Consider the following 72,089-nt stretch of genomic DNA (forward strand, 5'->3'; position numbering starts at 1 on the left):
CCTTTGCCACCTATAGGTAGGTTTACTTACAGACATCTCGTACCTGTAAAGTCATTTCCACACCTAGACATGCCCGTCTTGATGTTGAATCTAACTTACCTACTCAGGGAAGAAAACACAAAGTGGAAAAGGCAACCTTGACATGCAAGCTTGCATGGTGATATTATTCTATACTAGCTGCCATGGGAAAGTGATCACTATGATGTTGGGGTGGAGAAGAACTAGCCCATCCCCCATTCTTTTGAAGTTTTGTGATGGTAGCTGGAAGGCAGTCAGAAACTTTCTCTTCTCTCTCTCTTTCTCTCTCTCTCTCTTCCTCTCTCTCTCTCTCTCTCTCTCTCTCTCTCTCTCTCTCTCTATCTCTCTCTCTCTCTCTCTGTCTGTCTCTTTCTCTCTGTCTTTTAAAGGTCCAATGAGTCATTGGTTTTCCTGGTTCAACAGCCGACAGGGGATTGTTTTATCATTTCAAAGCACCCACACCCTTCACTGCTTAGCCACAACATGGCCAGAAGCCCATCACATGACCAAAAGCAGCCAGGATGTTTATCATCCCCCAAGGACCCAAGTGCTGAGTCATACAGATTGGCTGAAGGTAGCAGGGAATACATCTGCATGTTCTGTACAATCTATGTTTCATTATCTTGTAAATTTGCTGCTAATTAGTATCCATCTGGTGCAAATTTTTTTTTTTAAGGTTGAAAGGTAGAAGAAGAGGTTTGCAGAAAGTGACTAATCTACCATCTTTCCACTCCCATGAGTCAAAACAAAACAAAAATTAATTCCTTTCCTCAAGGAACTTACATCCTACTAGCAAATGTTTTTTTCCTGTCTGGGCAAGAAAGGTATTTTTTTTTTTGTAACCTTAGCTCTACTATATGTATTCTAAGAGAGCACGACATGGAAACCAAAGGGAGGAAAAAAAGTGATAAGCATCTTGAGGCCAGATGACCATAGTAAATACAACTAGAAGGGATTTCATATGATCTAGTCCAACTTTTATTAACACAATGACAATCCAAGACTCCAGAGGACATATGACGAAACTTACTGCCCACCTTCTGACATAGAAGTGAGGGACCCAGGGCACAAAATGAGATAAATATATTTTCAGAGGCAGTCAAGTTTGGAATTTCTATTCCTTGCTGTTGAATATTTATTGTAAATAATATTTACTTTATTTTTCCCCTAATGCTGGAAGGTAGAAAGTGACAAAAATACATTTTGATTTATTGGAAGAAATAGTTTATTCTAAATCCCTGAAGAAATTGAGGCCGAGAATAGTAAAACAATTTGCCAAAATTCATACAGGTAGCAAGGATACGGCAGTCAGGTGGCACAATAAATAGAGTGCCAGGCCTGGAGTCAGACTTCTTTGTCTCAGTTCCAATCTTGTCTCAGATACTTACTAGCTGTGTGACCTTGGGTAAGTCACTTAACCCTATTTGCCTCAGTTTCCTCATTGGTAATAAGAGCTCAAGAAGGAAGTGGCAAAACCATTTCAGTGCCTTTGCCATGAAAACCCCAAATGGGGACATGAAGAGTCAGACACAGATGGCAGAGTAAGCAGCAAGTTGCTCTTGCCCTCCCTTATTGATGTTGACAAATCCAGAGAATAAAGCCCCAGGAAAAATCCTAGAATGGTGGAGCCAGCAGAAATATAAGGTACAACAGTCTTTTAGCTTGGGAGGCTAGGGGGATTAATATGAAAGGTCATTATTACTGTGACTGAAGGGGACCAGTATAGGATGGGAGAAATACCAGTAAGCCAGTGGCAAGCTCCACCTCACCAGACCAGTAAGAGATCGTCAGCCCCAGGGTGGAGAAGCAGGCAAGCAACAGCACCAGGCACACACCAGCTGCCACCACCAGCTCCAACTCAGCACCAGGTAAACTACCAGACCACTATAACCTCCAGCTGCTAGTGCTTGAGATTCCAGCATGCAAAACCAGTAACCAGGCCCTTAGCCCCCAGCACAAGTGTAAACATAAGGAAAGAGGATTTTTTAGTGTTTTTTGGAGTTTGGTTTTCCAGGATCCATGGTCATAACAATCTCTTGTCCCCAGGTGTTGGATATGAGTTTTATGTTTCAAAGCATCTTTATCACAACCTGTGTAGATTGTGAGGGTGAGGTGCCACCTGTTTAGTTTGTAAAGGTCAGGACCCTGGAGGGGTGGAGTGTAAGCACAAAGCAAGTGGGCACCGGTCAAAGAGGAGGGAACCTTTGGGGTTGAAATGCACAAGCTAGGATGTTGTGTGTATACCTTGATTGGTCCCCATCAAGGCTTGGGGGTAATCTGTGTTTGCCCCACCTGTTCCCCATTAAGGCTTGAGGAGATTCAGGGGAGTGAACAAGTTGTACCTGTCTCAATTGACTCCATCTAGACATAGGGGAAGTTGCCCTCTGCTTCTTGCCAGCACTTGAAAGAAGAGTGATTAGGGAATGCTGTAGCTGTATGAGTTGGTGCTCAGCAACCCTTGTGAAAAGGCTAGATATAATAAAGTCTGTATTGTTTAATTCAAGTAGGACTGTTAATTTCTTTGAAGCTGTCTTTCCTTTATAAAAGCAGTTAAAAGAACCTTTGCTAGCAGGCCATCCTGGGTGTGCTAGGGTGCTTGCTAATACAACAAGAAGTCTGAGACAGGACCCCCTGGGCTTCAGAAGCAGAGATCAGCTTTAAAAGCCACCAATAAAGGCAAACAACATGAGGAAAAAGCAACAAAGAAAAATAATGACCATAGAGAAGTACCTTGGTGATAGGGAAGATCAAAACAAAAATTCAGGAGAGGACAACATTGTGAATATACCAACATTTGAAACCTCAAAGGGGAATATTAACTGGCTTGAAGCCCAAAAAGCCTTCTTGGAAGATCTAAAGAAGAATATTAAAAGTCAAATAGGAGAGGTAGGAGAAAAGTTGAACAAAACTGAGGAAAAAAGTACACTGAAGAAAAGAACTCCTTAAAAAGTAGAATTGGCCAAACGGAAAAGGAGATACAAAAGCTAGCTGAAAAAAAAATTTGTTAAAAATTAGAATTGGGCAAGTGGCAGCTAATGACTCTATGAGACACTAAGAATCAGTCAAACAAAATGAAAACAATGAAAAAAAATGGAAGAAAACATAAAATGCCTCAATGGAAAAACAACTGACCTGGAAAAAAGATCCAAGAGAGAAAATTTGAAGAATTATTGGTCTACTTGAAAGCCATGATGAAAAAAGAGCCTGAAAAGCATCTTCCAAGGAATCATCAAGGAAAACTACCAGGTCCTAGAACAAGAGGGTAAAATAGTCATTAAAAGAATCCACTGATCACCTCCTGAAAGAGATCACAAATTGAAAATGCCAAGGAATATTGTAGCCAAATTCCTGAATTATCATACCATGGGGAAAATACTGCAAACAGCCAGGAAAAAAATCAAATGTCTTAGAACCACAGTTGAGATTATGCATGACATTGCAGCTTCTATATTAAAAGATCAGAGGGCTTGTAATATGATATTCCATAAGGCAAAGGAGCTTGGAATGTGACCAAGAATCTACTACCCAGCAAAACTGAGCATAATCTTTCAGGGGAGAAGATGGATATTCAGTGAAATAGGGGGCTTTCAGATTTTTCCTGATGAAAAGATCAAAGCTCATTGGAAAATCTGTTCTTCAAATACAAGATTCAAGAGAGGCAGAAAAAGGTAAACAGGAAAGAAACAGCAACAACAACATGTTATTCAATAAAGACAAACTGTTTACATTTCTATGTGGGAAGATGATTCTTATAACTCTTGAGAACTATATCTTTATTACAACATCAAGAAGGGAAATACATAGACAGAGGGGTGGGTTTAAGTTAATTTTTATGTGAAAAAGGATTGTAGTGGGCGAAGAGGAAAGGAGGAGGCAGAAAGGGGTAAATTATAATGCATCAAGACACACAAAGACATATTACAGTATAGGTAAAGAAGGGAAGGAGTTGAGAATTGTTTGAACTTTACTCTCATTGGATTGGTTCAAGGAGGAAATAACATACTCTGTTAGTTATAGAAATCTAATAAGCCTATAGGCAATTGGAAGAGAAAAGGGAAAGAAAAGGAAAGGAGGGTTAAAAGGGAGGGAAGAAATAGTAAAGGATAAGGGAAAGAAAAGGGAGGGGGGCTGGTGGAAGGGAGAGAAGATGGAGGCAGGAAGTGGTCAAAAGCAAAGCTCCACTGAGGAGGGAAAGGGAGAAGGGAGATAGAAAACCATAAATGGGGAGTGAGGTAGGATTAAGAGGAAGACACAGATCGTAATCATAACTGTGAATGTGAGTGGTATGAACTCTCCCATAAAAAAAGAAGCAGATAGGAGAATGGATTAAAAATCATAACTCTAAAGTATGTTGTTTACAAGAAACACATTTGTAAGAGGGGGATGCACACAGGGTAAAAGTAAAAGGCTGGAGTAGAATATTTCTTGCTTCAGCTGAAGCAAAAAAAAAATGCAGGGGTAGCAATCCTGATATCAGACAAAGCAAAAGCAGGAGTAGATCTAATTAAAAGGAAACTATATTCTGCTAAAAAGCACCATAGACAATGAAGCAATATCATTACAAACATATGTGCATCAAGTGGTATAGCATCCACATTCTTAGAGGAGAAGTTAAGGGAGTTACAGGAAGAAATAGACAGTAAAACAATACTAACGGGGGACCTCAACCTCCCCCCCTCTAAACTTGATAAACCTAACCTCAAAATAAACAAGAAAAGTTAAGGAGGTGGGTGGAATTTTAGAAAAGTTAGATATAGTAGACTTCTGGAAAAATTGAATGGGGATAGAAAGGAATATACTTTTGCTCAGAAGTACATGGCACATACAAAAAAACTGTCCATGTACCAGGGCAAAAAAATCTCACAATCCAATGCAGAAAGACAAAAATAGTAAATGTGTCCTTTTCCGATCATGATGCAATAAAAATTTTATGGAATAAATGGCCATAGAAAGATAGATTAAAAATTAAATGGAAACTAAACAATCCAATCCTAAAGAGTGGGTGGGTCAAACAACAAATCATAGAAATAATCAATAACTTCATCCAAGTGAATGACAATAATGAGAAAACATACCAAAAGTTATGGGATGCAGTGAAAGCAATTATTAGGGAATGTCTTGCATCTCTAAATGCTTACATAAATAAAAACAGAGAAAGTGGAGATCAGTGAATTCAGCATGCAACTAAAAAAGTTCAAAAAAGAACAAATTAAAAATCCCCAACTAAATACCCAATTAGAAATACTGAAAACAAAAGAAGAGATTAATATAATTGAAATTAAGAAAACCACTGAGCTAATAATATAACTAATAAATAAAACTGAGACTTGGTTTTATGAAAAAAAAATAAAATAGATGAACCTTTGGTTAATTTGATTTAAAAAAAGAAAAAGAAAAACAAATTACTATTATCAAAAATTAAGAGGGTAAATTCACCACCAATGAAGAGGAAATTAAAACAATAATTAGGAACTATTTTGCCCAACTGTATGACAATAAATTTGACAAACTTAGTGAAATGGGTGAATATTTACAAAAATATAGATTGCCCAGATTAACAGAAGAAGAAGGAAAATACTTAAAAATACCATTTCAGAAAAAAGAGGAGCCATCAATGAATTCCCTAGGAAAAAAATTCTCCATGGAAAGATGGATTTATAAGCAAATTCTATCAAACGTTTGAAGAACAATTAATTCCAATACTATGTAGAATATTTGGGAAAATAAGTGAAGAAGGAGTCTTACCAAATTCTTTTTATGATACAAATATTGTACTGATACCTAAACTGGGAAGAGTGAAAACAGGGAAAGAAAATTATAGACCAATTTCCCTAAAGAATATTGATGCAAAAATTTTAAGTAAAATTTTAGCAAAAAGATTGCAGCAAATTATCATGAGAATAATACACTATGACCAAGTAGGATTTATACCAGGAATGCAGGGTTGTTTCAATATTAGGAAAACTATCAGCAATAATGGACCAGAAACCATATGATTATCTCAATAGATGCCGATAAGGTTTTTGACAAAATGCAACACCCATGCCTGTTAAAAACACTAGAGAACACAGGAATAAATGGAGTCTTCCTTAAAATGATAAGTAGCATCTACCTAAAACCATCAGCAAGTATTATGTGCAATGCAGATAAGCTAGAAGCATTTACAGTAAGATTGGGAGTGAAACGAAGATGTCCGTTATCACCATTGTTATTCAATATGTTATTAGAAATTTTATCTTTAGCAATAAGAGAAGAAAGAGAAATTGAAGAAATTAGAATAGCCAAAGAAGAAACTAAGCTATCACTCTTTGTAGATGATATACTTAGAGAATCCTATAGAATCAAATAAAAAACTACTTGAAGTAATAAACAAGTTTAGAAAAGTTGCAGGATATAAAATAAACCCACATAAATTCTCAGCATTATGTATATTACTAATAAAGCCCAACAGCAAAAGATAGAGAAATTCCATTTAAAGTTACTGTAGACATTATAAAACATTTGGGAGTCTACCTGCCAAAACAAACCCAGGATCTATATGAACACAATCACAAAACACTTTTCACACAAACAAAGTCAGATTTAAATAATTGGAAAAACATCAATTGCTCATGGGTACGTTGAGCTAATGTAATAAAAATGACAATTCTACCTAAATTAACTTACTTACCCACTGCCATCAAACTACCAAAAAATTATCTTAAAGAGCTAGAAAAAATAATAATGAAATTCATCTGGAAGAACAAAAAGTCCAGAATATCAAGGGAATTAATGAAAAGATATGTTAAGCGGGGTGGCCTAGTCTTACCAGATGTTAAATTGTATTATAACACAGCAATCATCAAAACTACTTGAGACTGGCTAAGAAATAGAGTGGTGGATCAGTGGAATAGGTTAGCTACACAAGACACAGTAGTCAATGGCTATAGTAATCTACTTTTTGATAAACCCAAAGAGTCCAGCTTCTGGGATAAGAAATCACTATTTGACAAAAACTACTGGGAAAACTGGAAAAGAGTACAGCAAAAATTGTACACAGATGAATCTCTTACACCATATATCAAAATAAAGTCAAAATGGGTACATGATTTAGACATAAAGTTTGATACTATAAGCAAACTGGTAGAGCAAGGAATACTTTACCTGCCAGATTTATGGAGAATGAAAGAATTTATGACCAAACAAAATTTAGAGAATATCATGAAATGCAAAGTTGGTAATTTTTATTACATTAAATTGAAAAGGTTTCTTTTGCAGAAACAAAACAAACACAACCAAGATTCAGAGGGAAGCAGAAAACTGGGAAAGAATTTTTATGACCATAGTCTCTAATAAAGGCCTAATTTCTCAAATATATAGAGAACTGAATCAATCATGTAATAATACAAGTCATTTTCCAATTGATAAATGATCAAAGCATAAGAACAGGCAATTTTCAGAAGAAGAAATTACAGCTCTCTATAGCCATATGAAAAAATGCTCTAAATCACTATTGATTAGAGAAATGCAAATTAAAACAATTCTGAGCTACCACATTACATCTATCATTTGACTAATATGAGAAAACAGGAAAATTATAAATGCTGGAAAGATGTGGGAAAATTAGAACACTAATGGTTCAAAATACAAAAATATTTATAGCAACTCTTTTTGTGGTGGCCAAGAATTGGAAATTGAGGGAATATCCATCAATTGGGGAATGGCTGAACAAGCTGTGGTATATGAATGCAATGGAATACTATTGTGCTATAAGAAATGATGAGCAGGAGAACTTTAGAAAAATCTGGAAAGAGTTATATGAACTGATGCTGAGTGAGGTGAGCAGAATGAGGAGAAAATGCTTTCAGTTACAGGCATGTTGTGTGATGAATAACTTTGCTAGACTTAGCTCTCTTCAGTAATGAAAGATTCTAAGATAACTCCAAACAGTTCATGATGGAAAATGATATCCACATCGTGAGAAAGAAGTATGGAATCTGATTGTAGATTGAAGCATACTATTTGTGCTCTCTCTCTCTCTCTCTCTCTCTCTCTCTCTCTCTCTCTCTCTCTCATTTTGTTTCTTCTTTAATGTGGTTCATCCCATTGGTTCTTTACCACATGACTGATGTGAAAATATGTTATATATAAATGTATATGTAGAGCCTATATCAATTTGCATATTGTGTTGGGGAGGGGGAAGGGGAGTGAGTCAGGGAAAATTTTAAAACTCAAAATCTTATGGAACTAAATGTTGAAAACTAAAAATAACTAAATCATTTTGTAAATAAGTCAGACATAACTAAAACATACACAACAACAACAACGGAAATAATAGAGCTAGAACTGAAACCATGTCCTCTAGTTCTAAATCCATCAAGTCCCGAAGTTTTCAGTTCCTCCAGGTGATCAGATTAACACTTGAACATATTCTTTATCTTTTCTTCAGAAGACAACCCCAACTGCAACTGGTTTATAGTAGTCTAGACAGAGCTGTGCTGAAATCAGTTTGTACTGCCTTGTGAGAGCTGATGGTTAAATTTTCAAAAATGGGCAGATGTTGCAAATCAGTGCTTGATTTATTTTTTTTTATTATCTAGACTTAAGACAGTAATGGATCAAATCTGAATAATATAGATGAAACTTAAAAATTTGCCATGCACATACACACACATATATACATGTATATATACATATATGTATATGTGTGTATGTATATGTATGTGTATAAACATATGTATATGTGTTTCTAGTGCAGATGTGTATGTATACATATGTGCATGCATATATACACATATATACATAAATATGTGCATATAGACATACACAATCATATACATATGTGTGTGTATGGCAGATGTGTATATTATATGTCTTTTTCTTCCCCCCTGGAAAGTCAGTAGTAGTTAAACATTTTCCAGCACACTCCTGACTCTGGTCAGTCAGTCAGTCAATGATCATTTATTCATTTGCTGTTAAGTACCAGGCACTGTGCTAAGTACTGGGGATACCTCAAAGAGGCAAATGACAATCTCTGCCCTCAAGGAGTTAGCAATATAATGGGGGAGGCAAAAAGCAAAGTAATATATACAAACAAACTGGATACAGGATAAATTAAAAAGAGAGAAAGTACTAGAATTTAAGAGGCATTGAGAAAGTCTTCTTGTAGATAATTTCCTATCAAGTCTAAGCCATCTGAGCTCCAGATCATCACTCATGCTTAGTCTCCCTAGGAGTTTAGGATTTAAACATCTGCTGTTAGATTGTGTCTATACAATTTCATAACAGCCAGTTGGAAAGGGAATTCAGATGAAGCTGATCCTTTTACTGTATTTTGTCAAACTGGTTTGAGTGCATTGATAGAGCACTTTAATATAAGCATGGCAAATCCCACTGGTAATCTTAGACTTTATCCTATATCTTAGCTGCTTCTGAGGCAGAAACAGAACTGTCAGAAGCAGGGAAATGGTAGATTAAAAGAGACATAGACACATACTCATCCCTTGCCTCCCTTCAAGATTTTGTGAATCTTTGGTAAAAGTCAAAGCCTGTTACATCATTAGAAGGAAAACCATTTGGCTCCCCTCGTCTTTTGCATTCCAATTTATGTCCAATTTGCAGACTCTCAACATAGCAGCCTCACAGTTCATAAAATCAAACTCAGTCCAGGCGAAGTCTCTTGGTAATGGATTTAGGATCACTGGAGGTGTTACCTGCAGTTCATGATGGGTAACTTTCTTGTTAACTAAGGTCCCTTTAGCTAAATGAGTTCCAGGTTTAAAAGTCTCTCCCTTCCCCCCATCCTCGCTCCCTCTTATTTTTGGCAGGGATATTTGGGGTGGGGGAGGCGGGGAGAGAGCAGGCATATGACTTTATTAGGCTTTTCGTGGAGAGCTTTTCATTGCAAAGGCTACAGGAAAAAAAAAAACAACTCAGATAATCCAGTCTTTGTATAAACTGAAGGTGGTGAAAGGAAAGCGGTGTATGGGGGCCAGGGGATCAACCCTCTGGCTCCACTTGGCTATGTAGGGACTTGGGGAGACAGCCTTGTGCTCAGAGTGGTGCCTGGCTGTTTCTGCAGGTAACTGCCACTCTGTGGACACCATCCAATGAGAGAAACCACAGATTGCATATCACGGGAATGCTTAACATCTCCTGTCCACTGCTCCAAGTGTCGCTGGGCACTAGCAACCTTTCAACCACTGGACTCAGGGGAATGTTAGTCATTAGTCAATTGTTGAAAACAGATTAGCTTAATATACTAGGCATATATGTTTGAAAATATGAAGAGAGACACACATAACCCATCCACATGTGTAAAAGTTATATCTAGCCCTACCTTGCCACCCCCAGCTTGTTTAATTATTTTTCAGGCAAAAGGTACTATATTTAGTTAGAATTTGTTGTTACTGAAGGAAAAAAACTCATTAGCAAGGTTAGAAAAACTTCAACTAGCAACTACAACAAGCAGTTAGGCTGTTGGTTTGATTTTTTCCCCCTTAATGTGGCTGATGCTGTAGAAAAATCTATCAATTTTAAAGTCTCAGAAAGGGCCTTTCAAATTTCTGCTCCTCACCCCTACCCACCTAACAAGACACTCTTCATTGTAATTTATTTAGATGTGTCTTAGGGACTTATAAGGATATCTATTTCATCTATAAGGATAGGTACTGAGCCAATGGTTTATTGATAAAATCAACCCCCTCTAACAATGCACATTAATAGCTTCTCTTCCATTAATAGTTTCAAAAAGGTGCCTAGAGCACTGAGAAGTTCATTCACATTCCTGGGGGTTGATAGCAGCAGGTATATATGAGAGTTGGGACATGAATATAGGCTTTCCTGGCATTGAGGCTGATTATTTACTAGGTCCTGCTGTCTCAATTTGATATTAGTTATTTGATATTAGTCATTCAGGGCAGGAAATGTATTTTATTCATCTTCATATCCTCCTTAGCCAAGTACAGTAACACGTCCATTAATACATCAAGTACTTATGATTTCTGAAGTCATGTTTTTCTTTTCATAAGGATCACATATTTAGAATTTAAAAAAGAAAACACAGCAAAACAACCTTTTAGTGGTCCTCTAGTCCAAATCCTTTATTTTATAAATGAGGAAACAGAGCTTCACGAAATGATCTGCCCAAAAGTGACTCAGTATGTAATAAGCACTATTGATGTATAAAATTAGAGAATTACTTGAAATTCTGATTAAATGACTTGCCAATGATTACACAGATATTAAGTGTCATAGGCAGGATATAAAGCTAGTTCTTCCTGACTTCAAGTCTAAGACTAGAGCACTGGGCCTGGAGACAGAAAGATCTGAGTTAAAATCAGTCTTCAGACACTTACTAGCTATGTGACCCTGAACGCGTAACTTAACTTTGTTTGTCCTGGTTTCCTTATCTGTAAAAGGAGGATAATAATAGCACCTCCCTCCCAGGGAGATTGTGAGGATTAAATGAGGTAATCATTGTTCAATGCTTAGTACAGTGCCCAGCATATGGCAAAAGCTTTATAAATATTTGCTATTATTAACTACTTTACGACATGATAAACAGCTGAACGACAATATCAAAATACCATATGGTCCCTCATATAATAGGGAATTAATCAATGCTTATTGGATAGCCGAATAAATAAGTGAAGGCATGAGTTTAGCCTTCCAGGCATTTTTTAAAAACACCAATTTAAAATCTTTCCTGTTGTGTGTTGCGCCCCCCCCCCCACCTCTTAGTGCACACTTCTTAGACTCTTTACATCATCTCAGTATTGTCTTGTAGTCACACTCGACATGCAAAGGACTTTGGTCTTTTTGCTTTCTAAAGCAATTTTTCTCTCAATCTCACAAACTCTCTTCATTTTAAATTCTGAATACATGATGCTGAGTAATCTAGTGAAGAGGCTATAACATCACTGGAAGGTCATCCATTTCTATTTTAAAAATAGAATTAGGCTGGTTTGTTTGTTTGTTTGTTTGTTTGTTTTCCCTGTAGAAGGAAATAGTCATGGGAGAACTCAATGCTTTGTTTTGCTTCCTAATAACTTTCTGTGCTAGGTTCTCTGTTACATGAAAACCTGAGTTTCTCCCATGGATATGTACTCTTATGTTTGTTTATGCGTATGTACACACATCCCTTCCCTACATATCGCTCTTCCTACTCAGTGAACTTTCCTTTTTTACAAAGATGAACACACACACACACACACACACACACACACCAAAAACAAACAAATGTGTTTGAATTTATATGTAATGTTCCAAACCCATAAAAATAAATATTTTTACCTTTGTAGCCAGAAGAGAAATAAATTTTCTTATCTTTTTACACAGCAGTCAGTTTCTCCTTAAGTCAGCAAGTCAAGTCAACAGGCATTTATGAAGTGCCGACTATGTGCCAGGCCCTGTAATGAGTACTGATGATACAAAGACAGGTAAAAGACAAAATAAAACAAAACAAAACAGAAAGGAAAAGTAACATCAACCAAAAAACACCTGATCTGAAGGAATTCATAATCAAATTGGAGAGACAACATAGAAACAATTAGGTATAGATAGCTAAATGGGCTAGATAGCTAGAAATATGCATATTCGTGTATAGGTACTATGTATATACTGGTTAAAGGAGGAGGACTGGGAAAGTCTTCAAGCAGAAGGAGAGACTTTAGCTTAGACTTGAAGGCCAGTATGCCTTGATCTCAGAGTAGATCAACAGAAATAAGGTGTTAGTTTATGTTTCTGTAGTCATTATGTATGTGGCTTTGAAGCTTTGTTTACTTTATTATGTAAAAGTGTGTTTCTCATTCCATGTTTCTCTTAATTCCTCATATTCATTATTTTTTACAGAGCAATATCCCATTGCACTTTCCTAACACAAATTGTTTAGCTATTCCTCCATAGGTGGACATCCACTTTGCTTTTAGTTTGTTATTAACAACAACAACAAAAACCTAGTATGAACATTGTGGTGTATACAGCACTTTTCATTATATCTTTCACTTTTTTGGGGGAAAAATGTTTGGAGGTGGGATTTCTGGGTCACTTGATGCAGATGTTTTCTTAATTCTTTTTACATAATTCCAAAATGTTGTCCAGAATAGTTGGAAGAATTCAGGACTCTACCAAAACTGAATTAGCGTGTCTGTTTATCCATAACCTGTCTGACATAAATTATTTCCATTTTTTTCTGAAGTTTGTCTATTTGTAACCTCTGAGATAATTTTTTACTATTGTTTTGATTTTCATTTCTTTTACTATTTAGTGATTTGTTGCAACCTTTCATATTGTTGTTAATCATTAGTCATTCTTTTGAGTATCCTTTGTTCCTTTTTTGTTTTTTTTTGGTTTTACTATCTATTGGGGAGTGGCCATTGTTCTTTTATTTTTAAATCACTAGATATCTCTATTAGAATTTTATCCGAAATATTTGATTGAAGATTTTCCCTTAAATTGATAGTTTCTCTTCTTAGACTATATTAGTTTTTTTTGTAATAATAAATATATATTAATATATATTTATGTGGAGATATACATAGTTACACACATGCAAATATCTTGAGTTTCTTCTGGTAGATGGGTTTCCAGATTTTTTAAATTTTTGATTATTTTAAAAATTATTTCCTTATTATTTCTCCCCAGTTCTGGTTATTACTTTGTAGCAACATATAGATTTTTGTGTATCTTTCTTTTGTTCTACTAATTCCTGACATTATTAGTGTACTTTAAGAATTTCTTTGGAGATTCTCTCAGATTTCTGAGTAAATCTGTATTTTGTTTGCCAATGAGATATTTTAATGTCTTCCTCATCTTTGTTTATATCTTTCATGTCTTCTTCTTCCCCATCACTACTGTCACTAGAACTTCTGGAATGCTGTCAAATAATGAAGTTAAGAGGTATCATTCTTGCTTTGCCCTCTTATATTTATTGGGAAATCTCTTAGTATTTCTTAATTATTAATAACTATATTTTGGTTTTAGATATATGCTTTGTATCATAAAGAAAAATAGCCCTTCTATATGTATGTTTTATTAGTATACATATATACACACACATGAACACCTATATGTATATACATACATATATGTGTGTATAATGGAAATGAGAGTTGTATTTTGCTAAAGACTTTTAAAGTGTCTATCTAATGTGTTTTTGGTTATTTGGGTTATTTGGGGGTTTTTATATGATTGATAATGTTAATTGTTTTCCCAATGTTGAGCCCTCCTTGAATCCCTGATATAAAACTAAGTTAATGATAATAGACATATTTTTGAAATGTATTACTTAGTTCTTATTTCCCCTATGATTTTGTTTAGTATCTCTGCATCTGTGCTTATTAGTTTTTTTTTTTTCTTTTTTCCAATGCATATTTGGACAGCTAGGCAGTACAACGGATAGAGTAAATCAGGAAGACTAGTTCAAATTCTGCTTCAGATCCTACTATTGGTGTGAATTTGGGCAATTTGCGTAACCTTTTTAAGACTCAGTTTTCATCTGTAAAATTGTGTAATAGTAGCATCAATGTCACAAAGATGTTGTGAGGATCAAGTAAAATAATATATGCTAAAGCACTTTGCAAATCTTAAATATAAATGCCATCTAGTAGAGATGTTGAGTTTTAATTTCTTTATGCTTTAACCATTTCTCTTTATATATTTAAGCCATATGTCCCATAAAGGGAAGTCTGTAGAATAATACTTTCTTTGTCAGTTGCAGAGAATAATTTGTATGCCTTATTAATTTTTTTCTTTTTAATATTTGATAAAACTCAGCTGTAAATTTGTGTCAACTGGGTTTTATTGTTTTGAGAGTTCCTTTACTACTTTTAAATATTATTCTACAAAATCAGGCTGCTTAAGATCCCTGCTTCATGTTATATTGATTTGAAAGTTTAGCATATTTGTAAATGATCATCCATTTCTTTAAACTATAAGATTTTTTAATCAATTAATTCCATTTATTAGGGTCAACTAATTCTTATTTTTCTCTGGTGTTAATTCACATTTATTTTGTTTTGGTAATTTGATATCCCTTTTTCTTTTTTTATTAGATTATTTAAAGGTTTTGTTTTTTCTTAGAACCAGATTCTAGGTTTTTTTTTTCATTTTTATATTTTTTTTAACTCTTTTATTTATTTTCCTCTAATATTAAGGATTTTGTGCTTATTTTGGTTTATTAAGTTTTTGATTCTCTGGTTTCTTAGATTGCTTACTCAGTTCAATAATTCTTTCTTTTTCTTTTGCTAATATATATTTTCAGATATGTAATTCTTTTTCTACGAGGATTGTTTTGGCTACTTCCTAAAAATTGTGGCATATTGCCTCATCATTATATTTCTCTTTCACATAGTTATTAATTTTTTATATAATCATTTTTTTGACCAATTCATTTTTCAAGATGTCACTATTAAGTCTACATTTACTGAAGGTTTGTATATGTCTTCACGGTGTTGATTCTTATTTATATTATATTAGATTCTGTAAAGACTCTGTTTCACATTACTGAACTTTTTCTATGAATTTATATTTTCTCCATATGCTACCACATGGTCTATTTTCATAAAAGCAACATATGATGTGGAGCCCTATGCATATTTTCTTCCAGAAGACAACATGATTCATTCCTTAGAAACACCACTCCATGAAGTAAGCAATGTCAAGTAATAGGAGTCATTCTTTATTCTGAGTCCTATCCTTGTCCTTATCATGATCCCTCACAACTCCTAAAGTTTAGCTTTGTTTCTATGTTCCTCCCATCACCTACTCCTATGTTGAGATGTAATCCTAGAAAATATTAACTTTGCTTAGAGAATATGGTGGCCTATTGTGCCCATGGCTCCAGACGAAACCAATAATAAAGCTGATGACTTTTATTCAAGACTTACATTCTCCCTCCTCTCTATGAATTTGTTCATTTGCAATTAGTGATGAGTTCTACCTTCTAACACTTCATCCCTTCCCCTCCCCTCTATTGTTTCTGTCCTACCCTCCCACACTTTCTCTCTTGTAGAGAGACTAAACATTTCCTTATCTCCTTGACCCTGGACTGGGTAGAAGTTCTGGTCCCCTCTTGCCTCCTATCTGACTGCTAAAGAAACTTCCCTCTGTGTTATCCTTTCTAATACACACACACACACACACACATGCATGTGTATATATGTGTGTGTGTGTGTGTGTGTGTGTGTATATATATATATATATATATATATATATATATACACATGTAGACACACAAATGGATAGGTAGACAGAGATAGATACACGTATATATTCACTTATAGGGGGTATGCAATTAGTAATTCAGCTCTTCCTCTTTCCTATCTACTGATTCTTTAGGATGTCTTTAAATCTTTAATCCTAAAATAATTTTTTGTCTTTTGATCCTGCTTTTATATTTTACCTGTTCTGTTGAATTTCTTTATTTTGTTTTGTATTTTTATAAAACATTAAAATGAAAATTATGTTAATTGATTAATTATTTAATTTCCTTTTTTTAAGAATTGATTTATTTAATTTTATTTTTTAACATTCACTTCCATAAGATTTTGAGTTTTAAATTTTCTCCCCTACTCTCTCCTCCCCTCCTGCCCAAGGTGGTGTGCAATCTGATAGAGGCTGTACTTATACATTCAAATTAAACATATTTTCACATTCATCATGATGTAATGAAGAGTTAGAACTAATGGGAGGAACTATGAGGAAGAAGAAACAAAACAATATAACAAAAGAAAAGGAGAGGAAATAGTATGCTTCTCTCTGCATTCAGATTCTGAAGTTCTTTCTCTGGATGTGGATAGCATTTTCCATTGTGAGTCTTTTGGAGTTGTCTTAGATCCTTGCATTGCTGAGAAGGGCTAACTCGGTCAAGGTCAGTCATCACACATTATGGCTGTTACTGTGTACAATGTTAATTTTCTTTTCTACATCTTTACTTTCCTTGAGTCTCTCTTGCAAGTGTGTTTGCAAGTTACCAGTCTCTTCACTTTTGTTGTTATTGCTGTTTTAATTTGTTTCATTTTCAAGAATGTCTCAAAAGTCTCTCTCTTGTTGAGGACCCATCTTTTTCTACTGGTGATTAGGCTTAGTTTATATAATTATTTAGAATAGTAGCTTGGATTGGTTTGTTTATTTGTTTATGAAATATTCTATTCCATTCATTGGTACCATATTCATCCTCCATCACCCCCATTCCCTTTGACACTCTTTGTTTCTTCCTATGACTGAGCAGACTGATGTTTTCCATATCTTGTCAGATATGTATTGTGGGATATGTACCAAGCTCAGATGCTGGAGAACCAGCTAGAGGCCGAACAACAAATTTGGAAGTTTGCTTACATTGGTTGTACCTGGTGCACAGCATGGGTAAGCAATAGTTACATGTAATTAGACCTTGAAAAATGTCAGTATTCCAAATGAAGTTTAATGAGGCTTTGTGGTCTGGTTTCTTATTTTGTGAATTTACCTTTAATTACTCTTGATTTCTCACATATTTGCTATTTTTTGAGGTTTGTTGTTTTTATCTGTTTTAGGTTGGATTGGTATGTAGAAAACAACTATTTCATCAAAATGTCAATTGCATAACCCTTCTAAACAACCAATCATTTTGGATTTAATATTATTTCTCTGTTAAGTTTTCATTCTTTCAGTGTGCATCTTTTCAGCTGAGTGGGGGAAAACAGCTACCTGCAGAAGGATCCACTGGAAATCTCATTCTCTACTTAGTCTTTGAAAATTCAATTGCTGATTCAGCCCTTGGGCTCTAGGCTTCTAGCTTTTGGTCTTTCTGAGGCAACTGTGGGGAAGCAAGAAGCCAAATGTGGTATCTTGAGATGGTTACACTGAACCCCAAACACCTTTCCCTGCCATACTTGCCTGGGCAGTGAGGAATGTTGCCTGTTACAAACTACCTCCAGAAATGGTCCACAAAATGTGGCTGTGACATTTGAGTGGCTGCAGCTGTGCTCCATTTTTAGAAGAGTTAAGGGACCCTGTGGTATTAGGGGTTTGGCAAACAAACCTGGCAAAATGTTTCTAATTTGGAACCCTAAAGGATGCATCATCCCCAATCCATTTCTTTCATTTTTGCTACTAGAATGTTGCATGTGCAGTTCTGATTCAATTACTCCCAACTCACCAAAATGTTGGTGAGAACTTCCTAAGACCCATTAAGTCATTTTCCATGATTCTGACTATCTATGCATAAAAATTCAGGCTGGGGAATTGAGGTCAAAAACTTATCTAGAGGATACAGGACAGAAACCTAAAGAGTTTTATATTACAATTTCAGATATTTGAAGGAACATCTCATTTATACTTTTTTGGAGGAGTTGTAGTTTCGCTTTTGAATTAAATTTATTGGGTAATTGCCCAAATGTGATACTTAATTTACATCATGTCTATGCCCACAGAATCTATCTTGGCAAATGTAGTCAATTTTTAAAAATGATATTTGTGTATAAATGTTTTATTCTTGTTTTCTACACTGAGGTAGTTACTGAATTTAAAGTACTTACAGAGGCCTAGCCATTGTCCATATTACAACTAGATGGCAACATTTTTGGAAATGATTTGACTGTTCCAAAGTAATTTCAAAATGTAATGTTTTTATAGGTAGTTATCTCAACTTCAACCTGTCCCCAACCCACACCAACTCCTATCTTCCCTAGTTTGATCAAAGATATCAGGAAATGTCATTCTGCCTTGTGTTAAGGTATTTTGACTGCCTATTTTCTTAAGAAAAACCAAAGTTAAACTGGAGAAAAGGAGAAAAATGACCTGACTTAGTCTGAAATGAACCAGGGGGGAGGGGGGAATAAATCTGTCAAAAGGTTCAAGTAAAAGACAGGTAGCATCCCATGAATTAAAATGCTGAAGGGAAATTCAGTCCAGGAAGGATGGACGATACTCAACAATGAAATTTTGAAACAATTCCAGTGTAGAGGGAAAATGAGCTTTGACTGAAGACTATGATGTGACTATAGAGACACCACACCAACCAATGTAGACTTTAAAAAGAGATTCATAACAGAAGGAAACAAGCTCAAGTAACAGAGAATGAATATAAGAATATGACATGGCACTGTAAATATTATCAGAAAAATTACAGCTTGGATTGAGCTGCAGGTAGTTGGAAAACTAATGACTGCAAAAGGATTTTTGTTTATTTTTCCTGTCTTAAAACTACATTGGGAGAAAAGGAAAGATCAAAGAAAAGTAGATCATTTGCTTAGAGATAGATGGGATGATGATATCTGATTAAAGAGAGAAGGAAATCGTGCTGAATTATTGTTTTGTTTCTATTTTCTCCACAAAGTAGGACTTTACCTTAAAAGAACCATAATGAATAACAGAGTTCATATCCAGAAGAAGAAAGGAGATAATGAAAAAGACCTACTTTCCCTGATAAATTATCTTCTTAGATTGAGAAAGGGGTAGGAGAGAAAGGGAGGGAGGGAGGGACAGAGACCAAGAGAGAGAGAAACAGAGAGACAGACAAAAAGAGACAGAGACAGAGAGAGATAGAAGAAGAGAGAAACAGAGAGAGACAGAGACAGAGAGGGAGAGACAGAGAGAGAGAGAGAGAGAGAGAGAGAGAGAGAGAGAGAGAGGAAGGGAGAAAAGAAAAGTTTGTCTTATTGTTGAGCAATGAGTAGTAACATTTGAGAGAAGAGAGATCATGGAAAACAGAAGACACAAGATTAGAGACGGAAATTTATTTGTCTCAGTTTTCAGATTAAAAAGTACAACATCTATAGGCCAATCATTTTGAGTTTGATTCCTGGAGAAACTGTAGAATGAATCTCTAACAGTATGGTTGGTTATGGATAAAAAAAAGTAAGGATTACAAAACTTCATTAAGATTAGGTCATGTCATACTAACCTCTTTTCCTTTTAAAATATTTTTGACAAAATTGCTAAATGAGTAGATGAGGGAAATTTTGTGAATATAGTTTACTTGGATTTTAGTAATTATGTATGTGTATGTACATGCATATATGTGTGTATGAGTATGTATATGTGTTAATACATGTTTATATACATACATGTATACACATATACATACACACATACGTATACAAATATGCATACACACATACATATATGTATGCTTATGTGTGTATATATATACACATATGTGTGTATGTATATGTGTATATAGGTGTGTATACACACACACACACACACACACACACACACACACACATATATATATATATATATATATGTATATATATACACTAATTATACACTAATTATTCCCTTCCTTATTTTAGGTATAAAATCTCTGATGGTCATTTCTGTCATTTCCAAGGTAAAGTTCAAAATGTTACATTATACACATATGTATGTATATGCATATTTATGTATATGTATAAGTATATATGTACATCTATATTCATATCATACTACTCAGACAGAAACGATATTTACTTCAAAACTGATTGGATGGTTAAACTCCAAAATGGGTTTTTGATAATACAGTGTCAGTGTGGTAGTATGTCTTCAGTGGAATGGCCTAGGACTGCGGTGGGGATCCTGTAGACTTGAGGCCACATGTAGTCTTCTAGACCCTTAAGTGTGGTCTTTTGACTGAATTGAAATTTTAATGCTCTGTAAAATTTAGATCTTTGTTCTGTAAAATTTGGGTTCAGTCAAAAGGCTGCACTTAAGGATTTAGAAGACCACATGTGGCCTCAAGGCCACAGATTCCCCCCTCCTGCCCTAGGGATATATGCTTGTCTGTTCTATTTAACATTTTTTTCAATGACTTGGATTAAAGCTTAAACACTATATTCATCAGATTTACAGACGATTAAAAGGTGGGAAGTATAGTTGACAGTGAATGACAGAGAGACAATCTGAATGAACATTGATAGCTCATGTTAGAGTTTTGGGCTGAATCTAATAAGATGAAATTCAATAGGAATGTATGTAAAATCTTGCATTTGAGTAAAAAAAAAGTCAATTTCACAAATATGAGATAGGAAAGGCATGGTTAGAAAGAGTTCTGAAAAAGACTGGATGTTTTAGTGAGCAAGTACAATATGTGTCAATTACGATACAATTAAAAAACACTAATAAAATCTTGAGATATAAGATGGGCATAGTTTCTGGAAATAAAAGTTTCCTCCATGTCTTCTTTTCTTCTTTCCCTCCTTCTTTCCTTCCTTCTTTCCCTCCTTCCTTCCTTCCTTCCTTCCTTCCTTCCTTCCTTCCTTCCTTCCTTCCTACCAGAATCAGTGAAAAAATACCAGCTTAAATAATGATTAAGTTAATCAGCCAATGTGGAACAGTGGTTTGATTGCTAGGCAAAGTGGGAAAGAGTTGAGTTCAAATCCAGCCTCAGACACTCACTTTCCTGTTTGGTGTTTACAATCCTTTATAAACTAGCTCCCTCTTATCTTCCCACTCTCTGCTATCTAAACTCAAAAAGGCCAAGGTCTCCCACTGCATTGGGGGCCATCTCCAGTCATCTTGATCTATACCTAGCCACCGGACCTAGATGGCTCTGGAGGAATGTGAGGCTGGTGACTTTGCACAGTCCTCCCTCACTTAAATCCAGTTCATTTGAAAGTCATGGAATCACCTTCCTGATGTTATGGTCCCCTTGACAACAAAGGTCAAAAAACAACCTGTGAGTAGTAGTAGCTGCCCCACTGGGGACCCAACTAGCCAGTTCCAGTTGATGAACACAGTTCCCTTCCTCCCTTCCTCCTTCCTTCTTTCTTCCTTCCTTCCTTCCTTCTTTCCTTCCTTCCTTCCTTCCTTCCTTCCTTCCTTCCTTCCTTCCTTCCTTCCTTCCTTCCTTCCTTCCTTCCTTCTTTCCTTCCTTCCTCCCTCCTTCCCTTCTCTTCTTCTGTCTACGTAGGGAATCATACCCTTACCTGTAGGTTCTCTGCCCAAAAGAATATAATTTTGATCACTGAAACTTCCAAGATATCTTGGGGTTTTAAGACTAAATTTCTTTCTCAAGGATCTTGCCTTAAAACCAAATTACTCTGGATCTCATGTATTAGCCTACAATAGGTCCCAGCCCAAGTTTCACTTCATCATTGTTTGGCTTGGAGTGAGTACAAACAGCAGTTGTTTCTGTTTTGGCCAGAAACCCTAAGAGTCTTCTCTTCCTGGATTGATTATTTTATTTTTTTGACTAGGTAAAAGAGGCCATTCTTTGCTTTATTTTTTACCTAGCCTTAATCATTGAATGGGCATCACCTCAGTCAACCTGAGACCTGGGAAAGATTTTAACTTAAAAAGTCAAGGTCTCCCAGTGTAGAGGGGTGGGGTTTGGGGGCTAGCCATCCCCATTTGTTCTGGTATATATCTTACCACTAGACTCAGATGGCTCCAGAGGGGAAAGTGAGGCTGGTGACTATGCACAGCTCTGCCTCACTTAAATCCAATTGACTTGCAAGTCATGACATTAACCTCCTGATGTCATGGTCCTCTTGGAGAACAAAGGACAAACAACAACTCACTGCTATGTACCTTTGATACAATGGCACTGACCTCCTTGCTGTTACACAAGTAAGACACTCCATCTCTTAGCTGTTGGCATTTTCTCTTGCCATGCCCCAAGTCTGGAATGTTCCCCCCCTTCTTCTCCACCTGCTGGCTTCCCTGACTTCCTTTAAGTCCTAAATAAAATCCATCTTCTACAGGAAGTTCTTCTTAACCCATCTTAATTCTAGTGCCTTCTCTCATTTAATTTCCCCTGTATATAGCCTGTATTTACCTTGTCTGTTCGTACATATTTGTTTTCTTGTTATCTTCTCCATTAAATTGGGAGTTCTTTGAGGGGAGGAGTTGTCTTTTTCCTCTTTTTATGTTCCTAGAATTCAACACCATGCTTTCTACATAGTAGGCAATTAATAAATGTTTATTGACTGACTAGTGGGAGAAGGGATGCTGAACGAGCCTGTTAGATGTTAATTCATAGAATTTTCAGGTTCTTGTTATTCACCTAGAGTATGGTGACAGCTGAAATTTCTTTATCTTTGGCACATAATATCTATTTTGGAGAGGTTTGAGACATTATGAAGATCAAAGAAAATGTTTAGTCCTCCATCTTGTTCATTGTGTGATTCAGAAATTCTATTAATTTTCATTTCTTCAGAGAGTATTATCTCCCATGTTTTATAGTCATATAAAAGCATTAAAATGTTGGTAGAGAGAGGTAGACTTGTGTTTCTAGGAGAAGCTTGGGGTCATTATAAAAGTGTTGGCATTTTCTTAAAGCATTTCAACCTCTTTGCTTCCTCATGATTAATTCAAAGCTTAACCTGTCTTATTAGAGTCTAAGATTCAGTCACCGTCAAGTTACAAAAGTGTCCGTATTTTTTTAACTATAGGGTACTTTATAAATATTTTCTGAGCTTACCTGTGGATAATATATTGTATAAAATATTGCATATGGCTGGTTTTTCCTTATCCATAAACACTCTTCCTCTGTCTTAGCCTATAATATTTCCTAAGCCTGGAACACTATTCCCTGGTTTTTATTGAAAGCCTGCTCAAACTTTAAAACCCAGGTATATATATTCTGTTTTCTATAATCCCCTTCAACCTTGAGCAGATATTTATTTCTGTGTCTGAGAAAATAATACACTACCTTTTGGACAGATGAATTGAAAAGAATTTTGTAAGCTTATTTTCATCTCTTTCTAAGAAGTCTGGGTATCTGGCCAAGATTCTCCTTAATGCAGTGCTGAGTGCATGGGAGGCCTTCAATAAATACCTGCTGATTAACTGTCCACATTTCAATTTGAGGGATTGCTTTAAGCCTGTCTGGATTTCAGCTTTAGTGGAGTATGGGTCATTTTTTTCTATCTCATTCTCCATTTATGGTTACCTACAATGAACTGTAGGCTAGCTGTTAAACAGATGTCATGTGTCACTCCTGAGGTGGCTGTATTACAGTAGCAAAGGAAATTATACCTGTATAATATAAAATGTGTGCATTAATCTGGAAATCATTTGGCTTGAAATTCAAGAGCAATAGGTGTCCCAACTTATTATACAGGAGTACAACAGTTCTCTTGGGGACAAACACATATAGCTGAATTTTGTGTTGCAAGCTCCTGGAGAATGGTCACTTGTCAGGGGCAGTTTTCTCAATTAGGTTATGGCCTATAAAGCAAGCTGTATTCAAACTTTGCATGAAAATATGTTGCTTTTGGTCATTGCACCCCACGTCCACCACTCTCAATCCCCAGGGAATGTTAAAAGTCAAGTGGCAAATACAAAACTTCTCTACCAATCTTTGAAACTTCATAGGGACATGTAGTTAACTGTGACATCAGTCATCACTTCATAATTTAACATGAATTCAAATATAATGAGTTACTACAATGAGAATGGAAAAATGGCGGGAAAAGAGGTGAGGAGAGAATGCGGAATGGTAGGAGGGACCATGAAAAATTAAAGAAGTTGAGGTTGTAAGGATGATCTTGTAAGGCTTGTTTAATTTCAGCCAACATAATATACATTAGAGTATTCTGATAAAATCAATTACTGCATAAAGTTGTCTAAAGAAATTAAGGTAGAACTACTTTCCTTTAATAAAATTCATGAGACAGATCAGTTTCCAAGGTATGTTATCATATTTTCTTGAAAGTAACATACAATTTAATCCTTCCAAAAATAAAGACTGATTAAAATTCCATTATCCTGACAGTTCCCAATTAACCTTAGTCCCAACGATCCCCTTTCTTTTTAGTTATTTATATTATAATTAATTCTGGTTTTATGTCATCTACTGATAAACATCACAGCCACCTTATTCACTATTAAAACAATTTGAAAACTGCTTTAGTCCATACAAGGCATTCAGGCAACCTAAGAGTTTCTAACTTTATTCACATTGTTTGAAGTCTTCTTTTCCTATATTGGAACACAGTTGTTATTGTTTCTTTTTTTTCTTTAATCATATTATTAGATACAATTGTCTTCATTTTATGTAGAAAAATACAATTTAAAAATTGAATTATAAAGTAGAAAGATTCTATTTTGAATGAAAGGACAATTAACAATGTTCGTCTTTATTTTCCTTTTACTATTTCTGTTCCTATTACCCAAAATGATTTTTTTCGCCATATTTACTATCTTTATTCCTAGGATCCATTGTCTTTTTTCTTTAGGTATTTTTATTTCATAGTAGATACACTTTAATTATAAGGGGTGTGGCACTGGCAGCTGTAGTGGTTTCTGGTCTTCTTAACCCACAAACCCCAAAGACAGGTTCAACAGTCAGTGGGAAAGCTCTCTTACTTGGGTGAGAGAGGAGTATGGTCTGTCCACAACCCCCTCCCCAGCCCGAGGGTGGTGGCAGCCACTGCTGCAGTGTCGACTGCTTCTGGAGCTCTTGGCCTACAGATGGTAGGAGAACCAAGGGGCTGCTCTGGGTTGCAGTCCTGGGGGGCAGTTGTAGGGTGAGGAGGAGTGCTGCCATGGCAGAGCTGGTGGCAGTTGTGGGGAGGGAATCCTCCTCACAGTACCACAGCAGAAAAGAGTTCTTGTGCTTGCTCACCAACCAGAGCACAGACCAGGAGGGGAGTAAACACCTTTCTTTTGATCATACTACTTTGGAGGAACTGAGAATGTACAGGTCCCTAGATATATCTCTGAAAACAGCTGCATAAAACCCCTGAAATTTGGGGCAGCACACTCTCCACTTAACAAAGAGCTCAATAGTCAAACAATTGACTGGGCAAATGAGCAAACAGGAAGAAAAGAATAAGACTATAGAAGGCTACATTCTTGGTGAAAAAAATGTTTCCTTACACACTTACTGATGAGGAAGATCCAGGAATACAGCCAGAAGAAGACTACAAGGTCAAGGCTCCTAATTCAAAGCCCCCAAGAAAAATATGAAATGGTGTCAGGCTAGGTAAGAGCTCAAAAAAAGACTTTGAAAATCAAGTAAGAGAAGTAGAGAAAAAATTGGGAAGAGAAACGAGAGTGATACAAGAAAATCATGAAAAACAAGTTAACAGCTTGCTAAAGAAGACCCCCCAAAATGCCGAAGAAAATAAGACCTTTAAAAATAGACTAACCCATATGGCAAAAGAGGTCCAAAAAGCCAATGAGGAGATGAATACCTTAAAAAGCAGAATTGGCCAAATGGAAAAGGAGGTCCAAAAGGTCATTGAAGAAAATAATTCCTGACTAATTAGACTGGAGCTAATGGAAGCTAATGACTATGAGAAATGAAGAAATTATAAAACAAAAACAAAAGAATGGAAAAATAGAAGACAATGTGAAATATCTCATTGGGAAATACATCCAGGAGAGATAGTTTAAAATGTATTGGACTACCTGAAAACAGTGATCAAAAAAGATCCTAGACATCATCTTTCAAGAAATTACCAAGGAAAACTACCTTGATATTTTAGAACCAGAGGGCAAAATAGAAATGGAAAGAATCCACTGATCACCTCCTAAAAGAGATCCCAAAAAGAAAACTCCTAGGAATATTGTAGCCAAATTCCAAAGTTCCCAGGTCAAGGAGAAAATATTGCAAGTAGCCAGAAAGAAACCATTCAAGTATTGTGGAAATACAATCAGGATAACACAATATTTAGCAGCTACTACATTAAGGGATTGAAAGGCTTAGAATATGATATTCCAGAGGTCAAAGGAGGTAGAATTAAAACCAAGAATCACCTACCCAGCAAAACTGAGTATAATATTTCAGGGGAAAAATGGAATTTCAATGAAATAGAGGACTTCCAGGCATTCTTGTTGAAAATACTAGAGCTGAATAGAAAATTTGACTTTTAAATACATGAATCAAGAGAAGCATGAAAAGGTAGACAGGAAAGAGAAGACATAAGGGGCTTATTAAAGTTGAACTGTTTACATTCCTACATGGAAAGATGATATTTGTAACTCAAGGGAACTTTCTCAGTATTAGGGTACTTAGAGTGAATACACACACACACACACTTATGTGTGTATGTATATGTGTATATAAACACACATGTGTATACATACACATGTATGTATGCATGTATATTTTATACATGTATGTAGTATGTATATGTCTGTGTGCATATGTTTCTGTGTGTGTGTATTAAATGTGCATGTGTATCTAGACAAAAGGCACAGGGTGAGCTGAATATGAAGGGATGATACCTAAACAATAAAATTAAGGGTTGAGAGGAATGTACTGGGAGAAAGAGAATGAGAGAGGTAGAATGTAGTAAATCATCTCACAGAAAAGAAGCCAGAAAGAGCTTTTACAATGGAGGGGAAGAGGGGGGAGGTGAGAGGGAATAAGTGAGCCTTATTCTCATTGTTTTGGCTTAAGGAGAGAATAGCATACACAACTGGGTAAGGAAATCTATCTTACCCAATAGGAAAGCAGGGGGTGGGGAGGGAATGAGAAAGGGGAGATGATAGAACGGATGGCAGATCATAGGAAGGGGCAATCAGAAGCAAACATTTTTGGGGAGAGACAGGTCAAAGGAAAGAATAGAATAAATGGAGGGTGGGACAGGATAGAGAATAATATAGTTAGTCTTTCACAGCATGATTGTTATGGAAGTGTTTTGCATGACTACACATGTATAACCTATATAGAATTTCTTGCTTTCTCAATGAGGTTGGGTGCAGAGGGAGGAAGGGAGAGAATGTAGAACTCAAGGCTTTAAAAATGAATGTTAAAAAATGTTTTTTACATGCAACTGGGAAATAACATATACAGGCAATGAGGTAAAGAAATCTATCTTTCCCTATAGGAAAATAGAAAGGAAAGGCATAAGAGAAGGGGGTGAGGGGTAATAGAAGGGAGGGAAGATTGGAGGAAGGGGTAATCAAAATGCATGCTGTCCTGGGGTGGGGGGAGGGGAGAGATGGGAAGAAAATTTGGAATTCAGATTCTTGTGGAATTGAATGTTGAAAACTGAAAATAAATACATTCATATATTAATAATAATAATAATAGGAAGAAGAAGAAAAGAAGAGGAAGAAGAAGAGAATGAAGAAGAAGTGGGAGAAGAAGAAGGAGAGAAAGAAGAAGTAGGAGAAGAAGAAGAAGAAGAAGGAGAAGAAGAAGAAGAAGAAGAAGAAGAAGAAGAAGAAGAAGAAGAAGAAGAAGAAGAAGAAGAAGAAGAAGAAGAAGAAGAAGAAGAAGAAGAAGGAGAAGAAGACAATCCAAATAAAAAAATTAAATGAGCTGGAAAAGGAAATAGCAAACCACTTTAGTACATTTTTCATGAAAACCCCAAATGGGGTCACAAAAAATCCAACACAACTGAAACAATAACAGCAAGACATAAATGAGCATAATTGCATAAATTCTTCTTCTGGTTCTGTTGACCCCACTCTTCAGTGGTTCAAGTCTTCCCAGATTTCTCTGAATCCTTAGCATTCATTATTTAATATAGTGCTTTATTACTACGTTCTTATTCTACATATCATTCAGTCATTCTTTAATCTATGGAGACACACTTCATTTCTAGTTCTTTGCTGCAACAAAACCCACTACTATAAATATTGTTCTATTTATGGGTCCTTTCCTTTGACCTCTTTTGGGATTGTTTCCCTGATAAATTTTACATTCAAGTGTTCTAAAAGTCTTAGTGTAGTTTTAAGCTTAAGATTTTAGCTTTTTTATGTTTAGTTTACAACACACGGTTCTACATAATTTTGAGTTCCAGATATTCTCCCCTCTCTCCCCCCTCCCTCCCCAAGACGGCATGGAATCTCATATAACTACCGTGTATAACTTCAAAAAATAAATAAATAAATAAAATTTAAAAAAAAAAAGATTTTAGCTTAAATCTGAACTGAGGTGTTTGGAACACCATGTATTTTTACATCAGATTCGCTATGTGTCTGTGTGCTCAACCCTCTTCTTTCTGGTTCAGATAAAAGTGAGGCCCATGAGATGCCTAAGGACCTCATCCCCTCCTCCATGGAGCTATAATTTTCTCACCTACACAATTGTGTGAAATACTAAGCTCCTTCCTCTCATACCTTGTTTGTTTCATAGCATATTCCTTTCCTTTACTTCTTTTCCTTTATTCTCTTGAAAAACAGAAAACAGAACTAAACTACACAAAAGATTTGAATTCGTTTTTATTTCGTCTATGATCTTCAAAAACAGTCTCTTCCCACTATACTAACCTTATAGACTCGATTAAGATTTAACCCTTTCCAGTGCTCAAATATAGTAACTCACCTTCATGAACCCTGTGATCCAATGACACTGGCCTCCTTGCTTTTACTCAAACAAGTCACTCCATCTCCCAAATTTGGGTAATTTCATTGACTGTTCTCCATATCACGACTGCTCTGGTCCTTACACCTGACTCTTACTTTCTTTGCCTCTCTTCAAAATCCAGATCAAATCTCACATTCTGCAGGAAGCCTTTCTTTGTCCCAATCTGGGTTTCTCACATATCAAGACCAAGGTCCCATTGGCTTCATGGACTATATGATTAAGGTTGTGCTGACCTCAGTGTCTCATGAAGAATCACTTGGTGAGAATGTCCACAAGATTCCAGCCATATTCTAGTGTAGCCATGGACTAAATGGAAGAGTTTATTGTTATTTCTTCAATTTTTTAAAAAATGTTTGGTAGAGGCTCTCTTTGCCAGAATGTTTCTCGGAGGAGGTAGGTTTCAATGGATCTTTTAGGTCACCACCGTTGCTAGAAATTCATCTTTCATTCTTCTTATATCCAAGTCTTACTGATTATTCTACCATATTTATCCTTCGCATCTATATGCTCTCCTCTATTCAGAACACTTCAGCGTAACTTAAAGATACTCATTACCCCTTACCTAGCCTTTTCATCAATTGTCTCCAGATATGTCTTCTTGATTCCAGTCTCTCCCCCTCTAATACATCCTCCATACAGTGGCCAAAGCAAACATTCTAAGCACAGGCTTAAACATGCTCTACTCTCTTTCTCAAGAATCTCCACTGACAGCTTTGTCTTTAGGACCAAATATAAATACCTTCATTTGTCTTTCAGAGCCCTACAGAGTCTTTCAGCAATTCACAGGATTAGAGATTTAGAGATGGAAATCATCTTAGAAGCTGTCGAATCTAGCCCTATCATTTAAAATGTGAGTTACTGGGGTCCAGAGAGTGATTTGCTTAGAATCTGAGGTGAGATTCAAATGCAGCCCTTCCTAATTTTCAACACTCTATTACAACTCACATTACTCCCTCTCACATGCACTGTTTTAGCCAAAGTTGCTTATTGTCTCTATTCTTTGCTGTTTGTGTGTCCGTCTAAAAGTTTGATTCCTTTATATGGGCAGTATCCCATATCTAGTATATGCCTTCTCCTCACTTTTGCCTATTAGGATCCCTAGCTTCCTTCAAGACCCAATTCAAGTAAAACCTTCTTGATGAGATCTTTCCTGATTTCCCTACTTATTACCTTTCCTCTTCCTGAAATGACTTTGTCTTTATTTGTACCTCTTTATTTATAGTTTGTATATCCCTGAAAAAAATATTAGATCGATGGGGGTAATGTCTGTTATCATCATCATCATCATCATCATAATGATAATAATAATAATAATAATTATTATTATTATATACCCATTACCTAGCAGAGTGCTTCTTACATTTTAGTCTCTTAATCAGTGTTTATATAAATGAATTTATTTCATGCTCCTCTATGAATTAGTTCAACCATTTCAGAAAGCAATTTGGAGTTATGCAAACCAATTGATTGAGAGATCTCATTGATGGGCATAAAATCCAAGGAAGTCAATGACAAAAATAAATGTCTCATATGCACCCAAATACTTGAAGTTGGATGTTTCGTAGTAGTAAACAAATAGAAAAAAGCCAGTAGATCTCCATCAAATGGGTCATGGGCAACTAAATTGTAGTATTCAGATGGAATAGAATGTGATGATTCTGTAAGAAACTATATGTATGCATTTATATATGTATGTGTATGTGTATACAATTAATATAGATAAGTATGAGAGAACATATATGAACTGATGCAATGTGAAATAAACTGAGGAACAGGGAGAATAGCATACATAACAACTATAACAATGTAAATATGAACAACAAAATAATAGAAACTGAATTCTATGATATTGAAATGACCCAGCTTGGCCCCAAAGAGAAATATGAAATGATACTTTCTCTTCCATTTTTTTTGATAAGTCAAGTATTGTTTTATTATATTTGCTTTCTTATTGTGAAAGTTGTTTTCTATTTAAATTTATTTATTTAACATATTTGGTTTTCAGCATTGATTTTCACAACAGTTTGAATTACAAATTTTCTCCCCATTTCTACCCTCCCCCCCACTCCAAGATGGCATATATTCTGGTTGCCCTGTTCCCCAGTCAGCCCTCCCCTCTATCACGCCCCTCCCCTCTCATCCCCTTTTCCCTTCCTTTCTTGTAGGGCGAGATAAATTTCTACGCCCCATTGCCTGTGTATCTTATTTTTTAGTTGCATGCAAAAACTTTTTTTTGTTTGTTTTTGAACATCTATTTTTAAAACTTTGAGTTCCAAATTCTCTCCCTTCTTCCCTTCCCACCCACCCTCCCTAAGAAGTCGAGCACTTCAACCTAGGCCACGCGTGTATCATTATGTATAACCCTTCCACAATACTCATGTTGTGAAAGGCTAACTACATTTTGCTCCTTCCCAACCCATCCCGCTTTATTGAATTTTCTCCCTTGACCCTGTCCCCTTTCCAAAGTGTTTGTTTTGATTACCTCCACCCCTATCTGCCCTCCCCTCCATCATCCCCCCCCTTTTATTTTTTTTTTTAATCTTCCTCCCTCTTCTTTCCTGTGGGGTAAGATACCCAACTGAGTATGTATGGTATTCCCTCCTCAGGCCAAATCTGATGAGAACAAGGTTCACTCATTCCCCCCTCACCTGCCCTCTCCCCTCCTCCCACAGAACTGCTTCCTCTTGCCACCTTTATGCGAGATAATCCACCCCATTCTATCTCTCCCTATCTCCCTCTCTCAGTATGTTGCTCTCTCATCCCTTAATTTCATTTTATTTCTTTTAGATATCTTCCCTTCATCTTCAACTCACCCTGTGTCTGCTCTCTCTCTTTTACATATATATATACACATATATACATACATATGTATATATATACAAAACACACATATATATACATACATACACATGCATACATATACACATAGATACATACATACATACACATTCACTTATATATATACATAAACATATATATGTATGCATATTCCCTTCAACTACCCTAATACTGAGGTCTCAAGAATCATACACATCATCTTTCCATGTAGGAATGTAAACAAAACAGTTCAACTTTAGTAAGTCCCTTGCAATTTCCGTTTCTTGATTACCTTTTCATGCTTCTCTTGATTTTTGTGTTTGAAAGTCAAATTTTCTATTCAGTTCTGGTATTTTCACTGAGAAAGCTTGAAAGTCCTCTATTTTATTGAAAATCCATATTTTGCCTTGGAACATGATACTCAGTTTTGCTGGGTAGGTGATTCTAGGTTTTAATCCTAGCTCCATTGACCTCCGGAATATCGCATTCCAAGCCCTTCGATCTCTTAATGTAGAAGCTGCCAGATCTTGGCTTATTCTGATTGGGTTTCCACAGTACTCAAATTGTTTCTTTCTGGCTGCTTGCAGTATTTTCTCCTTGATCTGGGAGCTCTGGAATTTGGCAACAATATTCCTAGGAGATTTCTTTTTGGGATCTATTTGAGGAGGTGATCGATGGATTCTTTCAATTTCTATTTTGCCCTGTGGCTCTAGCATATCAGGGCAGTTCTCCTTGATAATTTCTTGAAAGATGGTATCTAGGCTCTTTTTTTGATCATGGCTTTCAGGTAGTCCAATAATTTTTAAATTATCTCTCCTGGATCTATTTTCCAGGTCAGTGGTTTTTCCAAGGAGATATTTCACATTGTCTTCCATTTTTTCATTCCTTTGGTTCTGTTTTATAATATCCTGGTTTCTCATAAAGTCACTAGCTTCCACTTGCTCCAATCTAATTTTTAAAGTAGTATTTTCTTCAGTGGCCTTTTGGACCTCCTTTTCCATTTGGCTAATTCTGCCTTTCAAGGCATTCTTCTCCTCATTGGCTTTTTGGAGCTCTTTTGCCATTTGAGTTAGTCTGTTTTTTGAGGTGTTGTTTTCTTCAGTGTATTTTTCAGTATTTTTTTGGGTCTCCTTTAGCAAGTCATTGACTTGTTTTTCATGGTTTTCTCGCATCCTTCTCATTTCTCTTCCCAATTTTTCCTCTACTTCTCTAACTTGCTTTTCCAACTCCTTTTTGAGCTTTTCCATGGCCTGGGACCAGTTCCTGTTTTTCTTGGAGGTTTCTGTTGTAGGCTCTTTGACTTTATTAATTTCTTCTGTCTGTATGTTTTGGTCTTCTTTGTCACCAAAGAAAGAATGCAAAGTCTGAGACTGAATCTCGGTGCGTTTTCGATGCCTGGCCATATTCCCAGCCAACTAACTTGACCCTTGAGTTTTTCAGTGGGGTATGACTGCTTGTAGATTACAGAGTTCTATGTTCCACGTTTGGGGGGGAGGTGCCAGCTCTGCCACACCAGCACTGCTCCTTCCCCAACCCCCAACCCGAACTGGGCTTAGATCTTTGGCAGGCTGTGCACCCCTGCTCTGATCTGCCACTTAATTCCTCCCACCAGGTGGGCCTGGAGCCGGAAGTAACAACAGCTGTAGCTGCCCCACCTCTGCTGCCCCCGGGGCTGGAAGCCGAACCTTGAACTCCTTCTACTCCCGCAGCTTTTCCCACTAACCTTCTCCGCAGTCTTTGGTATTTGTGGGTTGAGAAGTCTCGTAACTGCCGCAGCTCACTGAATCAGGGCGCTAGGGCCCCCTCCGCCTGGCTTCTGGTCTGGATGGTCCACGCTGCTCAGGCTGGGCTCTGCTCCACTCTGTTCCCAGCTCCCAGCTCCCAGCTCCGAGCTCCGTGTGGGATAGACCTAGCCCAGAGACCATCCAGGCTGTCCTGGGCTGGAGCCCTGCTTCCCTCTGCTGTTTTGTGGGTTCTGCTGTTCTAGAATTGGTTCAGAGCCATTTTTTATAAGTTTTTGGAGGATCTCGGTAGGGAGCTCATGCTATTCCCTGCTTACCAGCTGCCATCTTGGCTCCGCCCCTCTCTTCCATTTTTTGAAAGGGTGGGAAAATATGAGTTGAATACTGTGAATAATTTCATACTTTATTTTTTTAAAATGAGTTTCACCTAACTCTTCCCTCTCCTGCCCCTGATTTTAATTCTTTGTTTTAAGAAATGGGTCTCTGGGAAGAGGAGGGGCAAGGGATACCTTGTAAAATAGGTAATATGAAAATTAAGCACACGCACGCACGCACGTGCACACACACACACACACACACACACACACACACACACACACATATATGTGATAATGTTGTATTCCTCGAGGCTAGAGACTGGTGTCATACTTCTTTTATATTGCTCAGGGTAACTATCTTAGAAGGGAGCATCTAGTGTACGCTAATTAGATAACCAATTCATTGACATTATTATCATCAGCCTTATTCCTTATACCTCTGACACCTAAAATTTCCCTGTAATAGAAGGAAAGGGGAGCTTTTTCAAAAGTATAACTATTCATTACTACCTTTCTAGGAGAGAATACTTTCCTGGAATGAAAAGCTTGAAACAGCTGTCTGTCCTCAACTTTTCTGTATGTTTCTGAGAGAAGTGTAAAAAAAAAGAAAAATGCCATGGTAAGTTCCTAAAAACCTCCCCAAATACACTTATTTATTCCTTCTTCCTCCCTTGCCTCATGTAGTTCTCCACTCTTTGAACACTCCCCCATATGCACTCTGTCAGTCCAAGTTCCATATTTCCTGTATCAGACTTCCTTCCATACTTTAACTCAGCTGGAGCTCTTCTGACTACTCTATAACATAGAGATGGAATCATGGATTTGTAATTAGAAAGAACTTTAAAGGCCACGTAGTCCAACTGTCTCATTTTATAGATGAGGGCGTTTTGGTCCAAAGTAGGGGACATAACTTGCTCAGTGTCATATAGGTCTTGAATGCACACTTAGGACTTAAGTCCTAATACTGTGACTGAGTCCAGGACCCTTTCTCCTTTCCCACTACACCACGCTCACTGCATTTCAATTTTGCAGTCTTTACTTTCTGTCGATGTCTATATCACTTGTTGCTAGTACAATGCATTTGGCTGTTTAGTATCATTTCCTCATTGTTTCATACATGGACATCATTTATTACAAAAAACTAAAATGTAAGAACTTCGAAAATGAATTATTTTTATGTACTTGTGCAATAGGTAGAATATCTGAAGCCAGTTGACCCCTTTCAAAAGGAAGAGTATTGCACTAATCACTAACATTTGCAAAAGTGCTTTCTATTCCTTTTCTTTTTTGCTCTCTTGTGTCAACCTTGCAGGTTCAGTGAGATGTTATGTTGATATTAGGCAGGTTAGGGATATTGCTTTTGCAACCATTTGCCTCACTCTTTCTTCCTTGGGTGTCTTTACTAGATTTACCCCCATCATCATTAGTACATTAATGATAAACTTTGAGAGATTTTTGACAAACTAATAAATTTAATTAGGTTATTTTGGATGTTAGCCAAGGTCTTCATTACTGGATTTCAGATAATCTGTAGCTCTCATGCCATATTAATCTTCCAAATTTTGTATATACCTTTGTGTCTTGATCAAATATGATTTGTGTATGATTTCCCTAAAGTACTCTAGCATTGCAAAAAAGGATAACTTTTTATTGGATATAATAAATATAAAATAATTAGATTAAAATTGAACTGATGCTTCTCTCTTCTTTAAAATTAATGGGGACCAGAGTCCAATTGACCATGTTGTTAAGTGTGGTAACCTATAGCACTGAGTCTTTAAAAATAGCAATAATGTGAACATATTATTTTATAGAAAACAGAAAAAAGTGGATTTATTAAACAGCTTAACCTTGTTTGCATTGATAAATGAGCTTTTCTGCAAACTCTGAAGTTCATTTAAAAAAAAAAAAGAATTAGCTCCTGAGAGAGCCATTTGCAGAAAACTTGGGGAATTTTTGGAGTGTCATGATGAGGAACACTTCTATTTTCTTTAGAAATTTCCCAAGCTCTATCCAGGTGCTGATGTGCTATTCCTCACATCAGCTGCACAGGATGGACTCTCACCGATACTGTCAGCACCTTACTTACAAGAAAAGGCTTTCTTTGTGTACTTTCTGAAGGCACTGCTGAGTGGCTATCTCATTCTGTTTCAAATTAACATCCGTGGTGATTTCCGCTGCTTTTACTTTGTCAAAGGAACTCAGTGTTCTCCAATTGCAGTACACCACAGGAGGCCTTTGGAATATGCAAATTATGTTGTTTCAGTTTGCTCCCATGGGTTTTGCCCACAGCACCCTTCCCCCATCAAGCCTGGAAATGACGGATGGAATTTGATCATTAGAAGAGTGGATGCAAAGAGAATAGCAATGGCGATTCCTTATTTAGAACCGCAGGATCTGTAATTACAACTATCAGATGTGGGAGAGCCAATGTACAAATACCTAGTAAAAGGTCGTTACAGAAATCTTTCCAGGCTTTCACGCTGGGCAAAGGTAATTTTTATTACCTATGTCTCTGCAAAATCATACAAAACTGGTACCTAAGTTTGTAGGTCAGAAACAAAAGCACGAGAAATACACAAGGATAGAACAGAAAAAGCTCCTTAGTTTTGTGTCAAAAAGGGAAGAGAGGAAAAAAAGCAAGGCTTTATTAAGCACATACCTGGCATAGTGCTAATTGCTTTACAAATATTATCTTATTTGATCCTCAAAATAAGCCTGGAAGGTAGGTATTATTATAAGGAAAATTAGACAGGTAGAAGTTCTGACTTTCCTAGGGTCACATAGCTAGTAAATCTCTGAGACCAGATTTGAATTCTTATGTACCTGAGATAGTAGGCCCAAGTTCCAGTCCTTCCTGTTCCAATTAATAGCAGCAGGTAAACTTGGACAAATAACTTTATTTTTAAGCCTTGGTATACCCATCTGTAAAATGATGACAATACATATACTGCCTATCTCAAAAAGTTGGTGGCAGGATCAATCGAGATAATGTATATAAAGCATTGTACTATGTAGATATAAGCTACTGTTGTCTGGACAATTAAATTTAAGCCAAAACAATGTTTAAAAAAATGCAGTGAGTAAGTAATCAGGTGATTGAAGTTTTCGATTTTAAATCAATAATTTAAAGACATCCCTAATTCAGATTCTTAACTGCACATAATTATGTCATAGTTTTTCTTTACCTTTTTAAGTTAAAGAAAAGAATACAATTTCTGTCTTCATCATGGCTGTACTAATTAAGTTTGTCTTTGGTGTGGGGTAAAACTGCAAATTATAATATTTGGAAGAAACAGAATATAGCTTCTACTAAGAACAAACATTTGCAAATTTTCTTTGTTCCAGGCCCCATTAAAATTTATTTCTATGTAGTCTTGTGATTATGGTTTTCCAGTGAGACAATTTCCCTTGCTAGTAGTAAAATATGTATCTACTGAAATTATGTAAAATTTCATATTTGTATTCGAAATAGAAATTAGGGTCTTGATACTGAACTAGAGAAAGGGCAGCAAGGGGATAGAAGTTTGACCAGATGGGGCCAATGTCTTTCTGGGGACAGAAAGAGTTCCAACTGATATAGCAAGTCAGCCTGTGCAAAGTCAAATATCTAAGAAGAAAAACAAAGGTGAAATCCAAGAAAGAAAGCTATGCAGGGAGGAACAAGCATGCATAGAAGTGTAACACCATGAAAAATTATAAGAAAAGGTAGTAACACACAAAAAAATGATTGATAGTTGAACTTGGGCCTGCTGACTCAGGTACATTTAGTCTCAAATATGGCCTTGGACTCTTATTATCTTTATGAACTTAGATAAGTCAGACCTTAGATAATGATACCACCTATCTGCCAGGGTTGGTGTAAGGATCAAAAGAGATAATACCTGTAAAATTGTAATATTTGTAAAATACTTAGCACATCAAATCATATTATTGACATTTTAATCAAAGAAATAAAGGAAGCAATTTTTATCTTAAAAAACTCAATTCATCCAATCAGAAATTTTAAAGTAGTGAAAAATAGGGGAAAAAAACCATGACTATATGTCCAGGTATATATCTGCAAAATAGTGAATATGTGAATGTATTGGAAACTCATAAGAAAAAAAGATTACCTACAGTAAAAGTCATTTGAAAGAAGATTTTTTCCAAACAAAGGAGAGTCTCTGTGATGTTGATTAGTGACCAGTACAAAACAATGGAAAGTAACCATAGCACATGTGAAGGAGTGCAAAAGAAAATGGTATTAAAAAATACCAGAGGGAAAATGTTGGAGAAAGACTACAGCAAATGGGAGCTACACATGGATCTGTGTCTCACTCTTTCATTTGAAGTTATTTAATACTTGTCGGCCACCCTAGCTTAATCACCTATGGTAGCCAAAAAAATTGGTATTTGATTGAATCTTTCAGCTGATTGATTTGACATCTCAAATCAGTTATATGAATTAATCCTCTTCCATGCTCTCCCCTCAAATTTGAGATGATATTATCTAGTAAAGATTGAAAAGAGGGAACAATTAAGATCAAAGCAGACCTTTGTGAATGTATACAGAGTTACCTGATGTGCAAAGATTGAGGTTTTAAGAGGTTGGGTTTGTTGAGATGAAGGATCCCAGTCCAAGGAGGGAATCCTGACATCCAGGAAGGATTTATTTTTTTTGCAAGATATGATAGACAGAGAAAAATATCGTCATCCATTAAAGAGTGTAAATGAATAGAAACATTTTTAGATCCAAAGATAACAGCCTTGGAAGCATATTTCAAGTGAAGAGTACAGCCTTGAAACATGCTTAATTCAAGGACATTGTATAGATTTAGAATAAATTTATCTTTCTATGTAGCTAGTGCTCTAACTCCAGAACCTAAAGAAAAATGATATCCTGGAATACATACAGGAAAAATAAATTATGCCCCCTTCCTCAAATATACAATAAATAGTAGCATGACATTGGATAACTTTCCTGGAAAAAAAGGATGAATTACAAGTGGTGAAAAATGTAGTTATGTAGTTATTTTATATATTGTCTAGTTCTGCTTACTTCTTATTTCATCAACTCATTTAAATCTGTTTTCTTCTAAGTTCCTGGCATATAGCAGATATTTATTTAATAAACATTTATTGATTCTCTTTATTTAGTATTGAGAGAATAAATATTATGCTTGGATATTAATACCTAATTATTAATTGTGATCAACACCTTAAGTTCTTTCATTTTTTTTTAAAGGCCCAACTCTTGTTAAAGTCAGTCAATCTCTGAAGGGCATGGCTGATTGATGACATTCCTTCTAGTCCTCAAGGAACACACTTGTCAACTTTGGGTGGAACCCCACTCATCCAAAAGGCCAAATTTCTGTTTCAAATATAAACAAATACCTCTCTGAGTGATCCTTTACTCTGGGGAAAAGCACTCCTGTCCTTGGCACCCTCCATTAGGGTTTAGAGTGACCCAGGTCATGAGAAAGAAAACCAGTCAGAAAGGTTCAAGTAGAAATGGCTTCCCTTGATGAGATCGCTGGAGGTTGCCGTGTCTCATGATCAAGCCATGATCTCAGCAGGAGCTGAAGACTTTTGGCCCACCTCCTCATTAAATGTCCACTAATCAGGATTGATTTTCACTTATCAGAGGAATTCCCTTGCAGAAGGTATTTAAGGCATTTCAGGGTCTTCCTTGGGGTCTTTGGTTACTGAGAGAAACCAATGACCATCAATTTATTGGTTGTTGGCTAGCTTAAGTAAGAAATTGATTGTGAGGTAAAACCTCAGGGTTGTTTTGATTTACATTTCATTTATTATTAGCTACTTGGAATATTCTTCATGTGGTGGTTAATAGTTTACAATTATTTTGAGAACTGTTTATTCATATCTTTTGACTACTTACCTTTTGGATGATGACTTTTAGTCTTCTATATTTTAGTAAGTTGTATATATGGCTTGGATATTGAGTGGGATAAGTGAAGACTTCTCATAAAAAAAAGACAAATTTAATAAGTTGGATAATAAAACGTCTCATGGAATTTAAATCTCAGTTTTTCTGCTCAGTTTTTCTGTAAGACAGGTTAGTAACTATGGGAACAAAAATCTGTGAGATCCTCTGGGAATAAGAATAGGACACAGGATGCTTATGTCTGCACAATTACCTAAGGGCTAGTAGCCCAAGAAAGAAAGGATAAAAGCCTGAAAGCCAGGTGTAAATTTTGCTATGTAAACCTGGTCAGAAGGCACTCTAAGATGAAAGAATGGTAGAGACATCCACTGCAGATGTAAGGGACATCCATTACAAAATGTAAGAATGGTGGGGAAGACAGTTTATTACAGATGTGAGAATTATTGGGAGATGAAGATGACAAACCAACTTGTTTCCCATTGTCAAGTTAACCAAACTCTTTGTTCTTTGTCATTGTCATTGGGGTATATTTATGGCTTTCCACATTGTACCCTCATGGCTTGCAATTCTGAGCTGAGAGTAAGGCGGTTGGGAGGGGAATCACGGTTAGGGCCTATAAAAATACCTGTGTTTTCTGTATTTGGCATGCTCTAACACTGAGAGAATTTGAGAGATCTTTCAGTGGGAGGGGCCCTTTCTCGTGGAATTGTAATAAAATTCTTTTCTACTTTCTACCTCGAGAGGCCTCTGATTTTAATTCGTCAACTGTCCCACACAATATCAATCCCTTATGAGCAATATTTGATACAGAGTTGTTGTTGTTTGCTGTTGTTGTTGTTTTCCCCAGTTGAACACTTTCGTACCCTACATGCATTGATTGTGTTAGTACACTTTTTTCAAATTCATATCATTAAGACAAAGTATTTTAACATTTATAATTCCTTCTATACCTTGTTTGGTTAAGTATTAATCCCTATGTATGCCTTTATAAGGTATAAAATTTCAGGTCACATATTTATGTACAGGGTGTCCCTAAGGTCTAGACACATAGGCAAAAATGCATATTTTGAAATATTTGGAATATCAACAGACCTTAATACCCTTGGCTTCTTTTTCTGGTGTATGCTAAAGCAAAAGGTGTAGTCAATCAAAATCACAGATGCAACACACTTGATTGTGAACGCATGAAGAGTGAATGCGCTAAAATTGATTGCAATGTGGAGTTATTGCATCGAGTTCACGTGAATTTTCCCAAGTGCATCAACTTTTGTATCACAAATGATGGAAATAATATTGAAGATGTTATTTGTTAATATTCCAATTAAATAAAATGTTGTTGAAAATTTCATTCATTTCGTTTCTTGAAAGTATGCATTTTTGCCTATGTGTCCAGAGATTAGGAACACCCTGTAGAATTTGTTAGAAAATGTTATCTAATTTGTTGGTGTAAGTCTAATATTGGCCATCCCAAGTTCTAGGTTTTCCATCAGCACTAATCAAAAACAGAATAATAGGATAATGCTGAAAGCGACGATAAGTATTTTTATGAGATTTATCAGGTAAGAAAGAGGATGTGTTGACCAATTGGACTGGTAACTCATGGGAAAACAGTGATTTCTGAAGAAAATATATTCTGGGTAGGAAGCAAGAAGCAAAGAGAGACACAAATTTACATATACATATTTACTTCTATTTTTCAAATACATGTAGATGTTGTAATAATTAGTAAAATGCAAAACCATTTAAAAGTGAAGGGAAAAGGAAGCAAAGAAGTTAAAATTAGAAAAGCTAACAATTCTGGAGTTTGTACTCCAATGAGAATGTCAACTTCTGGTTTAATAAAAGGTGGGGAAGCTCCAAACATTGGGAAATTAAGTGGCGGGGAGATCCAAGGACACCATAAGGCCATTGTCAGGGCAGGGGAGCAGTCAAGGAGGAGCTCACTCGCAGAAATAATAATATAGTATTTTGCACTTCTATATAAATATATATTCTATATATAGCAAAGTCCAGTCATCATTGCCACTATCCCTATCCTCTGTCAGACAGCACTTGTGCAGTTTGGCCATTTGACTACTAAAGAACAGTGACTGAATCAGAACTTTATTACTACGTATTGATTAGATTCTGTTGTCGTGGTTGTTGCCATTGTTTAGTCCTTTTCCAGCTGTGTCTGACTCTTCATGACCCTACTTGAGGTTTTCTTGACAAAGATACTGGAATGGTTTGTCATTTCCTTCTCCAGCTCATTTTATGGATGAGGAAACTGAGGAAAAGAGGGTTAAGTGACTTGCCCAGGGTCAAACAACTAGTAAGTATCTAAGACCAGATCTGAATACAGGTCTTTCTGACTGTAGGCCTGCCAGCCTACTGTGCCACCTGGCTGCCCATCATTTTGCTTTAGCTCAAAACTAGGCTTCTCCCCAAGAGTTATACACATGGGTTTATTCTAAAATGAAGTGGACTCTAAAGAATATGAATCATAAGTTAAGAATCTCAAAATAGGAAGTGCTTTATGATGCAATCTAGTCCCACCTGCACTCAAACAGGAATCTACTCTATATTATATTTGATAAGTGGTTATGAAGTTTTTGCTCAAATATCTTTAGCGATGAGAAATTTACTTCTTCAAAAGACCACCCATTTCACTTTGAAATAGCTCTACTTATTAGGAAGTTTTCCCTTATATAAAGCCTCTTTGCAACTTTTTTTTGCTCCTACTTCTGCTTTCCAAGGACATGTAGAACAAGTCTCATCTCTCTTTTCAATATTGCCCTTCAAAAACTACAAAACGGTATGATGTGTCATTGATTCTTCTCTTTTTCATAGTAAATATTTCCATTCTTCCAAAGAATTCTCACTTGAGAAAAAACCATTGAAAACACATACTTTTTGACTAAGGAAAGAAAATTAATTCAGCAAATTAAAAAAGGTAGTGCTTCCAACAATATTTGTTAATATTCATATACTTCATATCCCATCTGTCCATATAACCTGCTATAAGTATTTACTGACCCCTAGACCTTCTCTGTAGGTTATACCCTTCGGTTCTGCAACCACCACTTTGAGGCTTTACTTTCCTAATTAGTAATTTTCCTAGTTAGTAAGCACAAATGCCATTGACTTTCTCTAACTAGCTGGCCCCCAGCCCTAGAAAGTGTTTCATTTCCCATCTGTTTATCTACCCTGTCTATGGCAAACTCTTTGCTATCTATATTTCCCCTCCCTCCAGTCCTACTTTCCATTTCTTTACAAACTGCTTTACATTTATTTACATATTTTTACAATTTACATTGTTTACATTTATTTACACATATTTACAAATACACAAACAAGTTTTACAAACTGGAAACACCCTTTCCTGAATACTGCTCCCTAATATGCATGGATTTCTTAGTAGAACATGCACTCCTTAAGGATAGGTACAAATCTTTCTGTTTGCATCCCCAGTGCTTTGCACAAGGCTTGGATATAATAGGCATTTAATATATGCTTTTCATTCATTCATATTTACAAATGTTGGGACTGGAGTTCCCACTATCTCTTCTTTGTCAATTAAGTAACTATGTCTTGTAGAAAAAATGAACTACCATCATTTAAAATGCCATAGAACAGGGGCAGCTAGATGGCACAGTGAGTAGAGCACCGGCCCTGGAGTCAGGATGACCTGAGCTGAAATCCGGCCTCAGACACTTGACACACTTACCAGCTGTGTGACTTTGGGCAAGTCATTTAACCCCAATTGCCCTGCCAAAAAAATCCAAAAAAAATATGCCATAGAACTTTGTGTGCAATATGTCTAGACATATTGGTATGTCAGGGGTTAATTAGCTCTTGGAAAATGAAATATGCTTTCCTCTAGTAGACCACAGGTCAACTGGGAGTTAACTTGGATCTAAAACCCATTTTAGGATCCTGAAAAGGTGATTGCCATTATTTCTTCATTCTATAAAATTATAGGTTTAGATTAGATGATCTCTAAGGTCTCTCTTTTATTATTGTACGACATCTAAACAATTGTATTAACACTTTTGGTAACTAAAGATGAATTTCACGAAAATAAAATGATGTTTTAGTTGGAAAGGTTTATATTTGAATTGGAAATTGATGGTTTCCTTGAGAAACCATCAGAATTTTGCATAACCCAAAATACAAGGCCTAAAGTCAGATAGTTTGAGCAGGAATAACTTCAGTAAGCAAGTTCTCATCCTAGGAACAAGGTTCAGGTACTCAGATCAGGAAGAGTACAAGTGTCTGACTTCGGCAAAGCCTCAACTAGAAACTCCTTCTGCTTCTTCCTCCTCATCACATGTAACAAAGTGATCATTGGTGTCTGAGCAGAAAAGAACAGGCAAATTTTATTAGAAAGCCTTAGGGAGTTAAAGTACTAATTGATGGCCTATAGCTTAATGTCTTAGCCTGTTGTTTGTTTGTTTGTTTTGGTGTATGTGTGTGTGTGTGTGTTTGTGTGTGTGTGTGTGTTTGTGTGTGTGTGTGTGTGTGTGTGTGTGTGTGTGTGTGTTGGGGGGTTAGTTTAACGGATAGAAGAGAAGGTGGGTTTTGAGGTTTCCTTTAAACCATATTCCTACAACATTTTCCTGCTAGGAGATTTCTTTAATAAGCTGAATGGATTAATTTGGCTTTTGTTTTAAAAGTCAAGGCTAAAGGACTAGAAGTAAAGAATACTTGTATGAATTCAGAAAAAAAATTATTATGCATATTTCTACAAAACATTTAAGATTTATTAAGCATTTTCCTTACAATGGCCCTGTAAAAGAAAATTGTCTTCATTTTATAGTTGACAAAAATTAAATTCAAATATTTAGTGAACTGACTGAGGCCATCTTGTCATCTGCGAAAGTGTCAGAGGCAGAACCATATCTTCCCTCTTATATATACAGCCTCAATACCCTTTCCCTCTGGACCACACAGTCACACATAGAGATCTCAATGAGAAATGACAAATACAGTAGTTGTTCGAATTTAACACTTAGCTTTAAGTTTTAAGTACAATATTTATAGATTACATATTTATATATACTATGCATAACATATAAGTAAAATACAAATATATGGAGAAAAGGACACTTTTGTTATTGTCAAATAATGAGGGGTTTTCATTTAGATTATTTTAAACAGATCACAGAAAACAAATACACCAAAGAGCAAGTGCCTTACAATAAATAAATTTAACTCAGTATACCATAATTCACCAAGCTATATGTTTCTCTTGAAGTAATTAATATGAAGATGCATGTGGAGATTTAAAGGACTATATATAAATAATATATGTATATATAGATATTATATATATATATACATGTACATATATATTCACACATATGCACTATGTGTATATATTGTTTAGTTATTGTTGAGTTACTTGGTCATGGGATATATGTGTTTGTATACCACAAAAAACAAATAGATGTATAGATAGACAGACAGATAGACGTAAAGTCATGCGTGTGTGTACTTACGCACATACAGAAATATATAAGTATGTGTATATATATATATGTGTGTGTGTGCACATATAACTATTATATGTGCATACATGTGTATTTATGTAAACATACACACCTACGTTTATTTATTTATTTGTATGTGGTTATATATGTTTACTTCTCTAAATCTGTATATGCATATACACATAAAATATACACACGTACACAAGTATAGACACACTCATATATATATATATATATATATAAAACACACACATATATACATACATATATACAATTTCTTTCTGTTATATACACACAAACACATACACAAATACATAGAGACATAAATCTATGACCAGGTAATTCAATGTGATATAGTCATGTGTTCGTGTGTGTATTTGTGTGTGTGTGTTTACTTATACGTCTGTGTATTTGCTTTTTTAAACACATGTCTATGACAAGGTAACTCAACAACCTCAGGAATGATATATTAAAGTTTAAAGAACAGGAACTTATATGGATTTGTTTAACCGATAACACTTTTTCATTGCTGAGACTTTTTGTAAATGACTATCCAGAGACAACATTTGTTATTGGTTGCTTTGATGAATTAGACCACTTGGGTCATTCTTCACTTTAAGAAGCTGCCTTCTTCTGTGTTTTTCTTTACAACAGGCTGAACCAAACAGAAACAGACTTTTGAATCATTATAAAGCAATGAGTTTTTGCAGAGGAAATGCATGATGGACAGAACCACCAAGAGCCAAGTTAAAAAAATACAGATGATAGAACATAATTTATTTTTTAAAAAATATAGTCCCCATTTGACAAAATCTAGTCATTGCTTCCCAGGGATTACTTTTGTCTTTTGAGGTTTTGTGCCATTTATTTTAAAACTTTTAAAGTTCATCTTTTTGTTGGGTAATGCCAAATGTCAAAGATTAACATATTGTTGCTTGATTGTCTGGTACCTACAATTCAACTAGATAAAGCATCCAAGTTAGAGAGTATCAGCCATGTTTTCAAGAGGGATAGGGATACTGAGGAGTTGGGATAGAAGTGTTCTAAGAAAGTTAGAAATGTCAAATCTATTCTTCCCTCCACATCTGGAAGAGCTATAAATGAATCATCATAGGTGTGACCGCAGGGCCAGCTGTAGCCAAAATAGTGAAATATGAGAAATACATTGTCAGCAAGTTTTTTGGTGCTTTTTTAAAATCCTTTTCTCTTGACCTGGTAATGTCTCTTCTCTTTGTCCCTCAGGGCTAGTGCCCTCATTCTTGGTCATCCCCTCAGTTCTCCAGGAAGAGTTTGATAAAATTATTAATATGGCTATACTAATGGCTGATAACTTAATGTGTAACGGCTCAAGGATATTTGAATTTTAAGAGTCAGAAGCATCCATTTCTTTGTTTTAAAATTAATTGTTACTATCTTTTGTTTTTGACTCACCCACTTATATTTCCCATTGTCCTGCTCCCCCTCCCAGAGAACAACTAATTGTAACAAAGAATAGAAGATAAAGCAAAACCAAAAAATAAGTTCAGCAAAACCAATATATTTAAAAAGTTTGAAATTATATGCAATGTTCCATATCCACTACATAACTAAGTCATGTTGAAAGATGAACTGGGATTAGATTAAATTAAGTAGAACTTTAAGTGTGTGCATATGTCTAGACATGTGTGTGAGTTTAGCAGTTGAGTGTGAACATGTTGGTATGTCACAGGTTAATTTGCTTCTGGAAAATTAAATTTGTTTTTCTCATAGAGACCAGAGGTCAAATGGAAGTTAACTTGCTACTAAAATTCACTTATCGATCCTCAAAAGCTAAATGGTCTTATTTTCTTCATTCTGTAAAATTCCTCCACCTCTGCAAAGAAAGTTTCCTGGTGTCTTCTGCAAATCCCTTCTTTGAAGATAACTTTAGTCATTATAATATCATCGCTTTCGGTTCTGATTGCTTTGCTTTTTTTGTAAGGAATTTGGGGAGACTTGCGATTAGAGTACTACATGCAGTTAGAGTCAGGAAGATTTTAGTCTATCCTCCAATGCTTTCTAGCTGTAAGGATCCCAGGTAAGTAATGTCACTTCTCTAAACCACAATGATCTGTAAAATGGAACCAAGTAGCACCTGCCTCACAGAGTTATTGTAGGCATCAAGCGTATAATTTGTATAGAAATATATGAAAAAAACCTTGCAAATGTTAAAGTACTTCATAAAATGTTTGCCATTTTAATAACTGCGTTTATTGTTTTCCTGTTTCCGCTAAATTCATTTTGCATCAGGTCAAATGTCTTCTCAGGCTGTTTTATATGCATCATTTCTTAAAGCAAAGTAATAATGCTAGTACATTCATGTACCTCAACTTGTTTGTCCACTCCCCCAAAATGAGCATCTACCTTTTTTTCCCACTTCTTTGCTAACACACACACACACACACACACACACGCACAAAATATTGCTATATGTTAATTGATGTGTGAAGCCTTTTCTTTTTTTATCGTTGCCCTCTTTGAAATATACATTTAGCAGTGGGAATTCTGAGTCAAAATGTATGGATGTTTCTTAGGAACCTCATTTTCACTTTTGATTTGGCAACCATGCAAATTTGCAGCTATGCAAAATAGAGGAAAAAATGAGAGGTATGATGCATGCAAGTTTGTGGAGCAGCTGATATCCTACTAGACATTTCACCAGTCTTTACTCTGATGTTAGAGCTCCTAGTACGTTCCTTGAATATTTTTATTGTTTGCTTTTAAAACTCAAGTTTTTGTTGCAATTACTCTTTCAAAGCACAGTACAAGCCCTTTGGGCTCTAGGGTGATGTCAAGATCAGTGTTTTCTGATAGTGGCAACTAAAGTCTCAGCAACCTTTGCCTTGGTTTTCAGAGGGTGGGCAAAGTAGAGAGGTTTATAAGAGTATAATATTTCTCTATTAGTGATGTGGAATATTTTTATATAGATATAGATAGCATTGGTTCTTCCCTTAAAGAATGCCTACTCATATCCTTAGACTTTTCGCCAATTGTGGAATGGTTCTTATTATAAATTTGAGTTAACCCCTTTTTTCTATTGGAAATGATATTTTTCAGAGAAACTTGCAGAGATTTATTCTAAGTAGTTGTTTCCATTTAATCTTATGTCTATTGGAGTTGTGTACACACACACACACACACACACAAACACACACTTAGATATCTACCTTTTTATTTTTATGTAAGCAAAATCGTCCTTTTATTTTCTGTGATCCTCTCTATTCTTTGTTGATCATCAACATTTTCATTTTTCATAGAACTGATACATACTTTTCTATCCCTATTTCTATAATTAGTTTATGATGTGACCTATTATGTCTATTTCATGTATCCATTTGGATCTTACCTTGACATAAAAGATGTGCTATAAAGAATATAACAACCGTTTAGAAGCAACTCGGTGGCACAATAGATAGAGTGCTGAATGTAGAATGCAAAATATGTTTGAATCCTGCCTCGGGCACTTGCTTATTTATGACTCCAGGCTAGTCACATAACTTCTTTCTGCCTCAATTTTCCTCCCTGTAAAATAAGGATAATAATAGCATCTGCTATTGTGAATCACATGATGTGACATGTGTAAAGTGTACCAAGATTTAAAATGCCAATATAAATGCTAATGGTTGTTGTGGTTATACTTATTGTGAGTTAAGTACAAAAAAAAAATTTGATGACGTTGCCATATTTTACAGACAGTGTATCCTATATCCATACATCAAGGTTATTCCCAATTGTTAGATTGTATAACAACGGCAATAACTGTTAAATCATATTCTGATAATAAACAGCAAGTGAAATATTAACTATGGAGATAGGAGCTCTCCAAAGTCATTTGTTAATGTGATAAAGCAGATCCAGCATAATACCCAGGTAAAAGAGGAATGTCCAGGGGATGATGGGATTCTTCAGATAATATTGTTTGCAAATAATATTGTGCTGGTCATAGAGCCTCCTAGAAGAGGTATGTACCACTTAAAAGGGTTTGACCCATCTACCCACACAAGAAAAATCAGGTGGATGATGAATATGTTACCCAGATATTTATATGCATTTTCATATCTACCCTATAGTGCTCCTTCAAAAGTATGTGTATGTATAGATGGACAGGTTATAAACAGAGTTGACCAGAAGATCAGACTGGAATAATTTTAATAACTACCAAGTTCTTTTACTGATCACAAGCTTTCCATTAAAGTAAATGCCCACCTTTTCAATACTAATATCATATCATTGTTACTATTTCACAATGAGACATGGAAAACAACTGCTTCCACCCACAATTTATAGATAGAAAGATAGATAGACAGACAGACAGACAGACAGATAGATAGATAGATAGATAGATAGATAGATAGATAGATACATGTGTGTATAAAATTTTTGGAAGTATATATGTAATTTTTGAAATTGTGTATGTTTACACAGACATATATACATACATACATAATCCAATCTCAGAAAAAAAGAAATAGATACAGCTATGAAGGAATTACCAAAAAAAGGTGAGTAGGAGTGAAGAGAAATTCCTCATTCTGATGGATTCACAGGATATTTTTATTTCTAATTGATAAAAAAAAATTAGAAGCAATACTACCGAAATTATTCTCAACTTTTCAGCTGTGCAAGAAAGCATTTTATCAGATTCACTTTAAGAGAAAAATGAAATCTGAATGCCACCAAAGAGGGAGAATAAAGCATAAAAGGAGAACTATAGATCATAGATTGTTCCTTCAATTTCTTTTTCTTGCCTGGTGGATGTAAGTTGCATTTCAATACAATATTGAATAAGAGTGGTGATAATGGTCACATTTGCTTCACTCCTGATCATAATGGGAAGGCTTCTAACTCAACCCCATTACAGATCATACCAATTCTGGTTTAAGATATATACAACTTAACATTTTATAATGACTCCAATTATCCTTATGTTTTGTAGTGTTTTTAATAGGAATGGGTATTGTATTTTGTCAAAAAGCTTTTTCTGTGCCTGTTTAGATAATCATATGATTTTGTGTTGGTTTTATTATTGATGTGGTCAATTTCACTGATAATTTTCCTGCTATTGAAATGGCCCTGCATTTCTGTTATACATCCCACCTGGTCATTGTAAATAATCTTTCTGGTATATTGTTGTAATCTCCTTGCTAAAACTTTTTTTTTTGCATTAATACTCATTAGGGAAACTGGTCTACAGTTTTCTTTGTCTCTGCCTCTATGCATTGTATTTATTTTTTAACAAGTTGTTAATTCTCTTGGCATTTTAGGCATCAGTGTCATATTTATGTCATAGTGGGGATTTGGCATGACTATTTAGTTATTTTCCCAAATCATTTACATAGTATTAAATTCAATCATTCTTTAAATGTTGGTAAAATTCACTTATGAATCCAACTAGATTGGGGATTTTTTTTTCCTTAGGGAGCTCATTGAAGGCCTATTCAATTTCTTTTCTTTTTTTTTAAAGATAAGATTATTTAAGCATTTTATTTCCCCTTCTGTTAATCTGGGCAATTTATATTTTGTAAATTTTCATTCATTTCACTTAAATTTTCAGGTATATTGACATAAAATTGTTCAAAGTAGGTCTTAATAATTGTTTTAATATCATCAGCATTGGTAGTACATTCATATTTTTAATTTTTGATACCAGTAATTTCATTTTCCTTCTTTTTTAAATTAAATTAACTGATTTATTTTATTTTTTTCATAAAACCAGATCCTACTTTTATTTATTCATTTTTTTACTTTCAACTTTATTGATCTTTTCTTTGATTTCCATGTTTTCATTTTGTTGTATATTTGAGAATTTTCAATTTATTCTTTTTCTAGTTGTTTTTCTTTAGCTGCATTCTCAATTCATTGATCTCCTTTCCCTATTTTCTTGATATATATATTTAAGATATAAATTTTCCCATAACTATTGCTTTGGCTGCATCTCACAAATTTTCATACATGATCTCATTGGGGTCATTCTCTTTAATGAAAATATCAATTATTTATATTACTTCTTTTTTACTAAGTCTTTACGATTAGCTTATCAAGTTTCAAAATATTTTTTTAAATCTATGCCACCGTGACACTTTATTGAACTTAATTTTTATTGCATTATTCATCTGGAAAAGGTACATTTAATATTTCTGATTTGGGGCATTTGTTTGTGGTGTTTTTATGCCCTGATATATGGTCAATTTTTGTGAAGGTGGCATATGCACCTAAAAAAAAAATATACTCTTCCTTTCTCCAGAGGTCTATCAAATCTAACTTTTTTGAAGGTCTATTCATCTCCTTTTTAAATTTATTTTTTAATTAGATTTATTTATCTCTTAGAGGGGAAACTTGAGTTCCCCAAGTATAATTTTAGTGTCTATTTCATCCTGTAGTTCATTTAACTTTTCATTTAAGAAATTAGATGCTATGCTACTTGCTGTATATACATTTTAATATTGATATTACTTCATTATCTATGGCACCTTTTAGCAAAATACAGTTTCCCTTCTTATTCCTTTTAATTAGGTCTACTTTGGCTTTTGTTTTGTCTGAGATCAGGATTACTACACTTGCCCTCCTCCTCCCCACCTTTTTAAACTTTAGCTAAAGAATAACATACTCTGCTCCAGCCCCTTATTTTTACTCTGTGTGTGTCCTTCTGTACTTCAAATGTGTTTGTTATAAACAGCATATTATTGGATTCTGATTTCTATTCCATATTGCTATCCACTTCCATTTTATGGATGAATTCATCCCATTAATACAATTATCATTGCTAATTGTGTATTTCACTCCATTCCATTTTTTTTTCCTGTTTAGCCTTTTCTCTGTTTTTACCCTGTCCTTCCTCAAAGTCTGTTTTGTTTCTGACCACTGTCTCCCTTTGTCTGCCTTCCTTTTTATTACTCCTCCTTGCTCTTATCACCTATATTTCAATGTAAGCAGTTTAATCTTACTGAGTCCCTTATGATTTATCCTTCATGTTTACCTTGATAACCTTCATTTGCATCTTATGCTTGAATGTAAACTTTTCCATTCAGCTCTGGTCTTTTCTTCAGGAATGCTTAAAAATCCTATGTTTCATTAATATGTATTCCCCCTCCCCCAATGGATTATACTAAATTTTGTTGGGTAAGCTATTCTTCATTGTATTCCCAGATCCTAGACCTTCTGGAATATCATATTCTGAGCCCTCTGCTACTTAAAAATGGAAGCTACTAAATCTTGTGTGGTCCTTATGTCTGGATGATTTCTTCCTGGCTGTTTTCAGTATCTTCTCCTTGAACTGGGAGCTCTGGAATTTGGCTATGATTTTCCTGGGAGTTTTCATTTGGGGATACCTTTCAAGAGGTATTTGGTGAATTTTTTCAATTTCTATTTTATCCTCTGCTTCCAGAATATCAGTGCAGTTTTCCTTGATTATTTGCTGAAAGATGATATCTATGCTCTTTTTTTTTGGTCATGGCTTTTAGGTAGTTCAAGAATTCTTAAATGATCTCTCTTCAATCTATTTTTCCAGGTCAGTTGTTTTCCTGAAGAGATATCTCAAATTTTCTTCTATTTTTTTTCCATTTGTTTTACTATGTTTTATTGTTTATTAATGTCTCATGTTTATTGTTTATTGTTTATTAAGTCATTAGCTTCCACTTGCACAATTCTAATTTCTTTTTTTAAGGACTTATTTTCTTCAGTGAGCTTTAATATCTCTTTTTTCTATTTGATCAAATCTACTTTTTAAGGATTTCTTTTCTTCAATAAATTTTTGTGCCTCTTTTACCTTTGGGCTAATTTAAAAAAAATTCTTCAGCATTTAACTGCTCCTCTTCTACCAAGTTGTAACTTCTCTTCTTATAATTTTCTTGCATCACTCTCATTTCTTTTCCAATTTTTTTCTTCTACTTGTCTTATCTCTCTCTTTTTTAAACTTTTCCAGGAATTCTTGTTGGGCTTCTGTTGAATTGTCATTTTTTTTAGGGTTTGGCTGTGACTCTTTTAACATTATTGTCTTTTTCTAAATTTGTCTTGGTCTTCCCTGATGCTGCAGTACATTTTTTGGTCAAGTTTTTTTTTTTTTTTTCCCTGCTTGTTTGCTCATCTTCTCAATCTATTTCTTGATTTTGAACTTTATGTTTAAATTGGACTCTTCTCAAGTGGTGCTGAGTAGGCACTGTCCTAAGCTTCAGGCTTTATTTGCTGCTGTTTTCAGAACTAGTTCTGGAGGGTCTGAAAGTTTTAGTGCTTACAAGACAGTGTAATCCAGGGAGAGGTATGGTCACTGCTCTCCTAGTCTATAATCTGGCCTTTATCTAGGAAGGGCCCCTGATCCCTGTAGCCACAACACTGGTGCTCCTTTCGACCCTGGCACTATGATCATTACCCCTGCTCTTCTGCAATCACATTAGTTAGTGCTTCTCTTGGCCCTGGAACTGCAACCAGGGCTCCTGCTTCCTTGTGACTGACCACAAGAGCTCTTCTCCACCCTGAAACTGTGAACCAGAACTGTATATGGGCAATAGAATTACCAGTTGGGGCCAGCTCTACCCAATGCCAGCAAAGAGTCCCCTGTAATCTCTTTATGACCAGTTGGCTGACCCCTTTATCACATCTGGGCTGAAAGCTGCTAAAGCTGTTCCTGCTACTTTTGCGGATACCACCAAAGCCTACCACTGGTGGTGCTGGACGAATGTGCTTTGGGTTAATTCTTACCGTGGTGTCATAGACCTCTCTTACAAGCCTCCTAAGTAGTCATATCCTAAAAAAAGGATCATTTTGACTTTTTGTTGTCTCTTCCACTCCAAAATTCAATTTAAGACTTTATTTTAAAGTTCTTCGTAGGAGAATATTGGGAGTGTTTGGCTGGGTTGCTAATGTACCATCTTCTGTGCTTCTTTTACCATTCAAACAATTCTCTTTTGTGTGTGTGTATATGTCTGTGTGTGTGTGTGTGTGTATACACACACGTACATATATATGTGTTTATATATGTATATGCATGTGTGTACATATGTATATATACATATATATTTGAATGTATGAAATATTATTTTCTTCAGATTTTTGTGCCAGTTTTACTAAGCTGTTACTTGTCTTTTCACAATTACCTAGGAGAGGAGAGGAAAGGAGAGGAGAGGCTTCTTGTACTTCAATTACATTTCTCTATGAAAGTATGGAGTTTTACAGATCTGGGGACTTAATAATGATATTCTTTAGGCTGAAATACATAAAACTTAGGAACCATAATTATATAATCAGTACTCCTCTCTCCCCCTCCCACACACAAAGCAGCAATATCCAACCAAGCTCTTGTGTAATTTTTTTTTGGAAGAAGTCCGTGAAAGGGCAGGTTTATTTTTCTCCCTAGGAATAAGAGATTAGACTGTGGTACAAAAGAAAAATGTGCCAGTTAATGACATAGTCCTAGATCTAAAATATCAAGTCAGACTGAACTTGTTGATCTATTGAACATATTTATACTAACATCCTTTCTTCTGGCCAGGCTTTCCCTAGCAGCCTCTGCCTTTGGGAGGCATGGCTTCTTCTACCATGTCTATTTGCAGACTTTCAGGGCAAAAGAAGAAAATATCTACTCTCATTCTGTGGCTTAGTCACCTCCATAGCTTCTAGCTTTTGTATTCTAGGAACATCTAGTTGGGTGTATTGTTCTCTTTCTTTCTGTAATTCACTACATTGTCTATGAAACATGTGGCTTGAACTCCAAGCCAGTTTGTATGGATAAAACTGAAATTAGGTTTATAAAACCTCAACACTTTAAATCCACTTTCTTTCTAGGTTTTAATCCTCCACCCAATTTCAATGTCATCACTAGCATTCAAGTAACTAAAACTGGCATGGATTTGCATGTCCAAATTTTTATACATTATCATGCACAGATTAAGAAAATACAGCAATTATTATTATTACTATTATTATTATTATTATTTTATGGAAATAGCAGTTTTTAAATAGCCCTGTCTTTTCTGCCAGTAGATGGAAGAGTAGGCAACATAGGACAGGAACAGAACAGTTGGCTTCCTTAATGTGTCTGATCTCTCCCCCTCCCCCATTCAATTCAGGTTAGAGAATGGGCAACAAAAGAGCCAAGAACAGGAATATGAATCTCATCTCTACCCAGCAAATATCAGAGTACATGTTCATGGAAGTTTCACAATAATCCCATTCCTAAACCTTGGATAGTTGCTAACTATCTCTGAAATTCTGTCCCTGACTTCCCAGTGGTGTCATGTTATTGAGGACTGGCAAGTGTATGGCCCTGCATTTAACCCATGATGGCAAAGTTCAGCCTATCACCTCCAGCTGAGACTCTGTTCTGGCTCCAGCCTCAGGCGTTCAGCACACATCTGCCAAGGTCAAAGTTTTTCATCCTCTTGTGTCTCACTTGCTTTGCTTGGCTTCTGTCTCTCTTAATTACAAACTCCTCCTAAGGTCAGGGTCAGAATCACAGTAGATAGTTTGTCCTCAGGTCAAAGCTAAGCTGTACCCTCCCTTTAACACCCCACCCACCCCAACACACACACACACACACACACACACACACACACACACTGGAGCTTTGAGAATGCTGGGAAGAAGACTCCTTAATCTACAATCAGTCCCCTCTCCTTTTGCTCTGACTCCGAAACCTTTGTTAGGCTGAACTCCAAAAGGTGGGTTACAATGGAATAAAATGTGGTATGAGCCCCCAGTGGAAAATATGTGTATCTTATGAAGTGCTCCCACCAAATGTCTTGGAAAACAGGCAAAGTTAACATATGCAGTTGGAATAGTGCCAGAAGGGAACAGTGGATGTTCTCTTGTTTAAAAAAAAAAGTAAATGCTGAAAGCAGCAACCAACCCATAAACAGTGTACAGACTGAGTCTGAAAATGGTCCATTTTATGTTCCCTAATGGAAGGATAGCTTATTTGTTCTTGAATTTGTGGCAACAGTGTGATGTCATAAAGTGATTTCCAGCCAGGATCCTAACGAGTGTCAATATACAGTGGTAAATGGAAATATCCTATTCTCACTAAGAAAATGTCCTCTCTGCCTGTTTTTTTTTTATTTTAGGGTGTGTAGAAAAACCTAAATTGTTAACATTACTGGCAATGAGATGAGGGAGATGAGGGAATTACTGGAGTCATACATCCTAGCAAAGGTTTTGAGGAATATGAAATGAGTTTATTTAGGATATAAGAGAAAAATCACATCATCTGGATATGCGTTGACTAGGGACAGTGATTTTTGTTTACTGTTGTAATATAGGGTAAAAAATGCTATCTGAAGGGTACAGCTAATTGTTTAGAAGATGCTGCCAGTGAGATGAGGGAGGGAACATTAATTTCCTTGAGGAATAAAATGACATTACAGAGCAGGACATTGAGTTTTCCCTTTGCTCACTAGATACTCATAAATTATGAGTCTAGGATAAGTGAGGGAAGAGAAGGGAATTCTGAAGCTGAAATATCATTGAAAAGTACACTATGTATGTATATACACACATACACATATGTACGTATATATATATATATATATATATATATATATATGAGTAGACATTTTCATCTTCTATAAGCATTATTAAAGAACACTAACATTTTGTTTTGCTAGGAATTTTTTAAAAAATCTTACAGACCCAAAAATATTGGTCATCATTTTGCAATTTATAGCAGGCTTTCACTGAATGTCCAATTATCAAAAGAAACCTTGAACAGAGACTGATGGTTTCTTATTTTAACTCCTCAGAGCAATGATGAAATTCAAATAATAAAAATAAAACCATCTCTTTCTTAAATCTTGTTAGGGAAAAGAGTGCTGATTTAGATGGTATGCTACTTGATTTTAAATAATACTTCATAAAAACTTTTAAGGGAGATTCTATTGATTACCAAAGTCAATTAAAATAGTAGGTCTATGAGGTATAGTTATCTATAATTTACTTTCAAATCTGATGTGTGAAACATTAAGGCCATATTTTATTATAAACATCTTTACGATATTGAACATCAATAAACTGGATTAAATAGGGGATGGCCAGTTTGCTTTACTAAAAAGTCAACTGCAGAGATTTAAAAAATTCTAATTTTGTTGTTCTTAGTTTTGTCTTATAAGTCAGGACAGACATAGAGAAGGGAGGGTTATATGGGATAAATGATGTTGTTAATAAAACTATGTCCCACAGGTATTCCAAATAAATAGAAAATATAAAGCCATTTTGGGTTTACAATAGGCAAGCCATGGCCTTGAGATAGTAAATTCTGTTTCAGGGAAGTGGAAAGAGACTTCATGATATGGTGGTCTGCTGTTGACTTTGCAGTGTAGAACTGGGTGGAATCCTGTTCTGATCAGGAGCAGATAATGCAGGGAACACTTTCATTTTATTTTCCTATTGCTTGTATACAGATTGCCTCCATTGTCACACAATTGGGTAGGGGAAGCTAAAGACCCAAATCCACTCCAGCTCTTGAATATGTATCCTCCTTCCCAGTAGTCATGGGCTAGACCTCCAGTTTCTCCATTCTACCCTACATCTCTCTATTTTATACACATGGGTAATGATCCTATTTGGATGAGCAAGGAATCAACACTTACATCCCTTTTAGTAAGAAAATGGATGGGTCATATCGTCATACCTGACATGCTACTTTCATATAACCCGACAATCCACCTTAATAGCTCCTGAACCTTGCTGTCTTTCCTAATGAGAAACCTTAAAGACTACCAGGACTTACTATCTTACTTACAATTTAGTCCTCCTTCATGTATTGTGTCCCTCAGTTAGAACTTAAATTCTTTGAGAGAACGGAACAATTTTCTATTTGTATCCCTGGCAGTTAGCTCAGTGCTTGGCATTTATTAAATAAGTGTGTGTGTGTGTGTGTGTGTGTGTGTGTGTGTGTGTGTGTGTGTACATGTGGGTGCACATGTCTGTGCATTTATCCAGCCATGTTTTTAATATCTGCTGAAGGAAACATGACTATTTATAATGATAGAGACTTTTTTTTTCTAAAATGGAATTATTGATACAAAGTAACAGAAATTATAGGGTCCCTCTTTCTCTGACACCACAGGTAATCCCCTTTAGTTGATGGTACACATTTTTATTAGTTCTATACGCACAAAGTGAGTACTTGGAGTCCTTGGGTCCAAAGCTTCACCATCCTTGGGGTGATAGAAAGGTTTGGTTATTCATTTAGGAACCTGTGAAATAGGGGGAAAACTAAAAAGCAATGGCCATGAGCAATAAATTGTGTTAGGGTGGTAGTGGATGGAGAACCTAGGGACAACTAGCTCAGTAGAACGAGGGGACAGGGTCAGGTTTAAGATTTTGGGGTTGCCACACAGTACAAGGATCAAAGGGCCTGAAAGAGATGGAAGAAGGCTAGCATGCCCGTCCTGGGTTTTTTTTTTTCTATGGTCTCAGTGATGCACAGTGGTATAGGGCAGAAGGCAGAGATAGGATTCCAAGGGTATATAAACGGGAACTGGAAGGATAAAAGAGAAACATCTCAGGTATCATAATGAAGATAATCTTTTTGTAGCAATAACGTGGCTAGCAGCTACTAGGGCTGTGTAAGACCAACAACAAACAGCACACAGAGGGCTGCCAACACAGGTTCTTTTGATCTGATTTTCTAAGGAAAGCAACTTTAAGGGGTAACAATCTCAGTTTAATCAAACATACATAGTCACTTAGTTCAGGGGGAAAAGATTAGGCCCCTGAACTTCAAGACAAATACAAATAGAAATCACAAATGTCAACAGACAGACCTTATCTGATTAAAATCACAATTCATACTTACCAGAGAAGCACCAATATGTGTCTGTCTGGGTTACAAAGCTGGGGGGGGAGCGGGTTCAACAGCTTGCCCAGAGTCTGGTCACCCACATCCCTTCAGTGAGTGTACCCCCAAAAGTCAAATGCCAGCAATGAATCTTATTTACTTTTCTCAGGGCCTTGGGGCACTTGAGGCTCACCATTTAGAGTGTGAGAAATCAGTGTGGGAAAGCTCCTGCTACCAGCACCACATCATATACAATTCAATGACTAACTAAGATAGCAAAAAGGTTTACCACCCATTCAAACAAAGGGAAGACTTGATAGTCTTAGCATCCCAAAAGGGAAGAACAGGGGAAAGTCAGATTGCCTTAACATGTTTGCAATATGATCCTTAGTTCCATGTTTCGTGCTCTGATGGTGAATGGAAATTTTGGTTAGTATTAGAACTTGGGTTAAATTTCTCCAGCTAAGGTGAAGGGCATACTTCCCAATGATGGGTTCAGTCTTTTGGTTGGAAGATGTGATGAGGGGTGGTGCCAGGCTATGAAGAAGAATTTTTGATATCTGCTGGTGAATTCCACCCTGAATCTCCCCACTTGATCTGGCTTCTCATGCCCAAATAGCCTAGCCTAGCCTTCCATTGTCTGGTTAACTCTGGATTGCCTTCTGGATGTTTCCCACCCTTGATCCTGATCAAAATATCTATACCATAGCTCTGTTACCCTAGCCTTCTGTTGTCTGTCATCTCCAGGTAGCCTTCAGCCATTTCCCACCCTGGAGTCTGATCTCACCCCAGTCACCCCAGTCCACTCTAAACCCCTCCTCTAGTCATCCCATACTACTCAAGACCACCCCTTGATCCCTCCCATAATCTTTCTGTATATAAGTCTCATTTTGCCTCCATGAAGGCGCTCAGATTCAATCTAGCTCAGTAGATTGAATCTGGCCCACCTGTGAAAACAGGCATCACAAACAAATGTTGAGATTTCTTAAGACAACCCAATATGGCAAATCCTTAATAAGCTTTCTTTTGCCTTGGCTGAGAAGACTCAAGTCCAAATCATTTGACAGGACCCGGCATGTTGGTATTTTGGGGTCTCAATCACTCCTCAACCCCAAACCTCTTCAGTACTGCTAGGTAGCACGCATGGAAAACATATTGCTATTTTCTGTTGTATTATTGTAATAACAATTTAGATTTGAACATCTTTCCCACTCATTAATAGGCCATGTGACCTCCTTACATCACAGGAAGCCTAAGTCACATGTGGTGGGAGGAGTTTACTGAGAGGAGAAAGAACTTGTGTCACAGGAAATGCTGAGAGAGAGAGTCATTATGGCTGTTAATGGCTGTAGTGATAGAGCTAAGGTAAGGAAAGTTGGACTGTGATAGCTGTACTGTGAGTTTGTTTTTGGGAAGACCCCAGCTGGGCATCAGAGAGGTTATGGGATAGCAAGGCTCCATGTTGTGATACTGTGTTTTAAGTTCCTTGCTGTTATGATAAAGTGGGCTAACTGGTTGTGGGAGCTGAACATTTGCTTATGGAATGTGGTTATGGGGTGGCTGAATAAATGTTTTGCTTCTTCTACCTTCTATATGGAAAGTATCTCAGACTTTGCGATACAGAACTACATAGGCATATTCATGATTATCATTGATGTTGGGTTTATTGCTTTACTGACACAATTATGTATTGTTTCATGTGTTAGCAAGAACATTATTATCTAGAACAAAGATTCAACTTTACAGTCTCAAGATATGCCATTGCCCACAATAAATTTTACTACTTATAATTGGAGCAGGGTACTGCCTATTGCTGTGTTAATATTAATAATATGATATGATATTAATAATATAATATATTCATATTATTTCAAAGCTGGAAGAAGATATAGAAATAATTTTTTACCTCTTGAGTTCTTAGAAGGTATTTAAATGTGTAACTCATTTTCCATTGTTGATACCAGCATAATATTGCATTTGTATAATTCTAGTTGTAACATATTTCAATGCAAACATTAATTGTCAAAAGGAAAACAAAAGGAGAAAAAAAGAACACAATTCCAAAAACATATTATAACAATATAAGACAGTTAATGATGGAAACACAATTATTTGTATCGACTCTATCAACAGATTTCAGGTTTTTAGGAAATATAACAAATACATATATATTTACAGACATATATACACATTTACATATATAATATATGTAACTATACTTACTGAGTTTATATGTATATTGAGAGAAGTGATTATTTCTCTCTTATATTAATAACCAATTAATATTGGGGAGATTCAAGGTTGTTTTTCTTTTCTTTTTATTATCTCATTCAAAGTCCAGCTCTTTTAAAGGATATTGCTGATAGATGAGATTGTCCATATCCTCTGAGTACATGCTTCTTGTCCCACCCAACTAGAAGACCTTACAAAGAAAATCTCATCTAGGTGAATTCTGGCCCACTGAGTTCTACTGACATGATTGGGTGGATCCCTTTTCTCTAGTTTGCCTGAGGGTCATCTGGGTAGAGCTCAGTATAAGTGACATAATCAAAGTCAAGCCACCTAGTCCCTCATTAGAATAAGCCCACCTCTCATTATAATATTCATTCTCTCATTAATTGCCAACAGTTTATTTTCAGGAACACTTATTCTTTCAAAGGTATATAAGCATTGAGTGCCCTCTGTGATTTGTCTTTGGTTTATGAGAAAAAGCAAAGGACCATCTTGTATTAATTATTCACCAGTATAATTAATAAAATGATTGCTAATTATCCAGAAATTATGCCTCTTGAACTTTGTATATGCCACAGTTTACATATAGTCTATATCTATTTGCATATAATACATAAGAATCACTTCACCTTTTTTTATTCTAAATTTCATTTTAAGTGAGATGTATTGTTTTCATGTTATGCTCTAAAAGATGATTAGTTTCTTCTTATGGAGAGAAAACTTATATAAATTTACAAAATCTACATACCTTTAAACATTTTAATATGATATTTTAAAACACAAAGTTATTTCCTAATTATCATATTTTAGAAGATAAATAATTTTTGCTAAGCATGATGTTGTTTCCTCTTCCAACTTATTTTTTTTTAGCTGACAGCTGTGTCCATCCCCAATATCGTTTTGTAAATATTCTCAAAGTTATATTCAATACCTCAGGGTTGGTACCTTATAAGATCAGGGAAAAGATTTATGTTTTGGTTATGGAAGGACTCTAAAAATTATCTGTTGTCCCTATCTCAAAGATAGAGCTTATATTTGATTTAATGGCCTTTTTATGTAACAAAGAGGAGTAACTCAGTCAACAGACATTTATTAGTTACTTACTATGCACCAAAAGAATATTAAGAAGAGGTTTTATTCAATTGTCTGAAGTGTTGCAAGCAAACGGAATAACTTTTGTGAATGAATAAATGAAGTATTTATTAAATGCTTAATATGTGCACAGAACTGGGCTAAGCACTGCTGATACAATAGAAAAGTAAGACAATCACTATTTTATAAATACGTTCACATTGTAATGGAGGAGACATCACATACAGAAGGTTTTATCTGCCAAGAAATGTCCCATGGTCCTTAGGATACTGAGTCAAAATAAATGATACCCATTCATTAACATCATTTCCATTGATACCAGATTCTGATGTTGAACATCCTAAGTGACAGTGATAAGAATTTTGGTAACAGGACTGTCTTTTTCTAGGTTTTCAATAGATAGCACTTGTAGGAGTAGTAACCAGGCTGCATCTCCACAGGGGTTGCTTCCCAGGATGATGTCTATGGACACTTATGAGAGGTCTACATTGTCATAGCAAAAAAGTATACTTACAAAATTAGGGATGCTTTCCCTTTGATAACCATATTCCTATTTTTTTTAAGAGTGCCAAGATTATAACTAATCCTAACCCATTATTTGATATAAGAACTCAGTTTTCTGTTGGCAATGTTAGCAATGATCAGATGTATTTAACATTGACTGCACATTAGCCAATTTCAAAATTATAGTCTTAACATTTTTGTTCACAACATCTGAACTCTGTTACGTGTTTGGTTTTTGCATTCATATAAATTGAAAAGTTTCTGCAAGCGTAACTTTGCCCAATATATTTGAAATGTCATAACATATACACTCTTACAACACAAAATACATTTTTTTCTACAACAAAATATTCCTCACATTATGGGTGAGTATTATATTCATATTATCATAAATTAACTCAGAAGAAAACATACAAGTGGCATGTAAATTAGTTGGAACACATTTAAAAATTAATAAGGGAGAAAGTAATCTTTATAACATTTAAAGTCTTGTAGAGCACTTAATGTATGTCATCTCATTTGGTGTGCCTAACAATCTTGTTAAGTAGGTACTGTTATCCGCATTTATAGATGAGGAATCTAAAGTAGGCAGAAATTAAATGATGAGGTAGCTATGTGCATCAAATGAGATAATATTTACAAGGTGCTTTGTAAAACTTAATATGCTATAAAGATGATATGTAAGATTTTTTTCCAATAATCTTTAGAATATAGCAAAGAAAAATCAAAGGTTATTGCTTTCTGGGTTATAAAATCTTTTCACAAAATTAAAAATTCTCTATAACTCTACTTTGAAAAACAACTACATCCCCATTATGAGGAAAAAGAATAAAGAAATGAATGTTTCACTCACATAAGAGGTAAATAGGCCAAAAAAAAAATCTTGCGATCTTTTTTTTTTATTTTTTTGCCACAGACAAATTTCAATTGCTGCTGAGATGGCTGCAACAATCAGCTGGGATCCCAGCACTCCCAGATTCTAGTGATAGGAGCTCTCTGTTTGAAGACCCGACTCCTTGCATCCAGAGTGCAAAAAGATAAAGCAAAAGACTAAAACGCCAGGCCTCTTTCCCAGCAGCCACATGTTCTGTGTTGGCAGAGGGTGGTTTAAGTTGGCAGCCCTCAAGTCCTCCCTCTCTTACTTCAGTATGTCACTATGAGGGAAAGAGTCCCTTACCCTCAAACATGAATGCACAAATGGTCTTCAAAGTGCTCAGAAAGTCTTAAAAAACAGGAAGTTCCAGCTAAGCAGTCAATGGAAAAAAGACTATTTACAACCATGTGTAAAGTCAATGAAGAATGTCCATGCATGTACCAGCTCTCCAAGCTTTTTCAACATTGGTGATATCATTGTAGGTGTTTGAGGCAAGCGCCAAACACCCTTATGTATACACACACACACACACACACACGCACACAAATAAGTATACATGCACATGTACATGCATGAGTGCATATCAAATATATGTGCACATATATAAATATTGATGTATGCACAAGTGTATATGAATATGCATAAGGAACAAACACCTATATATATGCACATACACACACCTAAATGCCATGCTCTAGAGCCAGCTTGGACTGGCAGATGAGAGCCAATCATTAAATCTTCAGTGTTGGGATTTACACCTCACAAATTGACCAATTAAACAAATCAGGTCTTGCTTTATCCTTTTGTTGAATGTCTAGGCTTAAGAAATGATGAAACAATATTAATAATGCAGATTAAATTTAGAAGTTTATCACTTGTGACTTTTTTTTTCCCCTGGAGAGCCAATTGTTAAATATTTATCAGCATACCACTATGTGGACACACACACACATATTCACACAGGTGCACATGCATAAACATGTATATGTATATGCAAGAATGTGTTATATATATTATATTATGTATTATATATATGTTGGACACACACACACTCACACACACACATACACATACAAATATTATATACATTTTGTAAATCTGTTCAGCTATTTTACTTTGCTTGGGCCTACTTTCTCCTCATGAAACAGATATTATGACTTACAATTATCTTTACTTCCTCTTTGTTTATTTTTAAAGGCAATCATGTATCAGAAGATTGGGAAGAGTTCTCCCACCTACTTCTTACTTTATCTTTTTTCTTCTCTTTTGACTCAGCTCAAATTCAGAAAGAAAGAAAAATTCAGAAAAAAAAGAGATGAATAGTTGGTCAAACTGAGTTTTATAAAACATAGGTATTTCAGAAAACTAGGATATTTAATTTAAAAAAAAAGAACTTTTACTCCTTAAATTGACTCCAGCTAAATTAATTGATGCTGACAAGCCAAATCAACCTCAGTAGTCCCAGGTAGCATGGCTTTAATTATAGGCTAAACAAGCCAAAAAGAAAGATTTCTGCTTAGATATGGCACCAATTCATTTCATATATAAACAAGCACAGATAACACAAAAGAAACACTTTCCCAACTTTACACATGCACATTTACACTTTCAGCAAAAAGACCAATCAAGATTCAAATCTAGGTATGATGTTTTTCTTAAGTGCACGCTCTAAAATACCAGCTAAATCTTAGGAGAATAAATTATACAAGTACTGGAATTACCTTACTGGAACTAACACAAACCTATTTTTTGTTCCCCAAGACACACAGGAAATAAAAAAGAGGGGCTGTGAGCTTCAGGCTGCATGGTGGTCTGGGGTAGGGTTAAGAAGTGGAGAATGGGCTAAAGTGATTCAATCCACCTATGAGCAGAATGAGTCAGCTGAGCTGGAAAGGAAACAAACAAAAAAACAAAAACCTGCTAGAGCAGAAAGCAACAGACAGGCTGAGAGATGGGTTGGTGTGTTACGAGGCACAATAGACAAAACCATTCTCACTGTGATGCCTACAACAACTCTCAAACCTAAACAGATACATATAGTCTAAAGGGACAGAGAGATACTTCAACAACACACTGACCCTTTCCCAACAGTTAATTGTAATAAAACAGTTTATCTTTTGTGATTGCAAACTTGTAAAACCAACAGAAAAGGTCTCTAGTCATCTGGACTCACAATACAATTTCTGGAATATAAAATCTTCACTGACCTGGAAAAACGCTAACAGGGAAAACCCAATCCTCAAAAAATTTGGGGTTTATGGGCGGCAGCTACCTTCCTGATCTTTGTCATAGATATTTCTTTTTACATTAAAAGAAAATAGTTTTAAAATATCTTTTGTTATGATGACCTAAATTTCCCCGGTATCCTTGCCCTTTCCTCCTTCCAGAGAGCCATCCCATAAGCTAAATATTTTTTTAAAGAAAAAAAAAATAGAGGAAGAAGGAAAAATCAAATTAATGAATACATTGAAAATACATTGAAGAATATGCTATGTTTCACACACATGGAATTTTCATCTTTGCAAAGGAAGAGGTACAAATATCCTCATATTTCTTCATTCTGGTAATTCTTTGTTATTTAGCAACATTCTCTATTGTTTTGTTTTACTTTTTCTTCCATTTAAATTGCTGCAATCAGTGTGTGTGTGTGCTTGTGTGTGTGTGTGTGTGTGTGTGTGTGTGTATATATACACACACCTATACATATCTATATAGCTCTGTGTACTTCACTTTGCATCAGTTCCTACAAATCTTTCCATCTTTTTTTGTATCCAATATATTTGTCACTTCTTATAGTATAATGATATTCAATTTCATTGATGTTTCTTTGCTACTACAAAAAATGTCGTATATTTTGGTGTATATGAGAACTTTCATTGTGTCAATGATCTCCTTGTGGTATATACCTAGTAGCAGAAATTGAAATTATATGAACATTTTAGCCGCTGATAAAATTAATATAATTATGCTTATAAATGTAGTATTTGCTATACATTTGCAGCATATGGTTATTATTTCAAGTGATATAATAACATAATTAGAAATTGCTATGCAAAATAGTTGTACTAATTAACTGCTCCACCAAAAATGTGCTACTATGCCTATCGTCCCACAATCCCTCTAACACTAAATCATCCCTGTCTTTTATCTTCTTTGCTAATTTTCTGGGTGAGAGGTAAAAGCTCAGTGTTGTTTAATTTGTATTTCTCTTATTAAGGAATTGGAGGATTCTTTCATACGATGGTTAATAATTTGCAATTTTTGGTTGAGTGGGTTTTCTTTTCTTAATATACATTTGAGGATGTATATTAGGGCCTTGAATATCAAACCCTTATCCGTGAAATTTGATACAAATTTTTTTCCCTTTTTTTCCTTATCTTAGATGCATTAATTTTGTTTTTGAGGGAGCATTTCAATTTCATGTAATCAAAATTATCTATTTTGTCTTTGCAAATGCTTCTATTAATTACTTTGTTAAAATATATTCTCTACTCCCAGAAGTGAAATAAAATTATTTGCTTCTTTCTTAATACTTATGATATGATTGTTAATATTCATTATGTATTTATTTTGAATTTATTATTAAATAAGCCATATTGCCCAAAGCAAAATTTCTGACACATATCTTTATATTTTTCCTTTCATTTAAAAAAATGATATAGCATGATTCCCAATCTCCACCCTCCACTAAGTAATTTACAAAATTAGGCTTACCTAACACTGGATTATTAAGCTCCATTATTTCTGACTTAACCTTGGCTTGTCATTTCCATTGATCAACATTTCTATTTTTTCATACCAAAAGTCAGATCGTTATGAGGACTTCTACTTTGTAACATAGTTTGAGATCTTGCACTTCCTTTTTTCTACATTAAAAATTATTTCTTTATTTATGAATATCTGATGTTTCACCAAATAAATTTTGTTATTTCATCATCAAATGCTGCAATGTATCCTTTTGATTGTTATAGCATTAAAACTACAAACCAATTAGGTAGTGTTGTAATTTTTATTGTATTGACATGGTAAAGCCATGAGCATTGGATATTCCTCCAGCTATCTAATTATTCTTTCCCTAAATTTTGTTGAGGTCTGTGTGTAGGTGTGTGTGTGTGTGTGTGTGTGTGTGTGTGTGTGTGTGAGAGAGAGAGAGAGAGAGAGAGACAGAGAGAGAGAGAGACAGAGAGAGAGAGGGAGAGAGAGAGAGAGAGACAGAGAGAGAGAAAGAGAGACAGAGAGATTTAATGTACACATGTATTTTATATGTTTTGGTAAATTGTTCCCCACATATAATGCATTTGTAGTTTTTTCAAATGGTATATCCCTTTTTACTACTGGCTCTTAGATTTTGTTATTATCATAAAAAAAAGAAGTTTGGTCTATGGCCCCTAACTTTGCTGAACATATGAATTATCTCAATTCATATATTTGCTAATTCCCTAGGAATTTCTAAATAAATTATCATATCATCACAAATAGGGACAATTTTGCTACCTTTACACTTTTAATTAATTCTTTTTTCTATTTGTTATAGATAGCTTTTCTGGAATTATATCAAATAATAGCAAGGGGACTGGGCATTTTTGTTTTAATCCTGCATTTATTGCAAAACTTCTAGTATATTCCCATTGCACATGATGCTTGCTTATGGCTATATAGAAATATGTGTGTGTTTTAATAATAACAAAGATCGTTTTACACATATAATTTGGAATTTTTTTGCATAAATGAGTATTACTGTGTCAATTTTTTTTCCTATAGTTTTGAGATAATTGTATGATTTGGGATCTCTTCAAAATATGATTCATTATGTTGATTATTTTCCTAAGTTTAAACCATTCTTACCAGCTTGATACAAGTCCAACTTGATCATAGCTAGTGAATCATTGGATAAATTTCTGTAGTGTATTTGGCAGCCTTTAACTTATTTTTTAAACAAATATTCATCAATGATATTGGTCTACATTTCTATTTCTTTGATTTATGCTCCCCTGGTTTAGGTATCAGTACTATATTTATCTCATAAAAAATTGTAAACATGGTAGACTACATTTTTTCTCATTTTCTGAGCATAATCTGTGATTTGTTATTATTTAAAAGTTTGATATAATTATCTTATAATCCCATCAGCAAAAGTTGTTTTTTTAAATTAATTTAGTAGTTATCTTACGGTTGGTTTGTTTCTTTTTCTAAGACTGGGTTATATAAGGTCTGCATACTTTTTTGGTGGGATTCTTTTTTTTAATTAATTAATTTATTTTTAGTTTTTAATGTTCATTTTCATAAGATTTTGAGTTCCAAATTTTCTCCCCATCTCTCCCTATGCCCTACCCCAAGATGGCATGCATTCTGATTACCCCTTCCCCCAGTCTGCCCTCCCTTCTATCACTCCTCCCCACCCCCAACCTCTTTACATTCTTGTAGGGCAAGATCCGTTTCTATACCCCATTGCCCACATATCTTATTTCCCAGTTGCATGTAAAAGCATTCTTTAACATTTGTTTTAAAAACTTTGAGTTCCAGATTCTCTCCCTTCTTCCCTCTCCACCCACACTCATTGAGAAAGCAAGAAAGTCAGTATAGATTATACATGTATAGTTGTGCAAAACATTTCCATAATACTCGTATTGTGAAAGATTAACTAAATTTCCCTCTGTTCTATTCTGCCCCCATTTATTCTTTTTTCTCCTTTGACTTCATACCTTTTCAAAAGTGTTTGCTTCTGACTACCCCCTCCCACAATCTGCCCTTCTTTCTATCATCCTTCCCTTATCCCCATTCCCCCCTGCTTTCCTGTAGTGTAAGATACCCAATTGAATGTATATGTTATTCCCTCCTTAGGCCAAATACAATGAGAGTAAGCTTGGCTCATTCTCTTTCACCACCCCTCTCTTCCCCTCCTTTGGAGCAGCTTTTTCTTCCCTCTTTTATGTGAGATAATTTACCCTATTCTATCTCTCCCTTTCTCATTCTCCCAATATATTTGTCTTTCATCCTTTAATTTTATTTTTTAAAGATATCATCCTTTCATACTGAACTCACCCTGTGCCCTCTGTCTTCTCTCTCTCTCTCTCTCTCTCTCTCTCTCTCTCTCTCTCTCATATATGCATACACACACACACACACACACACACACACACACAAATATATATATATATATATGCCCTTCAACTACTCTATTACTGATAAAGGTCTCATGAGTTACAAATATCATTTTTCCATATAGGAATGTAAGTTCAACTTTCATAAGTTCCTTATGCTTTCTCTTTCATGTTTACCTTCTTATGCTTCTCTTGATTCTTATATTTGAAAGTCAAATTTTCTGCTCAGCTCTGGTCTTTTCATCAAGAATGCATGAAAGTGCTCTATTTCATTGAATGTCTATTTTTTCCCCTTAAGTCTTATACTCAGTTTTGCTGGGTAGGTGATTCTTGGTTTTTATCCTAGCTCCTTTGACCCCTGGTATAACATATTCTAAGCCCTTTGATCCTTTAATATAGAAGGTGCTAAATCTTGTGTTATGCTGGCTGTGGCTCCATGATACTTGAATTGTTTCTTTCTGGCTACTTGAAATATTTTCTCCTTGATCTAGGAACTTGGATACAATATTCCTAGGAGTTTTCCTTTTGGGAGCTTTTTTAAGAGGCAATCAGGGGTTCTTTCAATTTCTATTTTACCCTCTGGTTCTAGAATATCAGGGTAGTTTTCCTTGTAATTTCTGGAAAGATGATGTCTAGGCTTCCTTTTTTGATCAAGGTTTTCAGGTAGTCCAATAATTTTTGAATTATCTCTCCTGTACCTATTTTCCAGGTCATTGGGTTTTTTTCCAATGAGATATTTCATATTATCTTCTATATTTTTATTCTTTTGTTCTGTTTTATAATTTCTTGATTTCTCATAAAGTCATTAGCTTGCATTTACTTCATTTTAATTTTTGAGGAATTATTTTATTCACTGATCTTTTGGACCTACTTTTCTGTTTGGCCAATTCTGCTTTTCAAGGCATTATTGTCTTCACTGACTTTTTGGGCCTCTTTTGCCATTTGGATTAGTCCATTTTCTAAGATGTTATTTCCTTAAGAATTTTTGGGGTCTCCTTTAGCAAGCTGTTGACTCATTTTTCATACTTTTTTTGGATAAATTTCATTTTTCTTCCCAATTTTTCCTCTACTTTTCTTACTTGATTTTCCAAATCCTTTTTGAGGTCTTTCATGACCTGAGAACAATTCATATTTTTCTTGGAGACACTGGATATAAGATCTTTGACTTTGTTGTCTTCTTCTGATTGCATGTTTTGATCTTCTTTGTCACCAAAGTAAGACTCTGATTTTTTACACTATTTGCTCATTTTCTGAGCCAATTCCTTGATTTTTGAGCTCTTTGTCAAGGTATTACTCTGCTTTCAAAGTAGAGAGTGCTCTGTCCCAAGTTTCAGGGGTTTTGCATAGATGTCATCAGAGATAATTCTAGGCACCTATAAATTTTCAGTTCTTCTAAGGTGGTATGATCCAAGGAGAAGTGTTTGCTTGGTCTGTGATCTGGTCTGTGAGCTACCAGAAGCACTCCTTTCCACCTTGGAACTGCAAGGAAGATGCCCCCTGCACAGTTACCACAAGCTCTGCCATACCAGCACTTCTCCTCACTCTGGGATCACCACCAGGACTGCAACCCAGATCCAAGCAGGGTAAAGCAAGACAACCCTGCCTCAGCACCAGCAAAGAGAACCCTGCAATCTCCTTCTGATCATATCCTTGATCCCCCCACCTTCTGTGGGCCTGGAGCTCTAGAAGCAGCCCCTCCTGCTTCCTCTGGTTCTGCTACTGCCACGTCTGTCATGTGTTCCTTCTTACCTTCTTTTCTCAAAATTCTGGTTTCTTTATTTGGGAACATTCTGCTTTGGTTTCATGTTCTCTTGAAAATCCCCAGGGTTTTTTTGTCTGATATTGGTTCGATCTTTTTCTTACAATATATAATTAACAATGCAGGCAGTGATCTGATTTAGATATCTTGATGGCCATTTTCGCTTCTGTTTTAATATCTTCCCTATTGTTTTATCTGCTTGTACTCTAGGGTTTTAATTTAATTTTCTTCCTTCTGAAATCTTAGATGGTTTTAGTCTTTTAAAAAATATTATAAAAAA

The sequence above is a fragment of the Trichosurus vulpecula genome, chromosome 4, assembly GCF_011100635.1.
Source record: "Trichosurus vulpecula isolate mTriVul1 chromosome 4, mTriVul1.pri, whole genome shotgun sequence".
Taxonomy (NCBI): domain Eukaryota; kingdom Metazoa; phylum Chordata; class Mammalia; order Diprotodontia; family Phalangeridae; genus Trichosurus; species Trichosurus vulpecula.